We start from the raw sequence: 62,904 nt of genomic DNA, 5'->3' as shown, positions 1-62,904 counted from the left end.
CACACACGCACAAGCACACACACATAGACACAGACAAAGACACAGACACACACACACACGCACAGAGACACACCACAACATAGACACACACACACACATATAGACACAACACACACACATAGACAAAGAACACACACACACACGCACAGGAGACCAAAGACACACACTGGCACGCACGTACACAAAACACCAACAACACACCACACACAGGCATGCACGCACACACCCACTAACACACAAGGCACAACACAGACAGGACACACACACCAGGGTTATTATTATTGTTACTAAAATGAGAACTAAAATTAGCAGTGAAATAATTTGATTTACCTTATATAAAAAAAACTTCAATAAAAACTAAACTATACTGTGGGTTAAAAAGAAACTAATAAAAAAACAATTAAGGTAACGTTTTAGTTTTTCTCTATAAGATTTTACAACAGCGTGTTATTGGTTCCTGAACCCGTCACAGCTGTGCAGTTGTTGGTATTTAAAAAAACGCAAAAATCACGAAAAAACAACATTAAGAGATTTGTGTACACAAATCAAACTAAATTACATCTCATGAACTGCCGTGAGACGTGTCACATCAGACACTGAAGTAGTCTCCTCTTTTATATAGACCTTAGTGGTCCCTAATACTGTATCTGAAGTCTCTTTATATAGACCTTAGTGGTCCCCTAATACTGTATCTGAAGTCTCTTTATTTAGACCTTGTGGTCCCTAACTACTGTATCTGAAGTCTTTTATATAGACCTTAGTGGTCCCTAATACTGTATCTGAAGTCTCTTTATAGAGACCTTAGTGGTCCCTAATACTGTATCTGAAGTCTCTTTATATAGACCTTAGTGGTCCCCTAATACTGTATCTGAAGTCTCTTTATATAGACCTTAGTGGTCCCTAATACTGTATCTGAAGTCTCTTTTATATAGACCTTAGTGGTCCCTAATACTGGATCTGAAGTCTCTTTATATAGACCTTAGTGGTCCTAAACTGGATCTGAAGTCTCTTTATAATAGCTAGTGGTCCCTAATACTGTATATGAAGTCTTTTATATAGACCTTAGTGGTCCCTAATACTGTATCTGAAGTCTCTTTATATAGACCTTCGTGGTCCCTAATACTGTATCTGGAGTCTCTTTATATAGACTTAGTGGTCCTAATACTGTATCGAAGTCTCTTTATATAGACTTAGTGGTCCCTAATACTGTATCTGAAGTCTCTTTGATATAGACTTAGTGGTCCCTAATACTGTATCTGAAGTCTCTTTATACAGACCTTAGTGGTCCCTAATACTGGATCTTGAAGTCTCTTATATAGACCTAGTGGCCCTAATACTGTATCTGAAGTCTCTTTATATAGACCTTAGTGGTCCTAATACTGTATCTGAAGTCTCTTTATATAGACCTTAGTGGTCCTAATACTCTATCTGAAGTCTCTTTATATAGACCTTAGTGGTCCCTAATACTGTATCTGAAGTCTCTTATATAGACCTGTAGTGGTCCCTTAATACTGTATCTGAAGTCTCTTTTATAGACCTTAGTGGTCCCTAATACTGTATCGAGTCTCTTTATATAGACCTTAGTGGTACCCTAATACTGTATCTGAAGTCTCTTTATATAGACCTTAGTGGTCCCCTAATACTGTATCTGAAGTCTCTTTATATAGACCTTAGTGGTCCCTAATACTGGATCTGAGTCTTTGTTATATAGACCTTAGTGGTCCTAAAATGGTCTGAAGTTTTCTATAGACTTAGTGGTCCCTAATACTGTATCTGAAGTTCTCTTATATAGACCTTAGTGGTCCCTAATACTGTATCTGAAGTCTTTAGATAGACCGTAGTGGTCCCTAATACTGTATCTGAAGTCTCTTTTATATAGACCTTAGTGGTCCCTAATACTGTATCTGAAGTCTCTTTATATAGACCTTAGTGGTCCCTAATATGTATCTGAAGTCTCTTTATATAGACCTTAGTGGTCCTAATACTGGATCTGAAGTCTTTTATATAGACCTTAGTGGTCCCTAATACTGGATCTGAAGTCTTTTTATATAGACCTTAGTGGTCCCTAATACTGTATCTGAAGTCTCTTTATATAGACCTTAGTGGTCCTAATACTGTATCTGAAGTTCTCTTTATATAGACCTTAGTGGTCCCTAATACTGTATCTGAAGTTCTTTATATAACCTTAGTGGTCCCTAATACTGTATCTGAAGTCTCTTTATATAGACCTTAGTGGTCCCTAATACTGGATCTGAAGTCTTTTTATATAGACCTTAGTGGTCCCTAATACTGGATCTGAAGTCTCTTTATATAGACCTTAGTGGTCCTAATACTGTATCTGAAGTCTCTTTTATATAGACCTTAGTGGTCCCTAATACTGTATCTGAAGTCTCTTATATAGACCTAGTGGTCCCTAATACTGTATCTGAAGTCTCTTTGATAGACCTTAGTGGTCCCTAATACTGGATCTGAAGTCTTTTTATATAGACTTAGTGGTCCCTAATACTGGATCTGAGTAGCCTTTATATAGACTTAGTGGTCCTAATACGGTATCTGAAGTCTCTTTATATAGACCTAGTGGTCCCTAATACTGTATCTGAAGTCTCTTTTATATAGACCTTGTGGTCCCTAATACTGTATCTGAAGTCTCTTTATATAGACCTTAGTGGTCCCCTAATACTGTATCTGAAGTCTCTTTCTATAGACCTAGTGGTCCCCTATACTGTAATCTGAAGTCTCTTATATAGACCTTAGTGGTCCCTTACTGATCTGAAGTCTCTTTATATAGACCTTAGTGGTCCCTAATACTGGATCTGAAGTCTCTTTATATAGACCTTAGTGGTCCCCCTAATACTGGATCTGAAGTCTCTTTATATAGACCTTGTGGTCCCTAATACTGTATATGAAGTCTTTTATATAGACCTTAGTGTCCATAATACTGTATCTGAAGTCTCTTTATATAGACCTTCGTGGTCCCTAATACTGTATCTGGAGTCTCTTTATATAGACCTTAGTGGTCCTAATACTGTATCTGAAGTCTCTTTATATAGACTTAGTGGTCCCTAATACTGTATCTGAAGTCTCCTTTATATAGACCTTAGTGGTCCCCTAATACTGTATCTGGAAGTTCTTTATATAGACCTTAGTGGTCCCTAATACTGGATCTGAAGTCTTTTATATAGACTTAGTGGTCCCTAATACTGGATCTGAAGTCTCTTTATATAGACCTTAGTGGTGACATATACTGTATCTGAAGTCTCTTTTATATAGACCTTAGTGGTCCATAATACTGTATCTGAAGTCTTTTTATATAGACCTTAGTGGTCCCCTAATACTGTATCTGAAGTCTCTTTATATAGACCTTAGTGGGTCCCTAATACTGGATCTGAAGTCTTTTATATAGACCTTAGTGGTCCCTAATACTGGATCTGAAGTCTCTTTATAGACCTTAGTGGTCCCTAATACTGTATCTGAAGTCTCTTTATATAGACCTTAGTGGTCCCTAATAGGATCTGAAGTCTTTTATATAGACCTTCGTTGGTCCCTAATACTGGATCTGAAGTCTCTTTTATATAGACCTTAGTGGTCCCTAATACTGGATCTGAAGTCTCTATATAGACCTTAGTGGTCCCTAATACGGATCTGAAGTCTTTTTATATAGACCTTAGTGGTCCCTAATACTGGATCTGAAGTCTCTTTATCGACCTTAGTGGTCCCTAATACTGGATCTGAAGTCTCTTTATATAGACCTTAGTGGTCCCTAATACTGGATCTGAAGTCTTTTTATATAGACCTTAGTGGTCCCTAATACCTGGATCTGAAGTCTTTTATATAGACCTTAGTGGTCCCTAATACTGGATCTGAAAGTCTCTTTATATAGACCTTAGTGGTCCCACAGTGTTACTGTGAAATCTAAAGGAAATAACTGGAGATTTCACAGTTTAGAAAACTCGCACTCGATTCCAATGTAATTGATGTGAATATTTGATTATTCAATGGAAAATAACTTAAAACGGTAGTTTTACACATGGAGAATTTGGATTTCTCCTCTTGTCTTCTTGTCAGATTCCTTTAATGGGATTAAGCTGCATGATTTGTCTGACTGGGGTTTATATACATATATATATATATATATATATATATGTATATATATATATATATATAAATACATACACAGAAATGCGTTGGCCTTTTGATTTTCGTCGCTGCAGAGGCAGACCAACCCTGCGGTGCGTTCAGGGTCCTGATGGAGCTGTGTGCTGTGTGTCTCTGATACGTGGCTGATGCAACCTTGATGCAACGTGAACCCCTCACAGCTGTTTGAAAAGTATTCAACAAACACCGTGAGGACGTGTCGGCGTCACGTCGGTGATTCAGGACCCGGGCGCCGCCAGGGGACCAATCAGGAGACGAGATGTCACCCGTCAACTCCAGCGCTCTGGTCTCAAATGAAAGAAAAACCAAAAGCTCTGCCTGGGACGCCGCGGCGTGGGCCTCCGACTCCGTGCAGTGATCTGCAGAGCTGGGGGGGGGGTTAGACCACTGGACTGGGGGGGGGGGGGGGGGGTTGTTCCTAGTTCAGAATAGACCACTGGGACTGAGGGGGGGGGGGGGGGGGATTTGAGTGTATACCAAAAGACTTTGTGCACCAAAATATATATATATTGTGAAAACGTCAAGAAAACACAAAATGATGTTGTCAGTAACAATTCAGAATGTAGAAAACATATGTCATATATTATAAGTATATAATGAAATATAATATAATGTAATTATATAATTATAATATATTATATAATTTACTATAATTATGATATAATACTTTAATGTTTAACCCGTGTGTTGTCTTTCCCTCAACATTAAATGTCTCCATTTCAATGTTTTTGTTGCTTTTCTCAAAAAAAGGGGGGGGGGTTCTATGGGGGGGGGTTCCAATTTTATCGCCCACCCCCCCCCCCCCCCCCCCCCCCCTCCCACGCCTTTGTCACTTTTCTTGATGTTTTGTCAATTTTTGTAACATTTAAGCCATTTTTTCCAAAGTTTTCGACGCTTGTTTCTAATGTTTTTTTTTCCGTAGTTTTTCGAACTTTTTTCAATATTTTTTTACGCTTTTTCCCCCAATTTTTTCTCGCCTTGTTCGACATTTTCAACCTTCATATAACATATTTCTGATGTACATACAACTTTGGAAAGGGATTTGACCCCAGGACAACATGAGGCGCCTTTTTGTCGCATTTTCGTTGCATTTTTGTCGTGTTTTTGTCTTTTTATAGTTATATGAATTAGAATCAATAAACGGTTGTATGGGTGTGCAGAGCATGTAGAGTGATGAATATAAATATATAACGTCTAAAAAGATATCTAGATACTAGATACATACAGTTGGGAAAGAGTCTCATGTATAAATACCTGTATTTAATGTGAAATAGTGCATCTCTTTTCTCATTCTGGAGGATTCAAGCTGCTGTGTGTAACATTCATAAATTATTATCATTATTACTTTTAGTTTTAGGTCAATAGACGATTATCGGTCGACTCGTCAAGTCGAGAAAGTCATTTTTCATGCAAGAACTAACCGATAATTCTGTTTCTAGCCTCTCAAATATTAAGATTTTCTCCTTTTTAAGTATTTTATGATGAAAATACAGATGTGATTTGTGCAGAAAAGGCACAAATTCTTGCAGAAAAAAATCCCCAGAATGCAGAATATTACGCGTTTGACTCTCACACCCACATACCCCCGGTTACAATGGTTCCCACCCAGTGTTGAAAACAACCCCCCCCCCCCCCCCTCGGAGGGAGGAGGACTCCTTTCTCTAAGGGGGACAGACAGAAAGTTCACAACAGAGAAGGAAGAGTCCTTGTTAGGGATCAAAGAAGAATCCAATTTACAGGACAAGAAAGAAGAAAGCTTCCAGTCTGAAGAACAAGAGGAGAGGAGGATTTGCTTGTTTCCAATGCAAGCGAGGATGGAGAAAGTTTCTTAATTTGGGGAAAAGGAAGAAGAAGTGCAGAAGGAAGCTCGGTGTCTGAGGAGCAAGGAAGGAGGACGCTTCCTAATTAGGACACAAGAAAAAGGGAAGTCTGGTAGGGGAGATCAAAGAGGAAAGAAACACCAATGCAGTGTTTTCCCTTCGGTTTGAGGAAGCCTCAGGTGTGTGTATTTGGTGTGTGTATTTAGTGTGTGTGTGTGTTTGGGGGGGGGGGGGCTGGAAAATGTTAAGTTTTTCAATTTGAGAAATAATGCAATTTCCCACTTAGACTTACTTTTGTTTCTTTGTGGGGTTTTTTTAACGTCTGGACATGTTGTCTCTTCCTGGTCCTTTGTGCGTTGTTTGTGGGTCTCTGTGGTCCCTGGGTGAGTTTTGGCTGTCGGTTCGAGTCCCTTTGGTAGTTTTGCGTCTCTTTTTCCATCGGGATTATCACCATTTGTGTGTCGGAAACGTTGGAAAAGCTCGAGCAGATGTCTAAATGACACTCAAAGAGCTCAGAAACAAAAATAAAACTACAGTCATTTACTGTAAAAAGTTCCTGTGAATTACTTTTACAGTAAAGGTACTAAAGGTACTTCCATTTACAGTGTTTTATGTGTTCACTGTAATATACAAAACAACTAAAGATAAGATAAAAAAGTAAAAATACAGTAGTTTACTGTACTATTTACAGTACTATAGAGGCATGTACCTCTACCGTAAAATCCTAGCCAGTAACTTGGAAATCTGAAGGAAATAACTGGAGATTTCAGATTATTTACAGGTCGCCTTTTCGTCGCCTTTTTTGTGTGTTTTCGGCTCCTTTTCGGATCCTTTTTGTCACCTTTTGTCGCCATTTTGTTGCCTTCTCGTCGCCTTTTTGTCGCCTTTTCGGTGCCTTTTTGTCGCCTTTTTGTCGCCTTCTCGTTGCTATTTTGTCACCTTTTCGGTGCCTTTTTGTCGCCTTTTCGGTGCCTTTATGTCGCCTTTTTGTCGCCTTCTTGTCGCCTTTTCGGTGCCTTTATGTCGCCTTTTTGTCGCCTTCTTGTCGCCTTTTCGGTGCCTTTTTGTCGCCTTCTTGTCGCCTTTTCGGTGCCTTTTTGTCGCCTTTTTGTCGCCTTCTTGTCGCCTTTTCGGTGCCTTTTTGTTGCCTTCTTGTCGCCTTCTTGTCGCCTTTTTGTCGCCTTCTTGTCGCCTTTTCGGTGCCTTCTTGTCGCCTTTTCGGTGCCTTTTTGTCGCCTTTTCGGTGCCTTTTTGTCGCCTTTTCGGTGCCTTTTTGTCGCCTTTTTGTCGCCTTTTTGTCGCCTTCTTGTCGCCTTTTCGGTGCCTTTTTGTCGCCTTTTCGGTGCCTTTTTGTCGCCTTTTCGGTGCCTTTTTGTCGCCTTCTTGTCGCCTTTTTGGTGCCTTTTTGTCACCTTTTGTCACCCTTTTGTCGCCTTTTGTCGCCTTTTCGGTGCCTTTTTGTCGCCTTCTTGTCGCCTTTTTGGTGCCTTTTTGTCACCTTTTGTCACCCTTTTGACGCCTTCTTGTCGCCTTTTCGGTGCCTTCTTGTCGCCTTTTCGGTGCCTTTTTGTCGGCTTTTTGTCGCCTTCTTGTCGCCTTTTTGGTGCCTTTTTGTCGCCTTTTCGGTGCCTTTTTGTCGCCTTTTTGTCGCCTTCTTGTCGCCTTTTTGGTGCCTTTTTGTCACCTTTTGTCACCCTTTTGTCGCCTTCTTGTCGCCTTTTCGGTGCCTTTTTGTCGCCTTTTTGACGCCTTCTTGTCGCCTTTTCGGTGCCTTCTTGTCGCCTTTTCGGTGCCTTTTTGTTGCTATTTTGTCGGCTTTTTGTCGCCTTCTTGTCGCCTTTTCGGTGCCTTTTTGTTGCTATTTTGATGCCTTTTTGTCGCCTTCTTGTCGCCTTTTTGGTGCCTTTTTGTTGCCTTTTGTCACCCTTTTGTCGCCTTCTTGTCGCCTTTTTGGTGCCTTTTTGTCGCCTTTTTGTCGCCTTCTTGTCGCCTTTTCGGTGCCTTTTTCGCCTTTTTGCGCCTTCTTGTCGCCTTTTCGGTGCCTTCTTGTCGCCTTTTCGGTGCCTTTTTGTTGCTATTTTGTGGCTTTTTGTCGCCTTCTTGTCGCCTTTTCGGTGCCTTTTTGTCGCCTTTTTAGTCGCCAGTGCATTCATGCTGACATCCACACGTAGGTGTTAAAAACATCAGCCAATAGTACTTTTTTTTAACCCTTGTGTTGTCTTTCCAGCTCTAAAATAATTAACAATTAAATTAAAAATTAATTAACTTTTTTGACACTTTTTTCACAAACTGCCACGTTTTTGTCCCTTCATTGTTTTATTTCAACATATTTTTTAATTATTAACAGTGTAGCTCTGGAAAAAAAGACTTTTAGTTACATACTGTACATATTTTAGGTGGTGCACATGAACCTTGTAATAACAGGGGAAAAGCCTGCATTTATTATTAGAATATAATTCAATTATAATTAGAAATGCAGAACCCGAAATTCAAAATGCAAAACCCTGCAGTGGCACCAAGGAAGGAAAGAGGGATGGAACAGAGTTAGGAAACAAAGAAGGATTGGAGGAAGACAACATGCACTTTACCCCCAAAGTTAACAGTGAAGGTGTCCCAAGCCGTCCCCCGTCTCCCTCCACGCTGTCCATGAATCAGCTGATGGGACGGGAATATTTCACACTTAAAGAATCCCATTTCCCGAGTTCATTCCCTTCTCCGAGCAGCAGACGGGCGTCTGACTGGCGGCGTGATGGAGGAGAGGTGACAGCGAGAATATTAACGAGGAGACAAACACAAACTGTTTTTATTTTTCAGTTTTTGAGTTTAGTCATTTAACACAACCCTCGTGTTGTGTCCCCGTCAAATTTGAAAATCAACACTTTTGACGACACTTTTTATCAATGTTTTAAACGTTTTCTTATGTTTTAGTCTCTTTTTTCAATGTTTGGCACTTTTTTTGACGTTTTCAACACTACGTAACACTAACTTACTAACTTTAGTTTTACAGTTATTTTTGGAATTTATGGGCAATAAACCTCATTTATAGGAAATTATACCTAATGTTTACCTTCAAACCGCCTCAGACACTAGAAAACAGATGAGACTTTGTGTTGGGGACAAAAGCTCTTCGTCTGAAGTGTGTTCCTCTCTAAAAACACGACTTCTCTGCTGTCTTTAAATAAAAAAGACAGCCACATAGGTAGTTTTCTCTCGGTGCGATCAATCATTCAATCGTTCCATCAGTCTACTGTCGGCCTTCCTCCCCAAATACAGTCTGTCTCCTGGGAAACAAATGAGTCAATACCACAAGAAGCTGAGGGCGTCTGAGGGCAAAGAAAGGAGAGAGAGAGGGAGAGAGAGAGAGGGGGAGAGAGGGGGAGAGGAGAGAGAGGGGGGAGAGAGAGAGAGAGAGAGAGAGAGGAAGAGAGAGAGAGAGAGAGAGGGAGAGAGAGGGGGAGAGAGAGAGAGAGAGAGAGAGAGAGAGGGGGTCCGCAGCAAAGTGATGAAACACTTTCACTTCAACTTTCCTCAAAGTCAGAGGAGATGAAACCTGTCGTCAGACGTGGATCCAACAGACCCGGCGCCCTCCTTCAGAGAGATTATCATCCAATCACAACCCGGCGCCCTCCTTCAGAGAGATTATCATCCAATCACAACCCAGCGCGGCCATCAGAGAATAAGATGGCCGCCGCCGCCGCCACCAGCCGTCAGCTGCTACACAGGAATCCAGATCTGAGTCCTCTGGTGTCGGGGATGCCATGACGACTCCTGTACAGACGCCAGATCAGATCCAGATCAGATCCAGATCAGATCCAGATCAGATCCAGATCAGATTCGGCTGCAGACTGATACCAGATAGGATCCAGATCAGATCCGGCTGCAGACTGATACCAGATCAGATCCAGATCAGATCCGGCTGCAGACTGACCAGATTATTTATTTATTTATGTTTCTACTCTGATATTTATGTACTTTGTGCAACTGTAACACAGAATTTCCCTTCGCGGATCAATAAAGGATTTCTGATTCCTGATTTCTGATTTCTGAGATCAGATCAGCTGACAGGAAACACCTGCTTGGATCTCAGCTGAGTTGGTTTTGCATTTCAAAGAGATCTGCCGGCTGTCCGTGTTTGGAGGTCTCTCCGGTCCAACTGGGACCAGAGACCAGACCACGCTGCATATACAGATCTAAAGGGTCTAATTACCTTTTCACATGTTCTCCTTCTCCTAGGAAGTAGGATAATAATCTGAACCCATAAAGGTCTGATTGATTGATTGATTGATTAATTGATTAATTGATTAATTCATTCAAAAGCTGATTCACAAAGAAAAATCAAGCATAAACCTCTTAAAGGGAAAGCTCTGTAACTGGTGCGTGTTGTAGTATTTCTTCCTGTCAGCAGCATGTTGACTGGGGGTGGGGGGGGGGGGGGGTTGGCTCCTGAAACACAAGACTTTCAAGCTGGGGACAGAGTTCATGTTATGTAATCTTGATCTCTATGAATATGCAAGTCCTATCAATTGAACCCCCCCCCCCCTTCCCCCCGACCTGAATCGGGGCAGGTGACACGGAGCAGCTGCAGCCACGAGGACGAGCTTCAACTGAGCGGAAACGCAAGTCAATGGGGCAAGTTTTAGAGCCTTTGTGCCTCTTAACAGACACACAATGCAATTAATATGTCTGGACAACGTTAACAATTAATATGTCTGGACAACGTTAACAATTAATATGTCTGGACAACGTTAACAATTAATACGTCTGGACAACGTTAACAATTAATATGTCTGGACAACGTTAACAATTAATACGTCTGGACAACGTTAACAATTAATATGTCTGGACAACGTTAACGATTAATATGTCTGGACAACGTTAACAATTAATATGTCTGGACAACGTTAACAATTAATATGTCTGGACAACGTTAACGATTAATATGTCTGGACAACGTTAACGATTAATATGTCTGGACAACGTTAACGATTAATATGTCTGGACAACGTTAACGATTAATATGTCTGGACAACGTTAACAATTAATATGTCTGGACAACGTTAACAATTAATATGTCTGGACAACGTTAACGATTAATATGTCATTACAACATGAACAGAGCCCTTACGTAAATAAACACACGTGACTGTAAAAAACCTCACGACAGATCGGAAACAGGATCAGTTCATCAAGTTGTGTGGCACAAATAGACGTCTACTTTCACACCAAAAACACATTGTGTGTGTGTGCGTGTGTGTGTGTGTGCGTGTGTGTGTGTTTGTGTGTGTGTGTGTGTGTGTGTGTGTGTGTGTGTGTGTGTGTGTGTTAACATGCAGTTAACAGCCAGAAACACAGACATGATGTCTGTCACCTTAAACATGGCGCTCCTTCACTATTTTTTCTGCAGGTGATAATTTGAAACACAGGCCGGTCTACTTTCTGTACACCCCCCCACCCCCCCCCCCCCTACACACACACACAATCAAACACACACACACACACACCTATTCATCTCAGAAAGAAAAACACATCTTTGCGCCATATGCTGCTCCCTGGTGGGTTCACAAGGAGAAAAAAAATAATCATACGCAGAAGAACTTCTTTCATTTCTTTTGGGTTTTAGAGTCCTTAGGGACACACACACACACACACACACACACACACACACACGATCTAACGGTGGGTCTCTACAGTAGCGGTTGGTGGACGTACTACATCGTGACGTCATCTCGCAGCCGGTAAATGACCCCCGCCCCCCCCCCCCCGGTGGGGTTTTATACGACTTTGTGAGAAGAATGTCTCCCGACAGCTCCGAGTTTACAAGTTGAGACACACTGTGGAGTGTGTGCAGGTTTTTATTTTACCTTGACGCAGTTGAAGATACTCCAACAAATAGCATCACAATGTGCAGAAATACCAACCGAGACACCAGCAAAACATTTCCTATCTGACTGTTTTGCCTCAGAATTTCACTATTGCTGCATTATTTGATGGCAACGTCATATTGCGATTGGGATTGACAATACTGCGATTGGGATATGATGGCATCAGGAGTCTACTTGCTTGATCATCAAGGATCAAGGAAAATGCCCAAAACACTAACGTTTTAAAAAGTGTATTTCTGAACTTAAAAATAGAAAGATCAATGAGCATTAATGTAATCACATGAACGGAAAAAGCATGAACAAAAATGGAAATGTGTGCAATTAACCTTGGAAACGATTTAGTGGACGTCACACTTACCTTTGTCTACTATATTCACAGTCCTATGGTCCCACAGCTCTATTGTCCCACAGCCCTATGGTCCCACAGTCCTCTGGTCCCACAGCCCTATGGTCCCACAGTCCTCTGGTCCCACAGCTATGGTCCCACAGTTTTCTGGTCCCACAGCCCTATGGTCCCACAGCCCTATGGTCCCACAGTCCTATGGTCCCACAGCTCTATGGTCCCACAGCCCTATGGTCCCACAGTCCTCTGGTCCCACAGTCATATGGTCCCACAGCCCTATGGTCCCACAGTCCTCTGGTCCCACAGCCCAATGGTCCCACAGCCCTAATGGTCCCACAGTCCTATGGTCCCACAGTCCTCTGGTCCCACAGTCCTATGGTCCCACAGCCCTATGGTCCCACAGTCCTCTAGTCCCACAGCCCAATGGTCCCACAGTTCTATGGTCCCACAGTTCTATGGTCCCACAGTCCTCTGGTCCCACAGCCCTATGGTCCCACAGTCCTATGGTCCCACAGCCCAATGGTCCCACAGCCCAATGGTCCCACAGTCCAATGGTCCCACAGTCCTATGGTCCCACAGCCCTATGGTCCCACAGCTCTATTGTCCCACAGCCCTATGGTCCCACAGTCCTCTGGTCCCACAGCCCTATGGTCCCACAGTCCTCTGGTCCCACAGCTATGGTCCCACAGTTTTCTGGTCCCACAGCCCTATGGTCCCACAGCCCTATGGTCCCACAGTCCTATGGTCCCACAGCTCTATGGTCCCACAGCCCTATGGTCCCACAGTCCTATGGTCCCACAGCCCAATGGTCCCACAGTCCAATGGTCCCACAGCCCTGTGGTCCCACAGTACAATGGTCCCACAGCCCTGTGGTCCCACAGTACAATGGTCCCACAGCCCTATGGTCCCACAGCCCTATGGTCCCACAGCCCAATGGTCCCACAGCCCTATGGTCCCACAGTCCTATGGTCCCACAGTCCTATGGTCCCACAGCCCTATGGTCCCACAGCCCAATGGTCCCACATCCCTATGGTCCCACAGCCCAATGGTCCCAGAGTCCAATGGTCCCACATCCCTATGGTCCCACAGCCCAATGGTCCCAGAGTCCAATGGTCCCACAGCCCTATGGTCCCACAGCCCTATGGTCCCATAATGGCGGAAATAAAAATGGAGGGGGGAAAACATTAATATTGAGCGGTTATTTATAACTAAACAGGTGAAATAATTTCAGAGTAAGTGGAAAAACATCTTCATTGGAACTTCTACTGAAACATCCTCTCTAACACGGGCAGGAAATGCAAATGAATGCAGTGTGTCTTATTAAAATGCATCTAGTTAAAAAGAAGGGAAATATTCAGTGAGTGCTAATGCGCGGCATTATAATTTTAAAGCTCCCCTTTGTAGTTTGCGTTTCATCAGAGCCGGGTGTGATGAAATGATTGTGACACTGTATTAGTGAGTCATGTGGAGGTGGGGGGGGCATGTCTCATTACAGGAAGCTCACTGACTTGCGGTGCACCAATGGAACTAACAACACACTGCATGACAAGAGATTTTTGACACACACACACACACACACACACATTCTCACTCCCATCTTATAAAATACTGATGCTTGGTCAGGTGCCTTTGTCGTTGTTAAAACACGCTTGGTCGTCTCCTTTAGCGTCATAATTCAATTCAATTTAATTTTATTTATAGTATCAATTCATAACAAGAGTTATCTCAAGACACTTTCCAGATAGACCAGGTCTAGACCACACTCCAGAATTTACAAGGACCCAACAGTTCTAGTAGTTTCCTCCAGAGCAGCAACAGGGCACAGTGGAGAGGAAGAACTTCCTTTTAGGCAGAAACCTCAGACAGACCCAGACCCAGACCCAGACCCAGGCTCTTGGTAGGCGGTGTCTGACGGGCCGGTTGGGGTTAGTGGAAATAACAAAAATAGAAAAAATTGTAGTTTGTAGCAGTTCATTGTAGTAGTTCATGGCATAACAGGGCACTGTGCGGCATTACAAGGCACAGCAGGACGTAGCAGGACGTAGCAGGACGTTGCAGGACGTTGCAGGACGTAGCAGGACGTAGCAGGACGTTGCAGGACGTAGCAGGACGTAGCAGGACGTAGCAGGGCGTTGCAGGACGTAGCAGGACGTAGCACGTAGCACGTAGCAGGACGTAGCAGGACGTAGCAGGGCGTAGCAGGACGTAGCAGGACGTAGCAGGACGTAGCAGGACGTAGCAGGGCGTAGCAGGGCACTGCAATGTAGCAGGATGTAACATGGCATCACAGAACGTGGAGCGGGACCATGGCGACAGCTGCTACCCAGATTTCCTGATCCGAGGGAACATGCTGGGGAAAAAGAACATAAGGACTCCGGGGAATGACTCCCCAGAGCTAGGTTAGTAACTAGGTTAGTAACTAGGTTAGTAACTAGGTTAGTAACAAGCATTTCTGGGACAGGGATGCACATAAATAGAAAGATGGAAAGATAGAGGAGAGAGGAGCTCAGTCCCCAGCTGTCTAAAACTATTACAGCAAAACTAGAAGAGACAGGGTAAAGAGAGGAGCCTGGTCGGGCTAGAACTCTCCCCAACCGGATCGGGCTGTATTATAACACGCTTGGTCATCTCCTTTAGCGTTATATAACAAGCGTTGTCTCACCAGAAACCCCACAAAATAATCGCTATTCGACCAAAACAGTGTCAAAACAGTACTGAGACTTCAACATTAAAACTGGAACACATGTACACGCTCCACAAGCAAAAAAACAAGAACAAAATCCACAATACCAGACAGGACCACCTGGGCACGGGTGACACTGGATGCAGGCACACGGCGGAGACCATGGACAGGATAGGCCTACTGCAGGTAAAAACACACAGCCACTAAACACATCACTGAGTTATGTTACATCAAATGAAAGTGCTGACAGTCCTGACTCAAACACTGAGATAGAGAAATGCAGCTTTAAGTTTTGTAGCACAGCACAACAAATTTAAGGCATAAAGATATTGGGTCGTATGTCAACAGTTCTTAACAGGGCCTATTCATTTTATAACTCTACGGTAGGATAACTAATAGAGGTACGACCTCTTTCTGGTTTTCCAATAAGAAAGCTTTACACGCCTATTTTTTGACATTTTTTGAATTTTTTGACATCTTTTCACACTTTATTTGACATTTTAATTTGACAACAGGAGGGTTAAAGGAAAGGTCGTGGGGGGGGCTTACGGTTCCCTGAAACGCAGGAGTAACGGGACGGTTAAGAACACGCGTGGGACACCACCCCCGCTCTCTCCTGGGTGAAAGTCCTGCGTTTGACCCATCCACCCCCCCAACCCCCCCCCCCCCCCCAACCAACCTGCCTACGAGGAATTTCAGTTGATGTAAAGTTCATCACATCCCGATTCAGACGCTGATCGTCTTAGATAAGACGAGAAATACTCACAGTGCAGGACACAGTCCCCAGACTCAATAATTCATGCTAACAGAGGGGCGCTGAATTATTGAAGTGAGCTGTTAGTGCGATGATGACTCGCACGCTGTTATTCTGAGAGCATGAAGCTTTGTTTCCTCAGATAACTGAGAAAACTTCTGCTCTATACTCCGCTGATCTGTGCAGGAAAGAGGCTGTGGTGTGTGTGTGTGTGTGTGTGTGTGTGTGTTTTGTCAGCTGGAAATGTATTTCTTCTTCTCTCTAGCTGTCCAAATCTTACATCTTTCTAACCCTAACTGATGAGGTAATGGCGGGGTGCTCTTGCATTGCCAGTTCTATCTCCACAGCGCTGTGGAGTGAGCTCTGGGTACAACACAGATGCATTCTGGGATAGGAGAAAAATGCTCTGGGTTGTTTGCATTTCTTCAAACCAATGACAGTCGTCTCGGGCAGCGCTGAGCTCGCGACGGGAACTCTGCAGAATAGTCTCAGGAAGAAACCGCACAGCCAATAATAACTGAAGATAACTGTTGACACCATACAGCAACATGAGCTGTTTACCCTTTATCATAGGGACAGAGGGTGGACGTGAAAGGGGGAGAGAGATGGGGGGGGACGCACTGCAAAGGGCTGCAGGTCGGATTCAAACCTACGGACCTTGTGACAAATAGGAAAAAAATAGTAATGATTTCTCCTCCTCGTTTACATTGACAAGGGTCAAGTCACAATGAAAAACATTAAATAAAAATTGAAAAGTTGAATCTTAAAATGTCAAATCGCGATTTCCAAATTCAAGATTCAAAAGATAAAATTGAAAATTGTAAAGTGCAAAGATTGGGGGGGGGGGAAACCCTTCAGAGAAAAACAACCCGGCTCGGTGTATCTGGTGTAGGCGGGGCCAGAGGCGAGCTGCACCAATCACATCGGGGTATCGGGTATAGGGGGGCCAGAGGCCAGCTCCAAAGTTAAAAAACTCAAACGGGACATGAACCCCAGTCTCCTGAGGGAAAGTCCTGGGTTTGTTTGACCCATCCACCCCCCCCCCACCCAAAAAACAAACAGACTGCCTCCTTACGCAGAGCATTGGGGCTCTTAAACTTCGTCATCCTACTTCCTCCTGTAATAATTACAGTAACATACAGTATAATGTAAATATAAGTTGTAATTGCTGCTTGCTGACTGTTGTGGGTGTTTGTCGGGGGGGGGGGGGGGGGGGGGAGGACACTCTCCTTCTGTACCAAAATGTGTTAATTGTACTATTTGTTAAGCTATGCTTCCAGGTTTCAGATTGTCAGGAGGCACTGACCACTTTATTTCTCATTGTGTCTGCAGCAGTCCCACTGATCAGGTTTGGATTCATGGAGAATATCAGGTATTAACCCTTGTGTTGTTTTCCCGTCAAAATTGAAAATCAACACTTTTTCTAATGTTTTTGTCCCTTTTTTCAACACTTTGTTTTCAACGTTTGTCACTTTATTTTGATGTAAATGTGCACTATGCATTTATATATCTTTTCTAGTCTTAAGAACTACTCAAAGTGCTCTTACATCATTAAGGAAACATTCACCGTCACACACATTCATACACTGTGGCCGAGGCTGCCGGTACAAGGAGACACTTCGACACGGGACTGCAGGGACAGGGATCGAACCCCCAACCTTCCAACCGGCAGGCAACCGCTCTACCACTGAGCCACAGCCGCCCTCTATGTTGATGTGTTCACCGTGAGGGCGAAGGACCAGGAGTTTGGAGCGGGTGCACGGTATCGCTCCGTTGAAATGAGTCAAGCGCTCCGGAGGCTCTTCACCGCAGGCTAACCAACGCTGCCAACTGACTCTAAATAATCTTCATATTCAGCTCTTTTGTTTCATCTGAACTCATTAAGGTGATGAAATCTGGAGCAATGTGCTCCTCTATATTTTTTTTTTTTTAAATGTTCCTGGCACTGTGAAGCTTTTGGAAAAAGGAAATTAGTGGTAAAAAAAAAAGCTGATGATGAAAAGGTGGAGACACAGCTGGCAGGTTTCACTAAGCCGAGTCCAACTGAAACCAATGTAAAGGGAAAATCACATTTAAGCATGATTTCATATATCCTTCTATAATATGCATTATTATTATTATTATTCAAATAATTATTCACAATGTTTTTCAGGTTGTATGACTTTTAAAATCCCATCCCTGTGTGTCCTCCCTGATGGAGAGACTCTGTCTCTCAGGACAATACCAGGGAGTCTGCAGGAGACATTTGTTGAGTGTTTATCAAAGCAAGTCCAGGACCAAAGCAGGTCCAGGGTCAGGACCAAAGCAGGTCCAGGGTCAGGACCATAGCAGGTCCAGGGTCAGGACCAAAGCAGGTCCAGGGTCAGGACACGATTGGACAGAAGTTAACCCTCTGAGCCCGAGACACTCGCCCACGATTCATAGTTTAATAACTTTTGAACCATACGAGCGATTTACTCACTTTTGGTTTCGTTTGAATCCTGACGTTTTCAGCTTTACGGCGGTCTTTTCCGGGTCTTTCTAGCCTCTACAGGGGGTTTTCTATCCAGCCTGGAACTTCAGCCTCTTTGGGCTTTAAATCCATACTGTTATATCCAAGATTGGTCCACTTTATGTCCATAATTCATCGCGTTTTGGCTCATTTCTGCCGCTGGCTCGCTCATCCGTCTCTCTCTCTGTCTGTCCTGTCTATTTTTCAGGAAGTACATGCCCATATATGGGAGATAAAGGCACCCCTCTTGTATGGAAGGCCAGAGGGGACAAAAATGCCTATATACTCTATGGAAGGCCAAATGATGCACTATTTAGACACATATTTGCTTGTGTAACATTGGTGTGGGTGTAATATCAATAAATATGACATTATTATGTTATTATTGGCATAAGTAAATGTCATGAGAGCAAAACGTCTGGACTTTTTTGGAAAAAATGCATGTATTTTGTCAACTGTATAAGTTATAATGATTATTTCTTCAGTGTGTGACTCCCAAGACATATGAGAAGTGTTTTAGAGGTTTTACTTATATGTCTGTGATATCAATACATATCTGGAAGATTCATTTATTTATTTATTTATTTATTTATCTTTAAGGCCCTACAACCATTTTGAACATGCAAGTGACCTCACTGCAACCCAAATATTCCAATAACCCAGTTTGTCCTAAAAACATGATGTTCATATCTTGACTGTGGACAACAGGGTTGATGTTTTACAAGTTATTATAAAATAAATCCAGACGGACATTAAACTGTAAAAATGGCCTCAGGGCCCCCGGGGTTAAGTTTCCATCCACTAATTATCAACTCATCAGAAGTTGGGTAAAAGAACTTCTGTAAATGAATCCGGTGAAAGTGTGTCTCCACCCGACGGCTTTACAGCCGATAAAAACCTGGTGATGAGGTCACATGACGCTGTTGTAGGGTCAGACTGGTGTGTCGGACTGGTTTGAGACATTTTAAGGTGTTTCCATTCATTTCAGACATTCAACATTCAAACAAACCTTTGCGAACAGAGTTTTTCTAGACAAAAGGGATCGAGTCACCTACCAACAAATGACCGACATGTTGAAATAAGCAATAAGTTGTAATAGAGCTCATGTTCCGGCTGATAGCAACGTCGATGTCGAGTTACAATAAGAAAACAACGCTATCAACACATCGCTATGACGATGCAGGTCCAACATGAAGACAACATGGGGACAACATGAGGACAACATGAGGACAACATGAAGACAACATGGGGACAACATGGGGACAACATGAAGACAACATGAAGACAACATGAGGACAACATGAGGACAACATGGGGACAACATGAGGACAACATGAAGACAACATGGGGACAACATGAGGACAACATGAGGACAACATGAGGACAACATGAGGACAACATGGGGACAACATGAAGACAACATGGGGACAACATGAGGACAACATGAGGACAACATGAAGACAACATGGGGACAACATGAGGACAACATGAGGGCAACATGAGGACAACATGAGGACAACATGAGGACAACATGAAGACAACATGAAGACAACATGAGGACAACATGGGGACAACATGAAGACAACATGGGGACAACATGAGGACAACATGAGGACAACATGAGGAAAACATGAGGACAACATGAAGACAACATGAGGACAACATGAGGACAACATGAGGACAACATGAGGACAACATGAAGACAACATGAGGACAACATGAGGACAACATGAGGACAACATGAGGGTTAAAGTAGTGACTTCTCTGTGTGTTGTGGTGTTGGAGCGCCATCTTGTGTCTTCCTGGGTGTGGACAGACACCACCAGCACCATCCGACTGTGCTTCATCAGACTGAGATCTACTAGAAACAGAAACAGCTGTACACACCTTGTCTTTCAGACTCTAATCTTTGCTTTTTGTTTTTTAATATCTCTATCGAGGTGTGCAAATTAACGACTTTGAAACTGATGAAAAATGTAGTACGCATATGTTTGTATATGTTACTAGAGTCCCAAAGTTATTTATGTCATTTAAAGATGATTTTTTGGGGCATTTAAGCTGACTGAGCCTCTATTTATAGGGTAAAGTGTGCCATGCTAAGCCAGGTTAGAAGGAGTATGTAGAAGAGCTGCATGCAGAGGCCTTAAAGGCTTTTAAAAAAATCAGCTGAGTCAGGCAAAAGCAGGCGTGGCCCCCTGTTTGGAAATAAGAAATGCAGTAATGCTAGATTTAAATATACACTTCGCCATATTAAAACACTATGAGACATCTCTCTCTCCCTCTAGTATAGATGTGTGCGTGGTCCTGATGACATTATCGCAGTGTGGCAGAAACAATATTATGAACTTCAATTTTCAATTCAATTTTACTGAACTGTTGAACTGTGTAAAAAGTCATGTTTTAGTGGATAATGAAGAGTCAGATGATCATGGCGTTGTCACTGCTGCTGAAGTCCATAAATATTGCGGGTCCAGGGTCAGGTTCAAAGCAGGTCCAGGGTAGGGACCAAATCAGGTCCAGGGTCAGGACCATAGCAGGTCCAGGGTCAGGACCATAGCAGGTCCAGGGTCAGGACCATAGCAGGTCCAGGGTCATGACAAACGCAGGTCCAGGGTCAGGACAAAATCAGGTCCAGGGTCAGGACCATAGCAGGTCCAGGGTCAGGACCATAGCAGGTCCAGGGTCAAGACCATAGCAGGTCCAGGGTCAAGACCATAGCAGGTCCAGGGTCAAGACCATAGCAGGTCCAGGGTCAAGACCATAGCAGGTCCAGGGTCAGGACCATAGCAGGTCCAGGGTCAAGACCATAGCAGGTCCAGGGTCAAGACCATAGCAGGTCCAGGGTCAGGACCATAGCAGGTCCAGGGTCAAGACCATAGCAGGTCCAGGGTCAGGACCATAAAACTTCCTTTTAGGCAGAAACCTCGGTCAGACCCAAGGGTGATTCAGAGCTGCTGAGGACAAACACAGGTTCAACATGTCCATCTCTGCACACACTTCAGGGTGAGGAGGAGACCTAGAGTAAACTAATTTCCTAATGAGAGGCAACCGAAAGATCAACAGTTTACTCTAATATGTCGTGGGAAACAAGGTGCTGCTGAGTGTCTTTATGCAGGTTTGACCGTCCAACTGCCAACAATCATTTATAAAAAGTTCTCCCAGTGTCAGTAAAGTGAACCTCCAGGTCATCCTGGCAGCAGCACATGGGAGCAGCTTAGGACAAATGAGTTCTAGAGAAGACTTTGCAACAGACCTTTTTCCCAGACTCAGACAGGTCATGTCTGAACCACCATCGGTGGTATTCTCACATGAGGCCAAATGGCCAAATATTGGCCTTGGATCAGAGACTTCAACAACCTTAACGTAACCTTACGTTACCTTAACCTTACGTTATTGCTTAAGTAGGCAATAACGTAAGCCCTGTGTATAAACTTTGAGATGGCAATATTTAAAATGCATTTGGTGGCAAAAAATTTCAATTATTTTCTACTTATTTTGTATTTATTTCAAGTAATGTGTGCTTTGATTTCAATTAAACCACAAATAGTAAATCTCTAAGAGATAAGATATGCATTCTTTCATTAGAAAAAAATATCCTACCTTTAATAGTTGAGAAAATGTACAGTTCAAACCTGTCAGCCCACAAATAACCGTTGGTAGTTGGAAGCAGGTAATTGGTGACAGAGTGGAAAGTTAATCTGATGATAATTAGTACAGCACCACCATGTGGCCAATTGGGTTCATATGTCTTTCGACGCACATGCCCAAAAAAAGCTTCCATGTGGATGTATTTAAAAATTTGGCGTTTCTGTCAATTTAAAGGAGAGAGCATGATGTCTTCAATTCCTAGATCTAGAAAAGTTTACCACTACTAAACTGAACTAACAACATGATCACTGTCACTAGATAGAAAGAAAACGCTGACTTTCACTCGGTGTTATTCACTGACAGTAACAAAAAAACTGTTATTATTGTATGCACTGCTGCGCTGGCAGTGCTGCATTGCTAAATGACAGTTTAACTCAACAGGAGAATTCCCCAATTCTTCATTTGCCCTCGCACGTCTTGCAAGTTCTAAATTACAGGGCTGCTGGCCTTTCCACCTATTCCTCATCCAAGTCGGTCGCCATAGTTCTAGTACTAGGCCGAGGCTATTCTACCCAATGTTACGTCATCACTTGAGCTGAAAAAAATAGAGGTAAAAAAACAGTGAATACTAAAAATTACCAAAAAAAGGGCCTTTAACACTATTTGGAGGCCTTTAAAAAAATGATATACATATCTTAAGTGAGTTCAGTTTTTCTGTTCAGTCTTGGTAACAAACACGGTTTTGTAAGTCATACTTTCTCTGTAGAAGTTTCATTGTTCATACTAAAATTCTCAACATCAATTGATAATTGTTTCAGTAAGTTTGAGGTAAATGCACTTACCGTGTGGTACTGTATGGGAGGTAGAAAATGGCGCTGACTCGTCTCCTCTGTCTCCAACCGGAGAAGGGAAATGCATGGGCGGAGCTTAATTACGTCTCTGCAGAGTCGATTAACACCATAGACTGTATTTAACGGTCTATGGTTAACACTGACCGGATCAACTCTGTCAAATAACTCTAACACTGAACACCATTTAAATCAAAATGTGTTAAAATGACACTCTGGGAGTGTAAATCAACTCAGAAAAGTTTAACCCTGAAATTTCAACACTCCAATTTTTGCTGTGCAGGACAGCAGGCTCTCCCATCCAACGAGGGGAGACATCCAAGAGAGCTGCGGCGGGGAAGCATCTTCACCCGCATGTTGGAGGGGGGGGGGAGAGAGAGAGAACGAGACCGCTCCCCGCACCGAGGCCAGCGCACACCCATCCAGGAAAGTCGCCGCATCTTGACCTGAGCGCCAGCTCTGCAGCCCCTTCTCCTCGGTCTCTTCTTGGGATTTCCAGGCCCCCTGGTCGTAAACAGAAGCCGGGGGGCCGACGAGCAGGGGGTGAAAAAGTTTGTAACTTTCCCAACTATCAAAGAGTCCTTCCATTGACTTTCTGATGTCCAACAACGAGCGTCGATCATATGTCCGAGCAGCAGAGACACAATCGTTTGACGTCAGGGCTGATGTGATGACAAAACATACCAGTACAAACACTGAAAATTGAGACATATGCAACGCAGCAGTGGCCATCTTGTAAAGCGTGTGAAGGTTAGTGTTTGTCTGTTGGCTGTGTTCCCTGAATCCCCCTCTGCAAAGAATTTCTGATTCTGATTTCAGATGTTGACACAGTCCTTTATTTATTTAAAATACATTTTTCATTCACAAAGACAATTGGTGTCCTTAAAGGTTGGATTTCCTATTTTTTTTTTTAATTAAGGCATTAAGATCAATTTCCTAAAGATGTTTTTTTAATCCTCTTTTTAAGCATGGGGGTGTACACTTATGCGGCGGCCATTGTATGTACAGGGTGAATTCACGGCCGGACTGAAGGCAGCGGAACAGTTTTGAAATATTTACCTGTGTCTGTAAGTGACACTTAAACCTTGAACATTATGTTTGTATCGTTCTCCTCAAAGATGGTTGCCAGTAACCTTTTTCAAAAGAAAAAGGTCCAATTTTCATTGTGACTGTGAGATGGTAAAACACTGAAAAACTGACGTTACTTGTTCACTGTTGATTTGTTTTACAGTAAAACAGTAATGTCAGTTCAATTCTTTACCTATTGTCACTGCAGTGAAATTAGACATTTTATTTTGAAAGGTTACTAGCGGTTATAGGCAACCATCTTCAGAGAACAACACAATCTGTTTTAGTGCCAAAAAATAGTGTAATGACACTAGAATATACTAATAATATAATATATATATAATATAATATGTAATATGAAAAAAAACGTGTAGTATTTAAGTGACCAAATAGTATTGGAGTAAAAATTTTTGAATAGTGTTGAAATGAAGTGACAAAAGTGTGAAGGGTTAAACTGTTCCAAGAGCACAAATTACTTTATCAAAACATGTTTCAATCACTCTGTATCAACACAAAATACACAGGTTTATTAAACATGAATAACTTGTGTTAATTTAACTCAATTGTTTAATCTGCTGCCAAAGCAAAACATCTGTGTGCAACCAATGTCCACTATTGAATTAAGTTAATCCAACATGTTCTTTTTTTCAGTGTTGGCTAGTAATTCCCTGACATCCCTAGAACATGAGGACAGATGGATCAGTGACAAACAGGAAAAGAAACAGGAACCATCAACATGTTTTCTGATGCTGAATATTTATTGCAGTAAATGTAAAAGCTTGCAGTGGTTACCATTGAACCTGACTGAGCCAACTGCTGATATCCTAGTCATCTTTGATAATAACTTCACACACGTAGGGCTTCTTCTCCTTACAGTATGCATCGTTCCAGAGTCCCCAGTCTGAAAGAAACATGTTAATCAGAGTCAGTAGGAAGCACATCCTGTATAGGGTTTGTTGGTCTTCATGGTCTGGAGAAGTTCTAAATGTTCCCAACTCTCAATCACACGAAGAAATGGATTAATCATATTCTCTGAGTAGAACAGATCGTATGCAGTTAAAGATGAGGGTCCTGTTCTTCCTTCATACCCCTCTACTTTGACCTGTTTGTTGTGCTGCTTTAATAACTACACTCCTTCATCATAGCATCTCTTATCTTGTCTGAGGTAAAATCTATCAATAAAAAATTAATCAATTTCTTATAACCTACTACCTCTCCTCCTAAACCATGTGTTTACTTACCCCAATAGTTCATCTCAACGCAGTCCTCTCTGAACAAAAAGTTGTCAGGCTGGCCACGAGCCCACTTGGTATAACGAACAAAATTGTCATCCGTCCAAGCCCACTTTTTCGTTCTTCCAACCTAAAAAGACCAACAGAAAACAAATGATTGCCTGAGGTTGACTATTTGTTCAAACGGCCAATTATCATCAGATTAACGTTCCACTCTGTCACCAATTACCTGCTTCCAACTACCAACGGTTATTTGTTGGCTGACAGGTTTGAACTGTACATTTTCTATTACTATTAAAGGTAGGATACTATTAAAGGTAGGATATTTTTTCAAATGAAAGTATGCAAATCTTATCTCTCTGATTTTACATTTATTAAAGGGAAGACAGAGACGTAATATTAAGTTTAATTGAAATCAAAGCACACATTACTTGAAGTAAAGACACAAAAAAAGAAAATAACTTTTACAACCAAATGCATTTTAAATATTGCTTATACATATATAAGTTTATACACAGGGCTTTCAACCGGGGGAGCCGTGTTTGTGTCCAGGAGAAGTTAAGACTTTCATCCTGGAAACAGGTGTTTATGACCTCACGCAGATCTGGACCTGGTTCAGAATCTTATTTTTTCAGCTAGACAACACAACTGTCATGTGACTAATCTTTATGTGATGGGCCAGCAGCCACCATAACTTTGTAGTATATTAAATGAATTGTGCATAAGTTTTAGCAATATCATACAAACTTGTTCATTAGAATGCATTGAACTAAGACTTATGAAGTCTTATTGAACTAAGACTTGTGAAGAATGTTTGTGAAGACACCTTCACAAAAATGTACTGCTTACCAGCTTAGTGTAGACTCCAATCCAGTAGTGAGCTTTTCCGGTGGTGGCTCTGTACATGGCACATTGGACTTGATTATTTTCCTCTACATTGTCGATCGATACCAGATGGCCCTTTGGGAATTTTCTACAGGCCATCTGAAATGAACACAAATCAGGAGAATTAGTCTCCACGGATAATTCATCCTTTTTCATGTTAATTCACTTATTTGATTTATTCTTGTTCAACTCAGAAAATCCCTAACCTCTGCTCAGAGGAGACAGAAAACACATTTTCGGCTTTTCTCTCACTCCAAAAAATTCTTTCACCTTTCATTATTTTCTTTGCCCAAAACATCAAATGTATTTGTTATTGTTCTTTAAATTTTGAATACTGGGTTAGATGACCCTCCATAGCTGTACCTCAGTAATCAGAATATACTTATATAAAATACTATTAAACTTCACAAGTCACAAAAAAGAAAGTCATCTTTTGCTGAACTTGAAAGACTGTCTGAACATGATGAGGTCACATTTACTGTCTGTAGTCAGGTGTGTGTGTTTTATCACCTCTGCCTCAGAATGACCCAAATGCGGATTATTAAAGAACGCCTTCACGCAGAGGTTTTTTCCGTACTGGGCCCAGCCTTCACCGACGTTCTTCCTACACGGTGTGAACGGATATTCGGTCTTACACATTTCTGCAGGACCCCCTGTATCACAGAAAGAAGACGTTTTGTCAATTATTTGTTTCTTTAGTATTTTTTAAAAGATTATTTTATTCATTATTTTATTTGCTGCCTTTAATTGACAGGACAGCTAAGCTAGAAAAGAGAGAGAGAGAGAGGGAAGAAAGGCAGGAAATGGTCTCAGGTTGTACTCGAGCACTGGACTCTGTGTCGAGGCATAAGCCTCTCAGTATGTCCACCTTCTCTACCCACTGAACCAACCCAGCCACGTCTTGTTCCCGTTGTCTGTGTAGACTGATTATTTAGTTGCTGTGTGTTCTTACCGGCTGCAGAGTCCGACATGGACATCAGCACCACCAGAAGAAGGATGGCAGTAACCACAACAGGACGCATGGTTCAGGCTCTCACAGCACTCTGCAACTGGAATATAATCTAATGACACACATAGGAACAATTATACATACAACCCGTTCTCAATCCAAAGATGATGGTGTTATATGACCTTTACCATCATAAAACAAGAACTTGGTCGGGTAGTTGATTCAAAGTGCAGGTGTTTTTTAGTTATTATGCCTGATGAAGATCTCAGAGCAGCTCAAAGTGTTGAGATCTTTAAACTGAAATTTGAAACCTTTAAATGTCCTTTTCTGTTCTGTTGAAACACAGAGAGACAAACGGGACTCACCTCAGGTGAAGTAGTGGAGTAGTCTCGTTCCTTGTTCCTCGTCCGTCTGGATGTCAGTCTGATCTCTGCCTCAGTTAAATATCCACCCCTAATGCCCTGAAGACATGTGATTTAACTGATCAAACACAAAACCAAGTGTCAAAAACATAAAAAACTTAAGTCAACACAAGTCAATAAGCCGCGAGTCAAGGTTGGGCTTTATGGTGAGACCAAACATGGGTGGTTTGTTTTTCTTTAAATAAAAAAAATGTAACTGAAGTCAAAAAGGTGAAAGTCATGAGAGAAATGCAAATGTGAGATATGTCCCCTGAATGAAGTTGTAGTGAATCTGCTGATGGTCTGGATTGCGTGATACATCTGGGATTTTAGAACATACATCATGCCAGTCGAGATTGATACCCAGAGCCTCTCAATAGGAAGAGCAGAGCAGCCAGATATCTCTAAGAACTGATAAAGCCTGGACACCATACCACAGTTTAGGCTGCCCAGCAAATAACTTGAATAGGATGGATGGACAAAGCTCTCTGCCAAGGGATCAGTTATCGGCCTCCCCCCATTTAGGAGTGCTGGGTTTTTTAATAAAGGGGAACAAATTAGCCAGTTACAAGCTGTTACTGTTGCAAGTCTTAAAAAGATGAGAGATAGGAGTCATTCCCCGGAGTCCTTATGTTCTTTTTTCCCCAGCATGTTCCCTTGGATCAGAGAGGCTCCAAAATCAGGGTAGCAGCTGTTGCCATGGTCCCGCTACACGTTCTGTGATGCCATGTTCAACTGCTACACTGCAGTGCCCTGCTACGTCCTGCTACGTCCTGCTACGTCCTGCTACGTCCTGCTACGTCCTGTTACGTCCTGCTACGTCCTGCTACGTCCTGCTACGTCCTGCTACGTCCTGCTGTGCCTTGTAATGCCGCACAGCGTCCTGCTATGCCATGAACTACTACAAAGAACTGCTACAAACAACTAATTTTTTCTATTTTTGTTATTGCCACTCTTCATTCTAACCCCAACCGTCAGACACCGCCTACCAAGAGCCTGGGTCTGACCGAGGTTTCTGCCTAAAAGGAAGTTTTTCCTCGCCACTGTCGCACTGTTGCTTGCTCTGGAGGAAACTACTAGAACTGTTGGGTCCTTGTAAATTTGTGTGGTCTAGACCTGCTCTATCTGTATAGTGTCTTGAGATAGCTCTTGTTATGAATTGATACTATAAATAAAATTGAATTGAATTGAATAGATAATGTTTTCAACGCATAGCTGGCACAAAAATTATGTTTGAAATTGGAAACTCAGAGGCCACAATCCTCTTTTCTTCTCTGTAGATATTTTCATTTGCAGCCGTTTACCTTTCCAGATAGATTTAGATAAAGCTGATTGTAATTTACGTCAAAAGTCAGGAGGAGGGAAGAGAGCTCAGCATAGAGCTCACACATTCATTCGAAAAAAAGACCAAAACATCGTCCGCAAACACAACAAATTCTCGTAAGATATGGACGTTTGGTCAGGTGCCTTTGTCGTTGTTGAAGCTAAAAGTCTTCTTTGTCAAAATGGACAAATTAACATTTTCAAGAACCTTAACCAAGTGTAGTTTTGCTAAAATGTAATGTTTTTTGGATGGTTACAGTAAAAAAACTTTTTAACTGAGTTGTAATTTTTAGGTTCACAATTGAAAAGCCCGTTTGCTGCCTTTTTAAAACTATCCAGTTATAATAGTTTCACTCAGGGAAAGTCAGGTCAGAAAACTATTTATTAATTATTCCTTAATTCTTCCCAGGATAATTCAGAGCTGCTAAAAGCAAGCACAAGTTCAAAGTGTCCTCTGTTTGCTGTACAAGCACTTCAGGGTGAGGACACCTTGTACCTATGATGAACTTTTAATATTGGGGTTTGTTAGTAAGATCAACACTCTCTCTAAATAACCCCGAGGCAACGACCCTTCAAAGATGCTGCAGGAGAAACGTAGTGGGCCCTGTTACGACCCTAGGGTATGCCTAGGGGAAGCTAGGAAGTAACATGTACTCCTGCAGCATCTTTTAGGGGTCGTTGCCTCTGGGTTATTTAGAGAGAGTGTTGATCTTACTGTCGAACCCTAAACCTAAAAGTTCATTATAGATACAAGTTGTCCTCACCCTGAAGTGCTTGTACAACAAACAGAGGACACTTTCAACTTGTGCTTGCTTTTAGCAGCTCTGAATTATCCTGGGAAGAATTAAGGAATAATTAATAAACAGTTTTCTTACTTTACTTTATGTCCTCACATCTGCTGAAGAAGTCAGCTATCTCATGTATTTTGTTGTGTCCTGCCTTTAGTTCTTAAAACTTTTGTGGAGAGGACATGTCAAGCTCTGCAATCGCCGCTTTAGACCTCTCTGTCAGCTCTGTCACTCCAGCATGTGCACATGCTTCTCCCAATTTCATGCCGTGGTTGTATCCCCTCAACACCTTCTTGTATCAGTTGATGATCTCCATTGGGCTTCTGACTGCAAAAGTAGACAACAGTTCATAAAGATAAACCCGTCAATCATTTGACTACTTAAAATAAGTATACAGCATAAATAGTCTGTCCGAGTTTCTGCTCAGAGACCATTTGACTGTGATTGAGTGGAATGAATGGTTGTGTAAAAAACTCCATAATGGTCCACCAGGACGCCTGCTCCACGATATTGCTAAGCAATATAAATAGAAATAAATTATGTCACGTTCCTGGAGTTTGGGATGTTAATCCCTTTGTGTCTTTCTTATTGTTATTGTGGTCTCTAAAGTACCCTTACCCCAGTATTTAGAATATTGTATTTTTCATTCTGAGTTTTTGTGCTAACTTTGTTTTAGTAATCCCTTTGTTCTTGTCTCCCCGTGTTCATCTGCGGTACATTGCTGCATGACAATTACTTTCTTCACAAATTGGTTCAGTTTACCGATCAGACTAAATTATCAGTGCACAAATAATTTTGTGTACCATTAATAAAGCTTTAAGTGTACCAAATGAAGTATCTTGATGCTTTGAAAACTTATTTATAATTAACTAATTATTTTAAACACTCACCAGTTGCAACTTTTTAACAGACATTCCAAACTACGTTTCTCCTGCAGCATCTTCTAAGCGTTGTTGCCTCAGGGTTATTTAGAGAGAGTGTTGATCTTACTAACAAACCCTAATCCTAAAAGTTCCTTATAGATACAGGTGTCCTCACCCTGAAGTGCTTGTACATTATCTATTCAATTCAATTCAATTTTATTTATAGTATCAATTCATAACAAGAGTTATCTCAAGACACTATACAGATAGAGCAGGTCTAGACCACACAAATTTACAAGGACCCAACAGTTCTAGTAGTTTCCTCCAGAGCAAGCAACAGTGCGACAGTGGCGAGGAAAAACTTCCTTTTGGGCAGAAACCTCGGTCAGACCCAGACCCAGACCCCAGACCCAGGCTCTTGGTAGGCGGTGTCTGACGGGCCGGTTGGGGTTAGAATGAAGAGTGGCAATAACAAAAATAGAAAAAATTAATAGTTTGTAGCAGTTCTTTGTAGTTCATGGCATAGCAGGACGCTGTGCGGCATTACAAGGCACAGCAGGACGTAGCAGGACGTAGCAGGACGTAGCAGGACGTAGCAGGACGTAGCAGGACACAGCAGGGCGTAGCAGGACGTAGCAGGGCGTAGCCGGACGTAGCAGGACGTAGCAGGACGTAGCAGGACGTAGCAGGACACAGCAGGGCGTAGCAGGACGTAGCAGGGCGTAGCAGGACGTAGCAGGGTGTAGCAGGACGTAGCAGGGTGTAGCAGGACGTAGCAGGACGTAGCAGGACGTAGCAGGACGTAGCAGGGCGTAGCAGGGCACTGCAGTGTAGCAGATGAACATGGCATCACAGAACATGGAGTGGGACCATGGCAACAGCTGCTACCCTGATTTTGGAGCCTCTCTGATCCAAGGGAACATGCTGGGGAAAAAAGAACATAAGGACTCCGGGGAATGACTCCTATCTCTCATCTTATTAAGACTTGCAACAGTAACAGCTTGTAACTGGCTAATTTGTTCCCCTTTATTAAAAAACCCAGCACTCCTAAATGGGGGGAGGCCGATAACTGCCTCACAATACGGAAAAAAGGGCTTTTCATTGTCTAAAAGACATTCTAAGCGACGATCGTTTATTGCCTTTTTCTGACTTGGAGAACACATTCAATCTACCACGTTCCTCTTACTTCTTTTACCTTCAATTAAGATCGGCACTCAGGCGTAAGGTGTCCCTTGGCTGAGGCCTTTGCCCATCCATCCTATCCAAGTTATTTGCTGGGCAGCCTAAACTGTGGTATGGTGTCCAGGCTTTATCAGTTCTTAGAGATATCTGGCTGCTCTGCTCTTCCTATTGAGAGGCTCTGGGTATCAATCTCGACTGGCATGATGTATGTTCTAAAATCCCAGATGTATCACGCAATCCAGACCATCAGCAGATTCACTACAACTTCATTCAGGGGACATATCTCACATTCGCATTTCTCTCATGACTTTCACCTTTTTGACTTCAGTTACATTTTTTTTATTTAAAGAAAAACAAACCACCCATGTTTGGTCTCACCATAAAGCCCAACCTTGACTCGCGGCTTATTGACTTGTGTAGACTTAAGTTTTTTATGTTTTTGACACTTGGTTTTGTGTTTGATCAGTTAAATCCCATGTATTCAGGGCATCAGCGGTGGATATTTAACTGAGGCAGAGATCAGACTGACATCCAGACGGACGAGGAACAAGGAACGAGACTACTCCACTACTTCACCTGAGGTGAGTCCCGTTTGTCTCTCTGTGTTTCAATAGAACAGAAAAGGACATTTAAAGGTTTCAAATTTCAGTTTAAAGATCTCAACACTTTGAGCTGCTCTCAGATCTTCATCAGGCATAAAAACTAAAAACCACCTGGACTTTGAATCAACAACCCGACCAAGTTCTTGTGTTATGATGGTAAAGGTCATATAACACCTTCAACTTTGGATTGAGAACGGGTTGTATGTATAATTGTTCCTATGTGTGTTATTAGATTATATTCCAGCTGCAGAGTGCTGTGAGAGCCTGAACCATGCGTCCTGTTGTGGTTACTGCCATCCTTCTTCTGGTGGTGCTGATGTCCATGTCGGACTCTGCAGCCGGTAAGAACACACAGTCACTAAATAATCAGTCTACACAGACAACGGGAACAAGACGTGGCTGGGTTGGGTCAGTGGGTAGAGCAGGTGGACATACTGAGAGGCTTATACCTCGACACAGAGTCCAGTGCTCGAGTACAACCTGAGACCATTTCCTGCCTTTCTTCCCTCTCTCTCTCTCTCTTTTCTAGCTTAGCTGTCCTGTCCATTAAAGGCAGCAAATAAAATAATGAATGAAATAATCTTTTAAAAAATACTAAAGAAACAAATAATTGACAAAACGTCTTCTTTCTGTGATACAGGGGGTCCTGCAGAAATGTGTAAGACCGAATATCCGTTCACACCGTGTAGGAAGAACGTCGGTGAAGGCTGGGCCCAGTACGCAAAAAACCTCTGCGTGAAGGCGTTCTTTAATACTCCGCATTTGAGTCATTCTGATGCAGAGGTGATAAAACACACACACCTGACTACAGACAGTAAATGTGACCTCATCATGTTCAGACAGTCTTTCAAGTTCAGCAAAAGATGACTTTCTTTTTTGTGACTTGTGAAGTTTAATAGTATTTTATATAAGTATATTCTGATTACTGAGGTACAGCTATGGAGGGTCATCTAACCCAGTATTCAAAATTTAAAGAACAATAACAAATACATTTGATGTTTTGGGCAAAGAAAATAATGAAAGGTGAAACAATTTTTTGGAGTGAGAGAAAAGCCGAAAATGTGTTTTCTGTCTCCTCTGAGCAGAGGTTAGGGATTTTCTGAGTTGAACAAGAATAAATCAAATAAGCGAATTAACATGAAAAAGGATGAATTATCCGTGGAGAATAATTCTCCTGATTTGTGTTCATTTCAGATGGCCTGTAGAAAGTTCCCAAAGGGCCATCTGGTATCGATCGACAATGTAGAGGAAAATAATCAAGTCCAATGTGCCATGTACAGAGCCACCACCGGAAAAGCTCACTACTGGATTGGAGCCTTCAAAAAGCTGGTAAGCAGTAAATGTTTGTGAAGGTGTCTTCACAAGTCTTAGTTCAATAAGACTTCACAAGTCTTAGTTCAATGCATTCTAATGAACAAGTTTGTATGATATTGCTAAAACTTATGCACAATTCATTTAATATACTACAAAGTTATGGTGGCTGCTGGCCCATCACATAAAGATTAGTCACATGACAGTTGTGTTGTCTAGCTGAAAAAAATAAGATTCTGAACCAGGTCCAGAGCTCCGTGAGGTCATAAACACCCGTTTCCAGGATGAAAGTCTTAACTTCTCCTGGACACAAACACGGCGCCCCCGGTTGAAAGCCCTGTGTATAAACTTATATATGTATAAGTATAAGCAATATTTAAAATGCATTTGGTTGTAAAAGATTCCAGTTATTTTCTTTTTTTGTGTCTTTACTTCAAGTAATGTGTGCTTTGATTTCAATTAAACTTAATATTACGTCTCTGTCTTCCTTTTAATAAATGTAAAATCAGAGAGATAAGATTTGCATACTTTCATTTGAAAAAATATCCTACCTTTAATAGTATCCTACCTTTAATAGTAATAGAAAATGTACAGTTCAAACCTGTCAGCCATTAAATAACCGTTGGTAGTTGGAAGCAGGTAATTGGTGACAGAGTGGAACGTTAATCTGATGATAATTGGCCATTTGAACAAATAGTCAACCTCAGGCAATCATTTGTTTTCTGTTGGTCTTTTTAGGATGGAAGAACTAAAAAGTGGGGTTGGACGGATGACAATTTTATTCGTTATGCCAACTGGGCTCGTGGCCAGCCTGACAACTATTGGTTCAGAGAGGACTGCGTTGAGATGAACTATTGGGGTAAGTAAACACATGGTTTAGGAGGAGAGGTAGTAGGATATAAGAAATTGATTAATTTTTTATTGATAGATTTTACCTCCGACAAGATAAGAGATGCTATGATGAAGGAGTGTAGTTATTAAAGCAGCACAACAAACAGGTCAAAGTAGAGGGGTATGAAGGAAGAACAGGACCCTCATCTTTAACTGCATACGATCTGTTCTACTCATAGAATATGATTAATCTATTTCTTCGTGTGATTGATAGTTGGGAACATTTAAAACTTCTCCAGACCATGAAGACCAACAAACCCTATACAGGATGTGCTTCCTACTGACTCTGATTAACATGTTTCTTTCAGACTGGGGACTCTGGAACGATGCATACTGTTATGAGAAGAAGCCCTACGTGTGTGAAGTTATTATCAAAGATGACTAGGATATCAGCAGTTGGCTCAGTCAGGTTCAATGGTAACCACTGCAAGCTTTTACATTTACTGCAATAAATATTCAGCATCAGAAAACATATTGATGGTTCCTGTTTCTTTTCCTGCCACTGATCCATCTGTCATCGTTAGGGATGTCTGTATTTACAACCAGAGCTAGTTTGTGATTATTGTCTCTAAAAAGGCCTAAAATGCTAACTCTTGTTCTAAACTTTTACTAAGGATCCAGCGTGTTAATTTGCAGAAACAGATCAAAATATAGTCGCAAGTGGCGATTTGCGGGTTCAAAACCTTTTTTGTCATTAGCAACTTGAGCGTAACTTCACACATGTGGTCCAATGTTATTATAAAACCTATCCTGCAAGCTTTATAATGATTGAAAGAACAGTGCACTTTGTTTGAAATGCCTACAACTGATTTGTAAAAAAACATTTATTTTCAATTCAGTGTGATATGGAGCTCAATCCAGCTCACGACAATGTGAGAAAAGCAGATGACAACAGAAAAACAATTGCTAATTAAAGCGGCAAGCTCGTTTCCAAGCTCAAACCTTGATTTGCGTCATTCCACATCCAGTTATTGTGCATTTAAAGTGCTGCAGACAACAAATAATAATAATAATAATTAAAGCTGCAAGTAGCAATGAACGGGCCCTCGCCTCCTCGCAGGTCGCGAGTACAGCCAGACGCCAATCTTTGCGGCATTGCAAAGATTGAAAGATTGATTTTGCTGCAGCAATTTGTTTGTTCTTCTGTCTGCGTGTGACCCAAGCTGCTCTCTCCTTTAAAAGCTTCCATATGGATGTATTTTAAAATTCTGCATTTCTGTCAGATAAAAAGGAGAGAGCATGATGTCTTCTATTCCTAGATCTAGATAAGTTTACCAGTACTAATCTGAACTAACGACATGATCAGTGTCACTAGATAGAAAGAAAATGTTGACCATCACTCGGTGCTATTCACTGACAGTAAAAAAGCAAACAGTCATTATTGTATGCACTGCTGCGCTGGCACTGCTGCGTCGCTAAATGAGAGCAACTCACCAGGAGACTTCCCCAAATCTTAATTTACCCTCTCACGTCTGGCAGTTTCTAAATTAAATGGCTGCTGGCCTTTCCCCCTCTTCCTCATCCATGTCAGTTGCCATAGTTCTAGTACTAGGCTGAGTCTACTCTCCCCAACTTGACGTCATCACCGGATTGAGGTAAAAAAAACATAAAATACCAAAAATGACAAAAAGAAACTGGTCTTTAACCCCATTTGGAGGCATTTTTAAAAATTCTGTAAATATTTTGAGTGATTTTATGATGTTTAACACTAGCACTAACTTACTAACTTTAGTTTTACAGTTATTTAATTCCTGGTCAATAAACCTAGTTTATAGCAAAATTATTTCCATATGCAGGAAATTATACCTAATGTTTAAGTTAGAAAAGCAGGAATTAGGAATTATTGAGACTAAAATTAAAGGAATGGATGTTGATGATAATCACAGACTGGAATATGTCAACTTTTACTCAACACTATTTCAACAACACTTCACTTTGTTTTACAATGCTATAAAATAGAATAAGACCCAAAATTAATGAAAGTAGAGATTTGTACTTGGCAAAGAGCGTTGGAATCAATCATGTTATTTTGGGGAATTAAAAAGAACATTGATGTAGGAAAACGGGTTAATTTGACCCGAGGACAACATGAGGGTTGAAGTAGTGACTTCTCTGTGTTGTTGTGGTGTTGGAGCGCCATCTTGTGTCTTCCTGGGTGTTGCACAGACACCACCAGCACCATCCGACTGTGCTTCATCAGACTGAGATCTACTAGAAACAGAAACAGCTGTCCACACCTTGTCTTTCAGACTCTAATCTTTGCTTTTTATTTTTTAATATCTCTATCGAGGTGTGCAAATTAATTACTTTTAAAGTGATTCAAATAAAAAAATGTAGTACGCATATGTTTGTATATGTTACCAGAGTGCAAAGTCCCAAAGTTGTTTATTTCATTTAAAGATGATTTTTTGGGGCATTTAAGCGGACTGAGCCTCTATTTATAGGGTAAAGTGTCCAATTCTAAGCCAGGTTAGAAAGAGTATGTAGAAGAGCTGCATGCAGAGGTCCAAAATACTTTTAAAATAATCAGCTGAGTCAGGCAAAAGCAGGCGTGGCCCCCTGTTTGGAAATAAGAAATGCAGTAATGCTAGATTAAAAATACAGTTCGCCATATTAAAAGAAATAAAAACACTATGAGGTCAGATTCACTGGCATGGAAGCTGCAAAAAAAACATGTTAATAATTTCTAGAAAGAAATAAAAAACTTATCTTTTCCTATAATATATATATGTGTGTGTGAGTCGTTCTTATGACATTTCACAGTTATGGTGAAAAAAATATGAAATTTCATTTTCAATTAAATTTTATTGAACTGTTAAACTGCGTAAAAAAAAAAAGAAGTAATGTTTTTAGTGGATAATGTAGAGTCTGATGATTATGTTGTTGTCACTTCTGCTGAAGTCCAAAATATTGAAGTAATAAGGCCTGTGGCCTGGATGATATTACAGCTGAACTATTAAAAATAACATTGATATGGAAAAATGGGTCAATTTGAAAAAAAGACAACATGTTAGTTAAAAGTCAACCCTGTTGTCTACAGTCAAGATATCAACATCATTTTTTTAGGACAAACTGGGTTATTGTTAAAATAACATGTTAAAAATGGTTGTAGGGCCTTAAATATAAATAAATAAATAAATAAATGAATCTTCCATATATGTATTGATATCACAGACATATAAGTAAAACCTCTAAAACACTTCTCATATGTCATGGGCGTCACACTGTGAAGAAATAATCATTATAACTTATACAGTTGACAAAATACGTGCATTTTTTCCAAACAAGTCAAGACGTTCTGCTCTCATGACATTTACTTATGCCAATAATAACATAATAATATCATTTTTATTGATATTACACCCACAGCAATGTTATACAAGCAAATATGTGTCTAAATAGTGCAACATTTGGCCTTCCATAGAGTCTAAAGGCATTTTTGTCCCCTCTGGCCTTCCATACAAGAGGGGTGCCTTTCTCTCCCATATATGGGCATGTACTTCCTGAAAAATAGACAGGACAGACAGAGAAAGAGAGGAGGAGCGATTCAGCGGCAGAAATGAGCCAAAACGCGATGAATTATGGACATAAAGTGGACCAATCTTGGATATAACAGTATGGATTTAAAGCCCAAAGAGGCTGAAGTTCCAGGCTGGATAGAAAACCCCCTGTAGAGGCTAGAAAGACCCGGAAAAGACCGCCGTAAACATGAAGACGTCAGGATTCAAACGAAACCGAAAGTAAGTAAATCGCTTGTATGGTTCGAAAGTTATTAAACTATGAATCAGAGGTAGGTTTTTACTCGTGGGCGAGTGTCTCGGGCTCAGAGGGTTAACACAGATAGTGGCAAAATTTCAATCTTAGTATTACTTGATCTCAGTGCTGCATTTGACACGGTCGACCACGACATACTACTAGACCGTTTGGAAAACTGGGTAGGACTTTCTGGCTCAGTACTAAACTGGTTTGAAACCTACTTACAGAATAGGGATTACTTTGTGTCAAAAGGTAATTATACATCTGAGCATACAAATATGACGTGCGGAATTCCCCAAGGCTCTATTCTGGGGCCTCTTCTGTTTAACATCTACATGCTCCCACTGGCCCAGATTATGGAGAACCACAAAATAAGTTACCATAGTTATGCGGACGACACACAAATTTACATAACCTTATCGCCAGGGGACTATAGTCCAATACAAAAACTGACTAAGTGCATCGAACAAATTAACGGCTGGATGTGCCAGAACTTTCTGAAATTAAATGAAGGAAAAACTGAGGTGGTTGTTTTTGGAGCAAAAGAGGAACGATTAAAAGTCTGCTCTCAGCTTCAAACAACAATGTTAAAAACAACAGACAAAGCCAGAAATCTTGGTGTAGTCATGGACTCAGACCTGAACTTTAACAGCCACATTAAGACAATTACAAAGTCAGCCTACTATCACCTAAAGAACATATCAAGGGTTAAAGGACTTATGTGTCAACAGGACTTGGAAAAACTGGTCCATGCTTTCATCTTCAGTAGACTTGACTACTGTAACGGGGTCTTTACAGGTCTCCCTAAAAAATCAATCAGACAGCTACAGCTGATTCAGAACGCTGCTGCTCGGGTCCTCACTAAGACCAAGAGACTGGATCACATCACTGCAGTCCTTACTAAGACCAAGAGACTGGATCACATCACTCCAGTCCTCACTAAGACCAAGAGACTGGATCACATCACTCCAGTCCTCACTAAGACCAAGAGACTGGATCACATCCCTCCAGTCCTCACTAAGACCAAGAGACTGGATCACATCACTCCAGTTCTGAAGTCTTTACACTGGCTTCCTGTGTCTCAAAGAATTGATTTCAAAGTACTCTTGCTAGTTTATAAATCCCTTAACGGTTTAGGTCCAAAATACATTTCTGATCTGCTACTACACTATGACCCCCCCAGACCTCTCAGGTCATCTGGGACAGGTCTACTTTCTGTCCCCAGAGTCAGAACTAAACAGGGTGAAGCAGCTTTCAGTTTCTATGCTCCTCTTACTAGGAACAAACTTCCAGAAAAGATCTGCAGGTCCGCTGCTACTCTCAGTTCTTTTAAATCAAGGCTGATCAAGGCTTCTTTTTGATGTTGCTTTCTTTAAATGGTTATTCATTTCTTTAATGTTTAATTTCTTATACTGCACTGTAACTTTTGTTCTTGTGATTTATCTTTTTTTATTTTTTTAACTGTTTTTAACTTATTTTTTGTAAAGCACTTTGAATTGCCCTGTTAATGAAATAGATAAAGCTGCCTTACCATTCAGAACATATTTCCAATTTACTGTCAATAGCTCCGCCCAACATTGCAATCTTTTTGAATCGTTGCCGGTATTATCTGTTGACACTCATGATGAAAAGTTAACCAAAGAATTTTAATAGTGCAAGTTATAGAGAATCTACTTCCTGTCAGGGCTGTTGAAAGAGGAAGTTGCGTCTCTGGACAAGATTTATTCCAATATACCACCATACATGGGACAGTTGTTCCACACATAAAAATGCTTGAGCATCCGTACCAAATCTTGAGTAAACCGGCCATTAGATTGTGCTGTTAGAAGTTTTTTAAATATATTTTTGAATGGTATATGGGAAACAAACTTTGTCTAACTCCTCCTGGGCTGAGTCCAATCTGCACATAATCTTGGAAATAGACTCGGTGGACCCTTGTGACAAAAAGCTGTCAAAAGAGTTTTGATAGCTAACACAATACGCAAGTTATAGAGGGCCAACTTCCTGTAGGTGGCCATTGAAACAGGAACGGATGCATCTTGACAAAAGTTATTACGATTTACGTGATTTTGAGCTGCCTCCTATACTCTATCCACACCCATGTACACAGACCACGCCCCTTTCATAACTTGTGAACTGTTTAAAGGCCGTGGTGCAGCTTAACCACCACTGGGTAAAAAAAGCACTATGTACATCATTTTAAAAGTATCTCCAAATAGTGTTAAAAGCAAGTTTTTTGTCATGTTTGTGACTGCCAGTACTCACGACCTGCAAGGAGGCGAGGGCCCTTTCATCGCTGCTTGCAGCTTTAATTATTACTATTATTATTTGCTCTCTGCCGCGCCGGCTCAAATTCCCGTGAGCTGGAATGAGCTAGAAACATGAAACTTAGAGGAATAACTGATAATGGTGGGCATGTGCTCCTATAGAAATATAAACCCTATCGGCCACATGGTGGCGCTGTAATTAAGGCTTCAATATGCAAACTTTGAAAGGCCACGCCCCACAACGTAAGTCTGATTGACTTAAAATTTCTCACACAGATGCAGGTTAATTTGTTCAACAAAAAAGCCTCGAGGACCATTAGGTTTGCCTAAAAAATCTTTCCGCCATTTTATTTTTTTGAAAAACACATTTTTGAGATGTCCTCCTACACCGTAGCTCCGATTGCCACCAAATTTTCAGTGAATCATCAATGTATCAAGCTTATTACAATTTTGAAAAAACACATGCCCATATCTTGATTACTTTTCAAGTTATTGACCAATGAATTTTAAAAAGTGGAGTGGCTCTGGACATAAATTAACACAAATTAGCAACCGCAAGGCATCACAAACCACACTGGGTATGTTCAGATAAGTGCCCCAGATATACCCCGAGAGTTTTATATACATAAACCACTGGGATCCAAATCACAAAACTCCAAGGAAATGTTTAGATTAGTGCCACAGATATACATAGACAGTCTTATATACGTAGTCCACTAGGGGGGCTACAAGCACAAGATAGGTGCGTGGCATTACACACATTTTACTATAAATCACATATTCATTGTCCAATTATCACAAATCTCCCAGAATATGTGCCCTTAAGCACCTGGACCGCGCCCTGAAAAAGGTATTTAAATCAGATTTTTTTGTGTTGTCATCTGCTTTTATCACATTGCCGTGAAATGGACTGAGCTCCATATCACACTGAATTGAAAATAAATGTTTATAACAAATCAATTGTTGGCTTTTTAAACAAAGTGCACTGTTTGTCCAATCGTTACAAAGCTTGCTGCACATGTTTTATATCAATGTTGGACTTATGAAATTACATTGAAGTTGCTATTGAGAAAAAAAGTTTAAAAATTTTAGAAAAAGAGTTAGCCTTGTAGAACTTTTTAAAGAGAATATTCACAAAACTATCTCTGGTCATAAATACAGACATCCCTAATGATGACATGAGGATCAGTGGCAGGAAAAGAAACAGGAACCATCAACATGTTTTCTGATGCTGAATATTTATTGCTGTAAATGTAAAAGCTTGCAGTGGTTCCAGTTGAAGCAGACTGGTCCAACTGCTGGTCTTCAGGTTCTCTCTGGACCTCTAGACCTTCACTGCACACACAAAGAGCTTCTTCTCCTTACAGTTTGCATCGTTCCATTGTCCCCAGTCTGAAAGAAACATGTTAATCAGTGTCAGTAGGAAGCACATCCTGTATAGGGTTTGTTGGTCTTCATGGTCTGGAGAAGTTTTAAATGTTCCCAACTATCAATCATACAAAGAAATAGATTAATCATATTCTATGGGTAGAAAAGATCATATGCAGTTAAAAATGAGGGTCCTGTTCTTCCTTCATACACCTCTACTATGATCTGTTTGTTGTACTGCTTTAATAATTACACTCCTTTGTCATAGCCTTTCTGATCTTGTCTGACGTAAAATTGATAAATAAAGTAATTCATTTATTATAACCTACCACATCTCCTCCTAAACCATGTGTTTACTTACCCCGATAGTTCATCTCAACACAGTACTCCTTATGCAAACGGAAGTCAGGCTGGCCAGCAGCCCAGTTGGTGTAACCAAAACTACTGTCATCCGTCCAAACATACTCATGAGTTTTAGAGGGAGCTTGACCAGTCTGAAAAAAAAACAGAAAACAAATGATTGCCTGAGGTTGACTACTTGGCCAAATGGCCAATTATCATCAGATTAACGTTCCACTCTGTCACCAATTACCTGCTTCCAACTACCAACGGTTATTTGTTGGCTGACAGGTTTGAACTGTACATTTTCTATTAAAAGTAGGATATGTTTTCTAATGAAAGAATGCATATCTTATCTCTATAATTTTACATGTATTAAAGTGAAGACAGAGATGTACTATTTAGTTTAATTGAAATCAAATCATGCATTACTTGCAGTAAAGACATACAATAAATAGAAAATAACTGGAATTTTTTGCAACCAAATGCATTTTAAATATTGCCATGTCAAAGTTTATACACAGGGCTTTCAACCGGGGGGGCCGTGTTTGTGTCCAGGAGAAGTTAAGACTTGCATCCTTCAATGGGTGTTTGTGACCTTTTACAGAGCTCTGGACCTGGTTCAGAATCTTATTTTCTCAGCTACATTCAACTGTAAGACCGCTACACTTAACTGTCATGTGACCACTCTTTATGTGACGGGCCAGCAGCCACCATAACTTTTTAGTATATTATATGAATTGTGCATAAGTTTGAGCAATATCATACAAACCTGTTCATTAAAATTGGGGGTGGCAGTAGCTCAGTCCATAGGGAGTTGGGTTGGGAACCGGAGGGTCACTGGTTCAAATCCCCATATGGACCCAAAAAGTTGGGAGCGTGGATTGGTGGCTGGAGAGATGCCAGTTCACCTCCTGGGCACTGCCAGGTGCCCTTGAGCAAGGCACTGTACCCCCCCCCCCCCCGACCGCTCAGGGCGCTGGTTCAGCTGGCAGCCCACTCACTCTGACATCTCTCCATGTATAGTGAATGTATAGGTCCTGAGCATGTGTGTGTGTATTTCAGGCCTGTGTGTGTGAGTACTGACAAAAAGTGTGTACACAGAGTGTAGTGCAGTAATTTCCCCATTGGGGACTAATAAAACAAATTATTTATTTAGAATGTGTTGTACTAGGGTTAAATTGGGCTTCATGAACAGAAACAACAACTGCTTACTTCTTTACGGTGGCCTCCGATCCAGTAGTGAGCTTTTCTGGTGGTGGTTCGATACATGTCACATTCGACTTGATTCAGCTCCGCCTCATTGTGGATCGATACCAGATGGCCATTTGGGAATTTTCTACAGGTCATCTGAATTGAAAACAAATCAGGAGAATTAGTTTTCACTGATAATTACTAATTTGTCATATTAATTCCCTTATTTGATCTATTCTCGCTAAACCCGGAAATTGATCCGGTCCTCCATCACGAAGCCCGTTCACATTCTCTAACCTCTGCTCTGAGGAGACAGAAAACACACCACCACCTAAAATGTTGAATGTTAAATTGGAGAAAAATAAATGCTAAACAGAGGGAGTTAAAATAAGGCTTTATGTCTTAGTGAAAAAATGCAAACCTTCTTATGTTTGCTTTTCTTTTGATATTACACATTTCAATTGAAGCTTTGGCATTTCGGCTTTTCTATTATTCCAGAAAAACATTTCAGCATTATGACATTGCCAAAAATATCAATATATTTGTTATTGTTCTTTTACTTTTAAATACTGGATCAGATTACCCTTCATAGCTGTACCTCAGTAATCAGAATGTACTTATAGAATATACTATTAAACTTCACAAGTCACAAAAAATAATCTTGTTCTCAAGTCCTCTATCCTCACATCTTTTACTGAACTTGAAAGACTGTCTGAACAGGATGAGGTCACATTTAGTGTCTGTAGTCAGATGTGTGTGTTTTAGTACCTCTGCATCATGATAACCAAAATGAGTTTTGTTGAACGCCTTCACACAGCGGTTGTCACCCATCTGGGACCAGCCTTCACCGAGGTTCTTGTTTTTACACGGTGTGGCCGGATATTTGGTCCTACACATTTTTGCAGGATTCCCTGTATCACAGAAAGAAGACGTTATATTCTACCCACTGAACCAACCTGGCCACGTCTTGTTCCTGTTGTCTGTGTAGACTGATTATTTAGTGACTGTGTGTTCTTACCGGCTGCAGAGTCCGAGATGAACATCAGCACCACCAGAAGAAGGATGGCAGTAACCACAACAGGACGCATGGTTCAGGATCTCACAGCTCTCTGCAACTAGAATATAATGACCCACAGGAACAATTATATACATACAGAATATGCATAAACAACTCAAGCAGGATACAATTGAAGTTTTGGTTACAGCTCTGAAGGCTGAGAGAGACTAACTGGCCACAAAATTAGTTTCACCAGGAACTTACACCACCTTAACAGACTGGAAAGTCATCTTTAAACCAAATTATGCTAGTTTTTACAGACAATAAGTGCAAGATATGATTATACATTGATTTTGAACCATGAATCCCCTCATGTCCTCTGAAGTCTTTTTGTTGATTATATGTGGTTTTTATTTTGTATGCCTGATGAAGATCTGAGAGCAGCTCAAACTGTTGAGATCTTTAAAGTGAAATGTGAAACCTTTAAATGTCCTTTTCTGTTCTATTGAAACACAGAGAGACAAACGGGACTCACCTCAGGTGAAGTAGTGGAGTAGTCTCGTTCCTTGTTCCTCGTCCGTCTGGATGTCAGTCTGATCTCTGCCTCAGTTAAATATCCACCGCTGATGCCCTGAATACATGGGATTTAACTGATCAAACACAAAACCCAGTGTCAAACACATAAAGAACTTAAGTCAACACAAGTCAATAAGCCGCAGGTCAAAGTGGGACTTTATTATGAGATCATATCATAACAAACATGAGTGGTTTGTTTTTCACAAACTAAAAAAAAAATTAAACTAAAGTCAGAAAGATGAAACTTATGAGAGAAATGCAGAAGTGAGATATTCAGATTCAGATTCAGAAATACCTTTGGTCCCCAAAGGGAAACTCTGTGTCACAGTAGCACCAGTAGTAAGAAGACAGAGACGGAGCACTGCAACAGACAGCGTGCACGTTAGCGCATGCACACTCTTCACTTCAGATGCACCAGAACCAGAATCAGAACCAGCATTATAGCAAGATAGAGTACAAGACATAACAACATAACAACATAATGCACAAGACTACACACGGTACTTGTGGATACATGAAGGATTTTTTTGTGGTGACTCCGGAGGATGGGAAAAACAAACAAAAAGAGACCTATGAATGAAGTTGTAGTGAATCTGCTAATGGTCTGGGATGCGTGATACATCTGGGATGTTGGACCATACATCATGCCAGTCGAGATCAATTTCCAGTTCTGGGAAACCACATGCCAGATCCTCTCAATAGGAAGGGCAGAGTGGCCAGATATCTCCAAGAACTGATAAAGCCTGGACACCATACCACAGTTCAGGCTGCCCAGCAAATAACTTGGATAGGATGGATGGGCAAAGGCCTCTGCCAAGGGACACCGTACGTCTTGATTGCCGATCTTAATTAAAGGTAAAAGTAGAAAGAGGAACGTGGTAGATTGAACAGTCATCAGAGAATCGGCATATAAGCTCCCAGTTCCAAGGCCCCGCGTCTTCCTGTCATGCTGGGTGTATTTGATGAACTACTCTCTGCTGGTGCCTATTATTTGATAATGTTGCCCGGTTATCTGAAGCTGGTAAGGGTTCTCTGCCTTCGAGACCCTGATGCTTTTCAGCTTCTACTTTTCTACTTTTAGATGGTTACTGTTTCTTACCAGTTTCTTTTTAACATGATCTATAAATATATTTATATTGTGAAATAAAAGATAATTGTTACAGCACTTTGACGTGTCTCGACAGTGGGCTTATTGCTGTTCGGCTTCATCTCTCTTTTGGTAATTTGGGTATAAGGTTTATGTTACTTCCTAGCTTCCCCTAGGCATTACCTAGGGTCATAACAGGGCCATTACGTTTCTCCTGCAGCATCTTCTAAGCGTTGTTGCCTCGGGGTTATTTAGAGAGAGTGTTGATCTTACTAACAAACCCTAAACCTAAAAGTTCATTATAGATACACGTGTCCTCACCCTGAAGTGCTTGTACAGCAAACAGAGGAGACTTTCAACTTGTGCTTGCTTTTTAGCAGCTCTGAATTATCCTGGGAAGAATTAAAGAATAATTAATAAACAGTTTTCTGACTTTACTTTCCCTGAGTGAAACTACTATAACTGGATAGTTTTAAAAAGGCAGCAAACGGGCTTTTCAATTGTGAACCTTATAATTACTACTCAGTTAAAACGTTTACTGTTTTTTACTGTAAACATCTGAGAAAGATTAAATTTCAGGGAAACTACACTTGGTTAAGGTTCTTAATCTTAATATGTCCATTTTCAATTCAACTCAATTCAATTCAATTCATCCATCCATCCATCCATCTTCGTCCCCTTATCCGGTGTCGGGTCGCGGGGGCAGCAGCTCCAGTAGGGGACCCCAAACTTCCCTTTCCCGAGCCACATCAACCAGCTCCGACTGGGGGATCCCGAGGCGTTCCCAGGCCAGGTTGGAGATATAATCTCTCCACCTAGTCCTGGGTCTTCCCCGAGGTCTCCTCCCAGTTGGACGTGCCTGGAATACCTCCCTAGGGAGGCGCCCAGGAGGCATCCTTACCAGATGCCTGAACCACCTCAACTGGCTCCTTTCAACGCGAAGGAGCAGCGGCTCTACTCCAAGTTCCTCTCAGATGACTGCGCTTCTCACCCGATCTCTAAGGGAGACGCCAGCCACCCTCCTGAGGAAACCCATTTCGGCCGCTTGTACCCTGGATCTCGTTCTTTCGGTCATGACCCAGCCTTCATGACCATAGGTGAGGGTAGGAACGAAAATTGCCCGGTAGATCGAGAGCTTTGCCTTCTGGCTCAGCTCTCTTTTCGTCACAACGGTGCGATAAACAGAATGTAATACCACCGGCTGCTCCGATTCTCCGACCAATCTCACGCTCCATAGTCCCCTCACTCGCGAACAAGACCCCAAGGTACTTAAACTCCTTCACTTGGGGTAAGGACTCCATCCCTACCGGAGAGAGCACTCCATCGGTTTCCTGCTGAGAACCATGGCCTCAGATTTAGAGGTGCTGATCCTCATCCCAGCCGCTTCACACTCGGCTGCGAACCGATCCAGTGAGTGCTGAAGGTCACAGACCGATGAAGTGCAGTTCTTTGTAGTAGTTCATGGCATAGCAGGACGCTGTGCGGCATTAAAAGGCACAGCAGGACGTAGCAGGACGTAGCAGGACGTAGCAGGACGTAGCAGGACGTAGCAGGACGTAGCAGGACGTAGCAGGACGTTGCAGGACGTAGCAGGACGTAGCAGGACGTTGCAGGACGTAGCAGGACGTAGCAGGACGTAGCAGGACGTAGCAGGGCACCGCAGTGTAGCAGTTGAACATGGCATCACAGAACGTGTAGCGGGACCATGGCGACAGCTGCTACCCTGATTTCGGAGCCTCTCTGATCCGAGGGAACATGCTGGGGAAAAAAGAACATAAGGACTCCGGGGAATGACTCCCCAGAGCTAGGTTAGTAACTAGGTTAGTAACTAGGTTAGTAACTAGGTTAGTAACAAGCATTTCTGGGACATGGATGCACATAAATGAAAAGATGGAAAGATAGAGGAGAGAGGAGCTCAGTGTATCAAAATAAGTCCCCAGCTGTCTAAAACTATTACAACAAAACCAAGAGAGACGAGGTAAAGAGAGCTCCAGCCCGGCCGGGCCAGAACTCTCCCCAACCGGATCGGGCTGTATGCCAAGTCTCCCTTTAGTTTTATTATATTCTTGATTATATGATAGATACATCTGAATTATCCTGGGAAGAATTAAGGAATAATTGTTTAATTGTTGTAATAATTGTTATTTTGACAAAGAAGTCTTTTAGCTTTACAGCAAACGTCTGTAATTTACAAGATGGGAGTGAGAATGAGTTGTATTTGTGGACGATGATTTGGTCTTTTTAGAAAACCCATCTCAGTCTCTTCTTCACCTTCTAACTTTATGTGAAGAGTTATGAGGACAACATGAGGACAACATGAGGACAACATGAAGACAACATGAGGACAACATGAAGACAACATGAGGTCAACATGAGGACAACATAAAGACAACATGAGGACAACATGAAGACAACATGAGGTCAACATGAGGACAACTGAGGTCAACATGAGGACAACATGAGGACAACATGAAGACAACATGAGGTCAACATGAGGACAACATGAGGACAACATGAAGACACATGAGGTCAACATGAGGACACATAAAGACAACATGAGGACAACATGAAGGCAACATGAGGGCAACATGAGGACAACATGAGGACAACATGAAGACAACATGAGGTCAACATGAGGACAACATGAGGACTACATGAAGACAACATGAGGTCAACATGAGGACAACATGAGGACAACATGAAGACAACATGAGGTCAACATGAGGACAACATGAGGACAACATGAAGACAACATGAGGTCAACATGAGGTCAACATGAGGACAACATAAAGACAACATGAAGACAACATGAGGTCAACATGAGGACAACATGAGGACAACATGAAGACAACATGAGGTCAACATGAGGTCAACATGAGGACAACATAAAGACAACATGAAGACAACATGAGGTCAACATGAGGACAACATGAGGACAACATGAGGACAACATGAAGACAACATGAGGTCAACATGAAGACAACATGAGGTCAACATGAGGACAACATAAAGACAACATGAAGACAACATGAGGTCAACATGAGGACAACATGAGGACAACATGAGGACAACATGAGGGCAACATGAGGACAACATGAAGACAACACGAGGACAACATGAGGACAACATGAAGACAACATGAGGACAACATGAGGACAACATGAGGGTTAGATATGGATATTTATACTTCATATTTAGTAACATAGTTTTTTTTAGATGTTACATATTCATCACTCTGCTTGCTCTGCACACCCCTATAAGCATTTATTTATTTTCATTCATATAACTAATAACTCGACTTTCCACGGGGTTTTTAACTGTGTCTGTGCTCTTTTCTTTTAAGCTGTGAACCTTGCACGTAGTTTTGACTCCAGCGTACTGTGGTATGACAATAAAGAAATCTTGAATCTTTGAAATCTTGAAGATCAATTTCCAAAAAGATGATTTTTAAATTCCTCTTTTTAATCAACTTTAGCATGGGTTCATAAACTTATGTGCACCACTTAATATCAGCCAAATGGCAAGTAGTTGTTCATGTTTTACCCGCCACTCAATGAACTACCTTTTTTTTTTTATCATTATCATCATCTTTAAATTTTACAAACATGTTAAACATTCATTAAACAGTTTGTTATCAGGAGAAAGTTGAAAAAAATAATAAATAAAGCATCCTTTCTATGCAGTGAATATATAATAACTCGAGAGAGAAAAAATAATGGACATTTAAATATAAAAATATATAAAAATAAAAACAAATAGAAGAGTGGATTAGAATATACACGTCAAAAACATAAAATACAGTACAAAGACAAGATGATATGGGCTATATAGCTATAATTCCTTAAAATCTACTCAATAGACCACTATTGTTGTTGTTTTTTGGCCGATTGCATATTTTTCCCAGCATTTGGCTGGTGCTTGGGGCTAATTTTGAACTCTGGTCTTACAGAGCTCTATACGGCGCTGTTACGTGATGTATAGCACCCCCCTCTGGCGGATAGTATGGGTGTCACTCCCCGGTACTGTTAGGTGATGTATAGCACCCCCCTCTGGCGGATAGTATGGGTGTCACTCCCCGGTACTGTTAGGTGATGTATAGCACCCCCCTCTGGCGGATAGTATGGGTGTCACTCCCGGTACTGTTAGGTGATGTATAGCACCCCCCTCTGGCGGATAGTATGGGTGTCACTCCCCGGTACTGTTAGGTGATGTATAGCACCCCCCTCTGGCGGATAGTATGGGTGTCACTCCCCGGTAATGTTAGGTGATGTATAGCACCCCCCCTCTGGCGGATAGTATGGGTGTCACTCCCCGGCCGATGTAAGTCGAGTGCAGAATTGAGTCGTGCATTCTCGTTATTTGTAATAATAATAATAATAATAATAATGTATCCTTTATTAGTCCCACAAGGGGAAATTACAGTTCACACTCTGTTGTCGCTACAGACATTGTTACAACAGTGCCGTCGTCTTTACGGCAGCCAACAACCTTTCTTTAACTTGTTTTTGGGAAAAGGAAATTGAGAATCTAGAACTTGTGTTAACTGTGTGAGTCGGTGCAACTCTTCTGGAAAGATCTGCAGAGCTGGTTATAGACTAAAGAAATCATGATGCATGCAAAAAAAAAAGAGTTACTTGTCAGCTGACAGGATGTCACGATGGAGCAAACCCACCAGACTCCATGTAAATAAACAGCATTTTAGCATAGTCACACACCTTTGACTCACAGTCTACAGAAACCAAATAAACTGACTGTAAGGTGTCACTCCCCCGATGTAAATCAGTGCAGATTTGAGTCGTGCATGCTCGTTACTTTACTTTACGACAGTACCATCGTCTTTACGGCAGCCGTTTCCCACAACATCAAACAACATGGCGGATGCGGCGCAGGTTGCCGGTGCTGCTGAGGACGTTTTAACGCACAGTCAGGAGAGTTCAGCAGCGGGGACAGACAGCGGGACACCGGGAGCTGCTGCCCGGGACAAACCCGTGTGTCTCATCGTGCTGGGCATGGCGGGGTCCGGGAAAACCACCTTCGTCCAGGTCAGTTGACGTTAACGTCAGTTAGCCGGTGTGGCTAACGGGAGCTAGCTGCATGAGTTAGCTTATTCAGCCCGGGGGACGAGCTGAGGAAGTTAGTTACCTGTTCGTGAAGATGTGTAAAAGATTATAAAGTAACGTTGAGTTATAAGAAGGATAGCCCCCTTCATCATTTCCAGGGAAAGTACAAAAAAAGAGTCATCTATCAGCTAACCACCAGACTCCATGTAAATAAACAGTCATTTTAGCATCGTTAAACACACCTTATTACGGGTCGACAGAAACCAAATACAACTCTGAAAAGACGTTTTTGGTCTTCTCTACACTTTTCCAACCATGGATAACTCTGCAGTTGGTTGAAATAAGCACGTACTTTACCGATTTACATGTGACCATATGTAGTCTCTATGCACGCTAAAAGTGTTGTTTTTTTAAATGGAGTCTGGTTGATTCAGCGCTAGCTACGTCATAGGTGTTTATGGGGTAAAGAAAGGTCTTAAATAGGTTTTAAAAAGGTTTCTGAAGGGTTAACACACGTAACACTCTTTACTTTTAGTTGTTATTGTTATTAGGATGTGGACCAAGTAGTAGACACACTCAAAATTCCTTTCTAGTTTTATATAATATTGTGTCTCTATTACTACGACTGTCACGTTATATTGTGTTGGGTGAAAGAAAATATCTTAACGATGTGTGTTGTCATTCTATTGTTTAGTGCTTTTTTTAAATTCAGTTAAATGTTCAATTAGTTTAGTAATGGAAAGTTAGAAATGATTTCCGTTCATTTGTTTTTAAAGGGGTGATAGAATGCAAAACCGATTTTACCCTGTCATATGTGAATACCGACAGTTTGGTGGGTAAATAGGACATACAAAGAAGCTTTAAATCCCATTGACATGCCTTTCCTCTGAAAATCCCACATTTTGAATCTGCCGCTGAAAACGGGCGAATCCCAACAAAGCCAAAAGATGACGTCAGGATCTCAGAACCATTAGCTTTGTCACGCCCATTACCGTATAAGGAGAACGGTCCAGCCCCAACATCTACACACAGGCCACTGACCTGAGACCAGCTCCTAATGGCGCTAGCGTTAGCTCAGTTAGATGTCCGACTGAGAACGCTGCTTGTGTACTCTGACGGGATTTACTAAGAAGAAAGTTTGGAATATTTCCCAGGATAATGACAATGAACCAGGGTCGTAAATGCAGAGTTCCAGGCTGTACAAGGAACGGTGACACTTCTCAGCCTTCCCAAGGAAGCAACCACTCGACGGGCTCGGCTGCTGTTTATAAGGAGATCCCAGGGAACGTTTTCATCAAAGACAGTTTTCAAAACTTTGGACAATTTAAAGCAGGATTTGCTAAGCTGCTGTTGCTGTTCCGATTGTCTGGTCATCCCAACCACAAGCTGTAAGTATGATTTCGTCATTAACAGTACATTGCATTGCAACATGCAATGCTAAGGTATCCTGTAGCTTGCATAGGCTGAATGTGTGTTGATAATTGTAATGGCAAAGGGGCTAACGTTTCATTTTCCTAACTGTTCCATTCGAATAAAATACCCGTGTTGTCATGTAGCTCCATCTATAGTTCACCATGCATGTTTGTCCACTTTGTCAGGTTCATTTTATTGTATTTCAGCAAGAAAGCTAACTGCAGCTGAGTAGAATCATGATCGTTTGGTTGCTAGCTAGCGCTAAGCTGTAACGTTACTCAGCTAGCTAGCTAGCTCTGTTATCCCGTTTGCTTCGACAACAGAACTGGAAACGTTATCATTTCATATGATATCTAGTCAATCTCGTGAAAACGGTGTGTATATAGACTGCAATGTATTGATTTGCAGTTTTTTTATTTCAGAGCAACGCTACGTCACAAGGACAAGACGCGAAAGATGCAGCTTGCAAACAGATGCTCCGAGTGTGTCATCTCGGGGGACACAACTGTCTCATAAGACATCAAGACCGCACATATCATACAAGGTAACCTTTCTAATTATTCTTACAAACCAGACGTCTTATAGTGTTTGTGTAGCATTGTGACTGGGTAGCATTTAGCAGAGCAGTGTTATCTAATGTTATCATGATGAGTGAGTGACTTTTATCAAATAGTGAGCCATTACCAAACATTAGTGGACTATTTATAGTAGGAATAGAACTATTCATCTGGATTATCACTGATTGGTCTGATCTCAATCAATTGCATTTCCTTTTGTGGGGGGGGCTGGTGAAAATAATTTGGACAATAGGCAGGAATGGTTTGTATACAACAGGTATGACTGAATGCTAGATTGTGTGTTGACGATGCCTTTTGCAGGTATGTACACGCCCTATGAACTTTGTCATTCAACAAAACAAGTCTTTAGAAAAGGCAAATGTGAATGGGGACAAATTGTCTGCAGAAACTGGTTTTGTTCAGTGAAGGAGTGGGACACAAACATGGTCTAGAGACATCAAGCCTAATGGCCGGCCATAAATGCAAATCATTTCAGATTTAAGCTGCTCCCACTGTAAGACACTTGTAACAACACTGGTTAGAGTCCTGCTTTGGCACAGCTTAGAGGTTTAGCAACTGCTTTTGCTATGAGTCAACTGGAGTATTTTGCTTGGTGTGTGTAAAAGGTAATACAGCTATGTTACAACATTGTTTTTTGTTTGATTGTATCTTGCAGCCACAACGGAAGACAGCCAAGGGGAAACTAATGTACAGACGTCTGTTCCCAAGGCCAACAGGGGAGGTTACACCGTCAAAGAAGTGAAGACAGAGACAAAAGTTTGTAAGTTTAAATATTTTTTTTATTACAAACAAAAAATACTAAATTGCATCTTATCGGCACTCAAAATAACTTTTCACACACTGCAAACAACAAATCTGAATGTGCAATGATATAGGTGCTAAAATGACTTTTCACACACAACAGGCTATGTCTTAGACCTGATGCGACTGGTGTTTGAGGAGATCATCCACGACCCCCTTCCTTATCTGGAAGCAGTCCTGTGCCCCAGGACCTGTGTGCTCAGCTCGACAGGCACCCAACCCGACATACTGCCCTGAAACATCCAGAAACTCCCTCCACGCTGCACGACACAAGAGGGGTCACGGCACGGACACTTCTACCAAGAAAACCCAGCACCAGCTCACAAAAGTCCTATAAGCCCTGTGTCTGCATTGCCTACAAAGAGAACAGGGTGTAGTGGACAATCACATTTTTTAGATTTAAGAGTAATGAGATTGTTTTGAAACAAAATAAAGTATTTTGTTGTCTTGATAATACTGTGTTTTTGTAATAATGCTGAATCAATAATCATGCGTATTGTTATAAACATTTTATTTAGATACTTGAACTGCTAACAGTGGTATCAAATTGGCTTCACCTTTCCATCCATCTGATTCTCAACTGGCCATGGTCAACTCTGTAAATATTCATTGCATTTTGCAAAGAATATATATTGAGGCACGGATGAAGGCCAGGATGGTGAGCCATACAGGTTATCTCCTCAGGAATCTAGGTCATTCTTTTCTTCTGACCTGTAAAACAAACATAATGAGCCTGTTGTTATTTCATAATGTTGAATGAGCAGAAAGCATAAAGTAGCTTGAGTTATGTATCTCTAGTTTTATTTAACTGAGGTATTTATTGGCAACATATTTTCTCTCTCTTGGGCATGTGTGCACAGTTTTCACAAGAACACCTGCCAAGGTAAGATACTACATTAGATTACTACATGTAAGAAGGTAATAATCTCATAGTCAGATGATCTAATCTGCATGATAGTAGTTCCAAGATAACATTAGACGTAGCATACAAACTGAACAGAAAAAGGCTCCTGTCCAGCTAAATGGACGTCCTGTTGTAAGATAACATTACTTCTGGGCGGTAAAGAATGTACGTAACTCATAATCACAATCAATCACTATTCAGCAGGAGAGTATACGGTAACAAATGTTACAATGTGACTAAGAGACTTTCGTTGAGAGCAGCTCTATGAACTGGCCACTAACGTTTCTGCCAACTGGACATCTTGACTGAAATTGCGAGGGTACAAGTTGTAAAATATTTGTCCATGTGCAATTAATAAGTTATGTTGCTTACAATACTAAAAACAAGGCTAATACAAAGTTATTCTTAGGCTACAACATTGAAGTGGGAGCATTACACTAGTGTGACAACAAACCTCTAATGTTGAAAAAGCAAGTAAATGCTAAATGACAAAACTTACCAGTCTGAAGAAGTCATTTCCAATTTACTGGCAGGTGCTCCTCGATGTCAGATCCTTCCTCTGATTCAGGCTCAAACAGATACGGTAACCATGCTATCGCCACCTTGGATGTTTTAGTCATGTTTGTGTGCAGCAGCAAAGCTCGTTGCACACCAACCAATCAGCGCGCAGCTTATTTAAATATTCATGAGCAGCCCATATAAGGCAGAAAAGCTCTCGTTTCAAGCCAGGTCAATTTAGCAGGGTGGTGTGAGGGCCAAAAGAACAGCTAAAGCAACATTTTTAGCCTAACAAATGTTACATACCCTATCAGGAGACCTCAAAGAACAGCGTGATATACTCTATACAACCATTCTATCACCCCTTTAATCCAACAAGCAGTTTGTTGAGTTTTAGCACAAGCGGAGAACACTTTTAATATCTATGTGTCGCAAGTTCTATTGTTATCGCAATATTCATCATCGTTATCACATATTTTGGTGTTATCGCGCAGCCCTAGTGTTTTCCCTAGCTTTCTGGTAGACTGTGTGTAGGTGTGTGTATTTTGGGGGGGGGGGGGGTATAATCCGTGCACACGGTTTAACCCTCGTGTTGTCCTTGGGTCAAATTGACCCGTTTTTAAAGTGTTTTATATCAGAAATATGAGATTTCTTTCAACCAAATTTCCCAAAAATAACATGGATGATTCCATACATTCTTCAGGTAAAATGAATGATTTACTTTCATTGAATTTTTGGGGTGTTTTATTTAATCTTATAGCTTTTTATTATGTTTTTTTTTTTTTAATGGTTTCAAAACAGTATCCGGACATAACATCAACATCCTCTGATCTTAACTATTAGTTAAAATAATTCATGATTTCTGCCTTTTTTAACTAAATGTGCATGTAGAATTTGATATAAATGAGCTTTGTTGACCATGAATTCCAAGAATAAGTGTAAAATCTGTTATTAAACCAGCTCACTTTTTTTTTTTTTTTTTTAAACACCAAAAGCTGAAAAATACAGACAAATAAATCAGAAAAAGCGTAAAAAACATCGGAAAAGCACTTAAAAAAACAAACAAACAAAAACTGACCTGGAAGGACAAGTTCATGGTTAACGGGAAGACAACACAAGGGTTAACATAGTATGCGCACGGAATAAAAATATAGTAAATATAGTTGTTGTTGTTGTTTTCTCAGCTGACCCCAGGGGGGCTCTGTAAGAAAGCCTCTAGCTGTCGGGATGATGGTCAGTGTGAGATCGTGTGTGTGAGTCCCTGAGAACTCGTCCTATAACTCATGTTGTCACTTCTTTTAAGTCTGGTGTTGTGTTGGTCTGTAGTTCTGGCAAATTTAAAGGAAGTTAGCTAGTGATCCTGTTGTTTGTGCTCTTCACCTGTTACCTAGGTTACACCTGGTTGTTGATTCGATATAATGGCGATTGTTGATTTTTTTTATTTTAGGGGCTACAGTTAGACTGCATTAAGATAATGGAGTAATAGTGGGTTTATTGTTATTACTTGCTAGCATATATGATTCCTATATGCATTGTGTATGGTAGCCTTTACAATGTTATTTAATTATTTGCAGCACCACACAAACACGCATACACACAGTTAGCATGAGTTACCATTGTTATTGTTTGAGTCATCGATTCCAAATTAAATCTAATTGTCAATCCAGTAGCCTACTGTTCGTTGCACTTGATGCACAACTACAAGACAACCTGACAGATTCCCAATCATGCTTGTCCCAGTCTCTGTCACAATAATCACATATGGGATGTTTTAGGCCTGTTGGCAGACATCCATTTAAAATCCATGTACCCTTACTTGATTAAAGAAGTTAAATCAGTACTTCAATCAACACAAAACTTCCAGGAAATGTCTAAATAATGACCTCACACGTACACTGCACGTCTCATTCAAATTGACCACTAGGTGACCCTTTAAATGCACAATCACTTTTTTTTAATTTTAATTAATTAATTTGACAGGGACAATGTACAGTAATTAACATTGCTGTAAATGCACCAGAATTAACCAAAAGGCTGTCTTCATTCTAACCCCAACCGGTCGCCAGACACCGCCTGCCAAGAGCCTGGGTCTGGGTCTGGGCCTGGGTCTGGGTCTGGGCCTGGGTCTGGGTTTGGGTCTGGGTCTGACCGAGGTTTCTGCCTAAAAGGAAGTTCTTCCTCTCCACTGTGGCCCTGTTGCTGCTCTGGAGGAAACTACTAGACCTGTTGGGTCCTTGTAAATTCTGGAGTGTGGTCTAGACCTGCTCTATCTGTAAAGGGTCTCCAGATAATTCTTGTTATGAATTGATACTGTAAATAAAATTGAATTGAATTGAAAATCAAATTTTTCATCCGTTGTCCCTGGGCAGATCTTAAAATTGTCTACCTTTTTATTTAAAAAAAAAAAAACCACAATAAGAAGATTACAGTCAACAATACAAATATAAAAAGTAGTAAAACAGATAAAACTCTTCAAATTCCATTAATCAGAATCAGCTTTACTGTGTGAAGACACATAAGAGGAATTTCCTTTTGGAGCGTAGTTGCTCACAATGTGCTTACACATTCAAAACAAACAGACAATATATACACACTAATATAGACACACTAATATAGACACACTAATATAGACACACTAATATAGACACACTAATATAGACACACTAATATAGACACACTAATATAGACACACTAATATAGACACACTAATATAGACACACTAATATAGACACACTAATGTAGACACACTAATGTAGACACACTAATATATACACACTAATATATACACACTAATATAGACACACTAATATAGACACACTAATATAAGACACACTAATATAGACACACTAATGTAGACACACTAATGTAGACACACTAATGTAGACACACTAATATAGACACACTAATATAGACACACTAATATAGACACAATAATATAGACACACTAATATAGACAACTAATATAGACACACTAATATAGACACCTAATATAGACACACTAATATAGACACACTAATATAGACACACTAATATAGACACACTAATATATACACACTAATATAGACACACTAATATAGACACACTAATGTAGACACACTATATAGACACTAATATATACACTAATATAGACACACTAATGTAGACACACTAATATAGACACACTAATATAGACACACTAATGAAGAGACCATACAATATTATTAAAATGTGGAACATAGTGCAATGGTTACTGGGATAAATAGTATTAAGTTATTATATTATAATATGAACAGTATGAACATTATGAACAGTTCTGAAATAGGAAATGAGAATGATGAATAAATATTAAATAATAAATGAGAATGAGAATGATGAATAATCCTAAATAAATGGAATAATAAGTGGAGCCAGTAAACAGGTGCTGTATAGAAAGTGTTGCTGGGTTATGGACCAGAACTGAACCTGACACTGTGGGTCAGGAGTCAGCTGTTCATCAGAGAGATGGCTTGTGGGTAGAAACTGTTCCTGAGTCTGGTGGTTTTGGCGTACAGGGCTCTGTAGCGCCCCCCCAGAGGGAGGAGCTGGACCAGGTTGTGTCCGGGGTGAGAAGGGTCTGCAGTGATGGTTCCTGCCCGTTTCCTGACTCTGGATGTGTATAGGTCTGGGGCGGCTGTGGCTCAGTGGTAGAGCGGTTGCCTGCCAATCGGAAGGTTAGTGGTTCGATCCCCGCCACTGTCCCCGCCATTGTCGAAGTGTCCTTGGGCAAGACACTGAACCCCGAGTTGCCCCCGGTGCTGCGCATCGGAGTGTGAATGTGTGTGAGTGTGTATCTGATGAGCAGGTGGCACCTTGTACGGCAGCCTCGGCCACAGTGTATGAATGTGTGTGAGTGTTTACCTGATGAGCAGGTGGCACCTTGTACGGCAGCCCCGGCCACAGTGTATGAATGTGTGTGAATGGTGAATGTAGATGTAAAAGCGCTTTGAGCAGTTGCTAAGACTGGAAAAGCGCTATATAAATACAGCACATTTACATTTACATTTAGGTCATGGACGGAGGGCAGGTTGGCCCCGATGATCCATTCTGCAGTCCTAACTGTCCGTTGTAGTCTGCTAAATACAGTGTACAAATATAGATGGAGAGACACAAGTGGCAGCACGGTTGGGTTGAGTGAAAATACATATTCTTATTAATGTTGACATGTCTGATGATGAACCAGTTTTTGAGATGTTTTTTGAACAGAGGGTATGTGGCGAGTTCTCTGATATTCTGAGGGTCAGAGTTCCCCCCCGCCCCCGTGCTGCCGGGACTTAAAAGGCCCTCTGACTAAAAGCACTTCTCTGCAGAGGAACAACCCAATACTTGAATACTTGATGACATTTCCCCAACTTAAAAGCTTATGCTTTTGTACAATGGTGATATCTTGATGGGTTGTTATCCAGAACTTTCATTGTCTGTTTGTAAAGTGACTCTGAAGATGTTAGTGTTGTTTTGTTTGCCTGAGACCAGGTTGTGAGACAGTTAGTGATGTGAGACGGAACCATACTGTACATGAACATTTTAGCTGCTTGAAGTGACAAGTGTGATCTCATGAAGGAAATTTGCAATATTAAATTTGTCTTGATTGCAGACCCTTTTTTTATCTGTGATTTAAAAGTTAGTTTAGAGTCTATTAAGATGCCTAGGTATTTAAATTCTGACACAGCTTTTATTTTTCCCACAGTCACTGAAATATCTGCCTGATTATTTGCAATGTTTGATTTAGAGAAGGATAATGAAACGGTTTTATTTACATTAAGTTTCAAGCAGGATCGATTTAGCCAATCAGAACCATGGGCCATAGACTGTAAGTTTTGCAGCAACTTGTTTTGTGTTTTTACCATGGGTATAAATAACTGTATCGTCTGCATACATCTGAATATAGACGTGTGGACAAACTGAAGGAAGGTCGTTTATATAAAGTGAAAATAGCAGAGGCCCCAAAATAGAACCTTGAGGTACCCCTGTGTAGGGCTGGGTATCAATCAAAAATTTTCAATACCGGTACCAATACCGATACCTTTACTTCGATATCGGTTCCTGAACGATACCTTTTTCAATACCAGTTTTATAATATCAATTCTGAGAAAAAGAAAATTACACAACATAATAAAGTTCAAATCTTGAGTTTTATTTTTAGCTCAGATTTTTCCATTCAAAGTACTTCTCTCATATATACATATACATATATATATATATATATATATATATATATATATATATTATATATATATATATATACATCGGAGTCAGAGGCTACTGTGAGGAGAATATAAAAATAACAGTGAAGATAAGGTTAGCTTTTTAACCAGCTGACCCAATGGATAAGCATATTTTTACAAACAGGGACAAAGTATTGTCTGTAAATGTTAGCTTTTGATTTAGCTAGCTACGCAGCAATAAAATAAGGCTACACGCTAACTCAGCACGATGCACGTGTTAAGTTGCAGTAACGCTAATAAACATAAACTTGCCTGTTGAAATCCCAGACACAGTGCCGTCCTCGGTACTCTTTGATGAGGCGGAGTCCGGTGGGGGATGAATCACTCGGAGTCGGCTCTGGTTTTGCATTGCCCACGGGCGGCTGAGAGGAGGAGGGCTGCGGTCCGCTCTTCTTGCAGTCAAACACTGTGCAACTTTCCGCTCTTAAATTGATCCCGTGCACATCAGGTGCTTCATCAAATAGTCGTGTTGCCAGCTTAGCAACATGTCTTTTTGCATATATTGCATTTCGCGCTGTTGGCATCAATCTTAATAAAGTGAAGCCACACTTTTGATCTAGGTGGCATTTTAAGCGTACAACGTTGCTCGCAAACAGTTCACAACAGATACACGTGAACCCGTCTGTCGGCGTAACCACGTATGTATTTTCCTGGGTGACGCAATCACGTTTAACGTTACAGCCAATCACCGAAAGTTGGCACCGAAAGACGAGGCATAATTTGATACTGTGTAAAACCGAGACATTTCGGTCGGTACCATAAAAAAACCGAAGTTCGATACCCAGCCCTACCCCTGTGGATATGGCGAGGGGCGGCGAGTGGTAATCACTGATCCTGACGGACTGGAAACCATCAGATAGATATGATTCAATCCCTTTTATCTGAGGAGAAGTTACATTTTCTTACTTTGGTTAGTAATATTCTATGGTTTACAGTGTCAAAGGCTTTTTTTAGATCAAGAAACACAGCTCCAGCCACGCCACCTTTATCCAGTAAATGTTTGATATTTTCTATGAAAAAACGATTTCCGTGGAGTCTTGAGTTCTGAAACCAAATTGCATTGAATGAAGGGAAAATTTAGTGGTATTTAAATGTCTTATTTGTTGGTAAATTAGTTTCTCTGCAACGTTTGACACTGTAGGTATGATGCTGATTGGTCTGTGATTGTCCACTGACAATGGATCTCCATTTTTGAAAACTGAAACAACAGCAGCTAACTTCCACACACCTGGAAATACTGCCTCAATAGTGGAGAGATTGAGAATATTGGTTACTGGTGTTAATAACGTGGAACTGAGTTCTTTCAGCATGCGCATATCTTTGCCAAATATGTCTCTAGTTCTGGAAGCTTTTAATGTTCTTATTGTCTGTAAGACTTCGGATTTTGTGACTGTGCCTAGGTTGAAAAATCTGGCAACTATTTAGATCGTTAGATGGGAAGCTTTAGGCAATAGTGGATACAGATTAAACAAAAACATTATTGAGGGCATCTGCAACTTTGTGTGAGTTGAGTTAGTAATTTGTCCATTTATCTTAATTTCTAAAAGTTGTTTCCTTCTTGTGTCCTGTCCTACACATTTTTTGCCGTTGGTTCCAAATTGTTTTAGAATCCCCTTTTGCGTTTTCTGTTATAGTCGAGAAACCGTCTGCATTGGCCTCGCGTATAGCTTTAACAGTTTTATTCCTCAATGTTGTAAACAGATTTTAATTATAACTGCATTTTTTAACGCAAGTTCACTCTCTTTCAGTAGTTTGAGTATGTCAGAGATCATCCAGGGAAGTATGTTTTTATTGTATTTGTGTTTAAGTTTACAGCTAAAATCTTTAATTGTTTTCTCAATTGTTGCTACAAAAGATTCACAATCCAGTTCACAATTTGTTCACAGCAATATGTGATCCGAGTCCCCAATCTGGTAGACGGCAGTATTAAATCCTTCCTGGTGGTTTTTTGGGATTCCAACAAACTCACGCTCTCTCACAGAACAGAAAGATCTCTTTTTAGAGAGCTTTCTGGCCACGAGGATCAAATTGTGATCAGAAAGACCAGCTAACATATTGTATGATTTAAATGTTCTCTCAGGTGGGTTGGTGTATGCTAAATGTGGTGATTATTGTGTCCTTTGATCGTTTGCACTAGATCGTATTTGTCCTCCCAGTTTAGGTTGATATTCCCTAAAATAATGGTCTCTTTATTTAAGTTAGATTAATACATTTTTTTCAAACCTATCATAAAAAGTGGCATCTGGAAGGAAGTTCTTCCTCTCCACTGTGGCCCTGTTGCTGCCCTGGAGGAAACTACTAGACCTGTTGGGTCCTTGTAAATTCTGGAGTGTGGTCTAGACCTGCTCTATCTGGAAAGTGTCTTGAGGTAACTCTTGTTAGGAATTGATACTATAAATAAAATTGAATTGAATTGAATCTGAAGAGGGGGTGGGGGCGATACACCACACTGATTGTAAAAGACATTTATGGTGATAGTATGATATTTAAGCATTCCCGTTCATAATCATTCAGCCATTGAATTTCCTTACACTGAATATTGTTTTTTATGTATGTCATGACACCACCACCTTTTGCTCCTTCTGTCTCTCCTGAACATCTTATAGCCAGGGATGTTAAGCGCTGCAGAGGGTGCTTTGTTATAGAGCCAGATTTCAGATATCAAGGTATTAGCTTGGACTCGCAGCTTGCAGCTTAAATTAGCAAGTTGGTTTGTTGTGTTTCATCTGCTTTTCTCAACATTGTCGTGAGCTGGACTGAGCTCCAT

The 62,904-nt window shown here is 41.0% G+C and overlaps 3 protein-coding genes across 4 annotated transcripts; 1 reads left to right on the top strand and 2 right to left on the bottom strand.

Moving 5' to 3' along the window:
- Positions 1-24,369: 24,369 nt before the first annotated feature.
- Positions 24,370-27,172, bottom strand: LOC116678418 (C-type lectin BpLec). Of its 2 annotated transcripts, none has more exons than XM_032508347.1 (6): positions 27,064-27,172; positions 26,702-26,810; positions 26,260-26,402; positions 25,714-25,848; positions 24,874-24,994; positions 24,370-24,533 (listed from the first exon to the last, which is right to left on the bottom strand). In XM_032508347.1, exons 2-6 carry the CDS (start codon positions 26,769-26,771, stop codon positions 24,457-24,459), a joined length of 546 nt encoding a protein of 181 aa, XP_032364238.1. In that variant the 5' UTR covers positions 26,772-26,810; positions 27,064-27,172; the 3' UTR covers positions 24,370-24,456. The 2 variants fall into 2 exon arrangements, with proteins under 2 accessions (XP_032364238.1, XP_032364239.1); XM_032508348.1 differs by having other exon boundaries at positions 26,260-26,390; positions 27,064-27,119.
- A 4,509-nt stretch (positions 27,173-31,681) lies between these two features.
- LOC116678419 (C-type lectin BpLec) lies at positions 31,682-34,533 on the top strand. Its single transcript, XM_032508349.1, has 6 exons — positions 31,682-31,836; positions 32,090-32,198; positions 32,498-32,640; positions 33,052-33,186; positions 33,907-34,027; positions 34,368-34,533. Exons 2-6 carry the CDS (start codon positions 32,129-32,131, stop codon positions 34,442-34,444), a joined length of 546 nt encoding a protein of 181 aa, XP_032364240.1. The 5' UTR covers positions 31,682-31,836; positions 32,090-32,128; the 3' UTR covers positions 34,445-34,533.
- Positions 34,534-41,308: 6,775 nt separating this feature from the next.
- On the bottom strand, positions 41,309-44,617 carry LOC116678417 (C-type lectin lectoxin-Lio2). The gene is made up of 6 exons (XM_032508346.1): positions 44,516-44,617; positions 44,002-44,098; positions 43,752-43,894; positions 43,005-43,139; positions 41,812-41,944; positions 41,309-41,474 (listed from the first exon to the last, which is right to left on the bottom strand). Exons 2-6 carry the CDS (start codon positions 44,069-44,071, stop codon positions 41,407-41,409), a joined length of 549 nt encoding a protein of 182 aa, XP_032364237.1. The 5' UTR covers positions 44,072-44,098; positions 44,516-44,617; the 3' UTR covers positions 41,309-41,406.
- Between the last annotated feature and the right edge of the window lie 18,287 nt (positions 44,618-62,904).

Source organism: Etheostoma spectabile, unplaced genomic scaffold (genome assembly GCF_008692095.1).
Source record: "Etheostoma spectabile isolate EspeVRDwgs_2016 unplaced genomic scaffold, UIUC_Espe_1.0 scaffold00007331, whole genome shotgun sequence".
In the NCBI taxonomy this organism is placed as follows: Eukaryota; Metazoa; Chordata; class Actinopteri; order Perciformes; family Percidae; genus Etheostoma; species Etheostoma spectabile.
Note: the sequence above shows the minus strand (reverse complement) of the source record. Positions and strands in the feature narration are given on the sequence as shown.

Excerpts from the sequence above, each read along its gene's own strand:
- LOC116678418 (XM_032508347.1), bottom strand. The coding sequence starts at position 26,771 with ATGCGTCCTGTTGTGGTTACTGCCATCCTTCTTCTGGTGGTGCTGATG. Across the intron at positions 24,995-25,713 it reads TTGGAGTCTACACTAAGCTG|GTTGGAAGAACGAAAAAGTG; the intron begins GTAAGCAGTACA and ends TGGTCTTTTTAG. Across the intron at positions 24,534-24,873 it reads CGTTGAGATGAACTATTGGG|ACTGGGGACTCTGGAACGAT; the intron begins GTAAGTAAACAC and ends TGTTTCTTTCAG.
- LOC116678417 (XM_032508346.1), bottom strand. The coding sequence starts at position 44,071 with ATGCGTCCTGTTGTGGTTACTGCCATCCTTCTTCTGGTGGTGCTGATG. Across the intron at positions 43,895-44,001 it reads CATCTCGGACTCTGCAGCCG|GGAATCCTGCAAAAATGTGT; the intron begins GTAAGAACACAC and ends TCTGTGATACAG. Across the intron at positions 41,475-41,811 it reads TGTTGAGATGAACTATCGGG|ACTGGGGACAATGGAACGAT; the intron begins GTAAGTAAACAC and ends TGTTTCTTTCAG.
- LOC116678419 (XM_032508349.1), top strand. The coding sequence starts at position 32,129 with ATGCGTCCTGTTGTGGTTACTGCCATCCTTCTTCTGGTGGTGCTGATG. Across the intron at positions 32,641-33,051 it reads TGAGTCATTCTGATGCAGAG|ATGGCCTGTAGAAAGTTCCC; the intron begins GTGATAAAACAC and ends TGTTCATTTCAG. Across the intron at positions 34,028-34,367 it reads CGTTGAGATGAACTATTGGG|ACTGGGGACTCTGGAACGAT; the intron begins GTAAGTAAACAC and ends TGTTTCTTTCAG.